The 72,089-nt window shown below is 35.4% G+C and overlaps 1 protein-coding gene across 6 annotated transcripts; it reads left to right on the forward strand.

Annotated features, from left to right (window-relative positions):
* Positions 1-3,673: 3,673 nt before the first annotated feature.
* Positions 3,674-39,338, forward strand: POSTN (periostin). 6 transcript variants are annotated; one of them, XM_070471317.1, is made up of 23 exons: positions 3,674-3,887; positions 5,170-5,268; positions 8,371-8,440; positions 10,444-10,602; positions 13,379-13,543; positions 14,424-14,570; positions 15,114-15,255; positions 16,354-16,566; positions 17,387-17,521; positions 18,685-18,833; positions 20,907-21,043; positions 21,611-21,741; positions 22,249-22,379; positions 22,486-22,588; positions 22,696-22,763; positions 23,762-23,807; positions 26,726-26,806; positions 30,036-30,125; positions 30,793-30,882; positions 31,685-31,762; positions 32,148-32,231; positions 37,019-37,060; positions 38,537-39,338. In XM_070471317.1, the coding sequence occupies exons 1-23, from the start codon at positions 3,769-3,771 to the stop codon at positions 38,572-38,574; spliced, it is 2,517 nt and encodes an 838-aa protein (XP_070327418.1). In that variant the 5' UTR covers positions 3,674-3,768; the 3' UTR covers positions 38,575-39,338. The 6 variants fall into 6 exon arrangements, with proteins under 6 accessions (XP_070327418.1, XP_070327422.1, XP_070327419.1 ...); XM_070471318.1 differs by lacking the exon at positions 26,726-26,806 and having other exon boundaries at positions 3,676-3,887; XM_070471319.1 differs by lacking the exon at positions 32,148-32,231 and having other exon boundaries at positions 3,678-3,887.
* Positions 39,339-72,089: the final 32,751 nt, after the last annotated feature.

The following is a 72,089-nucleotide window of genomic DNA, read 5'->3' on the forward strand; positions in this document are numbered from 1 at the left end:
AAAAATAAAAAGAAAACAAAACGGGATTTTAAATTATTGGATAATTCGATTCAGTTATTGGTCACTCCAGATCATGCAATACCAAGGATATTCTATTTTTAAAAAACCTGCTCTTGGCTTGAGGATCTAGGTTTGTTGAATCCATAGGCCGTGTCCAATCCTAGAGCGTGCAGAATAAGTTTAATGTTGGTTATATGCTGGTGATAGGGCTTCCCTGGCGTCTCAAACAGTAAAGAATCTGCCTGCAATGCAGGAGACCTGCGTTCCATCCCTGGGTTGGGAAGATTCCCTGGAGAAGGGAATGGCAACCCACTCTAGTACTCTCGCCTGGAGAATTCCATAGACATGGAGAAGTCTGGCAGGCCACAGTCCATGGGGTCGCCAAGAGCAGAACACCACTGAGGGACAAACACTTTTCACATGCTGGTGATAATAAGCACAATACTTTAATCACATCACAGACTCCAGAGGCTACAGGGCCTCTACAGTGACCCACCTGATAATTTGCAAACTGCCAGTAAATTAGCATCCTGGTAGTTAGAAACAAACATCTCTTTCAGACACATTATTTTTATTTGTTTGCATAATAATTCATTTCTTTTTCTGTAATGACTTACATTTCCAGGTCAGGCTCTGCATCCCTGAAAGTCAGACGATTGCCAAGGTTTCAATTTTCCTCCAGACTGCTAAGAAAATTATGTAGCCAACACAGGGGCAGGATCCTTTCATGAAACAGAAGAATAAGGGTCCTGTGTGGAGAGAAAGCAAGAGATTAACCCTTGGTGACTTCCCTGAAAGGAGAGAATTGTGTTGCTCTCAAGATTTTAAAATCTTTTCCCTACAGCTTGGACAATGTTTTCTTCTCATTCTCTGGAACTATCTCCTTCCCTCACCCTACACCAAGTTGTTGATGAACCACAGTTCCATTATTAGCTTCCTTAAAGCCAGGATGCTGGCTAAAGTAGTTGCTTGGACTTCCTTCCACTATATAATGTCTTATAATATCACACTTCTGGGCTAAGCTCAGCATTTTAAGTTGCAGTGCTTTTTTTTTTACCCTAAATGTTCTTTCTCTTGGAATGTTCTTCAACCTCTAAATTTACATGTAATTTAGATGTACAATCTGGTCCTCATTTTCAAGATCCTCTTTGATGGCATTACTCATCCTGAATGTAAATATTTGTTGAGGGCTAGCATGTGTTGACATCCATGGGACTTTTACAAGTTCCAAATAGAATGCTCAGGATGGCTTCATTTGAGACCCAATTATTTAAAACTCTGAAAAGAAAGATTTAAGAACCCTCTTTTTAAAATATGAACATATATCATGCTTCTTACAAAAAGTAAATCTCTAACTCCTTTCAGAAGAGAACAGTCGCCTTTTGAAATATTAATGCCTTTCCATTTTCACAACTTTTTTCATGCAATTATTTGTCCATTTGTACCACTGAAGGAATCAGGATGAATGGAAGCCATTGATTCCAATGGATAAAATTGTGGTCACAGGAACACATACTCCAAAATTATTCTTGAAAATAATCAATATATTTTCCATTTATAGGCATTGTTAAGAAAGTAGGTAACAACAAAATATTATTAATTTTGCTTTAACGCCTATCTTCATAAGTTTATGTATTATCATTCTGGACCAGATTTAAATAAATCTTTTACTCTTGATACATATTAACCAAGTTTATATCCTCCACTGAATACCTCAGTCCTTCTCCAATCAAGCCCCATTAGATATGAGTAGATTTCAGCTTCATCGCAAAAGTGCTTATTAATAGTTATAGCTGTCTAAAATTAAAAGGGTTGCATTAATCGCAGGGAGCATCTCAGTAAAGAGTGATAACTATTAATATTTACAGTGATGATGTTGGAGAGGTTTCTGTATTCTGAGTTTGATCTGTTTCTCTATAATTCCAAAATTCCACCATTATATCTTAAGATACTCAAGCTACATTATAATGCCTCACCAGTCTAGAATTGAAGACTTTTATATAACTATGTTATTAATAATCTAATAGCTAATATATTGATATTAGAACTTATTTTCGTAAAAGCCTTTCCATCCTACTCAATAAGCAATTACTGATCACCTACTATTTGTACAACATAAGGGTAATAGAAACCTACTATATAAAGCAAACCAGTGGCATAAAAATAAAAATTAAAATAATTCCATTCAGAGGAACATAAGTGATAGGTTAATTCTCCTTCCCACGAAGGACCAGGGAAAGCATATAATTTACTTCTTACCATCTTCTTTCCAGTTCTCCTTCTGAATTCCTCTTGCATCTTCTATACCTTAATATCAAGGTTTTCAAATTGAAAAGAAGCCTCTAAACATATTTTAGAATTTAATATTTCACTGTATGCTTTCTTAATAAACTAGCAGCACATTGCAGAATTATTTCAGTGCCCCAAGACAAAATCCTATAGCAAGCTTAATATAATTCTCCTGGTCCTTGGAATCCTCTCTGGCCCATTCCAGTCCCCCCTAAAAGCCCATCCAACTGGGCAACACAGAGTCAGTCTCAGATTTCTCTACATTGCCAGTGGGGAATCGACTCTGATGGACCATTATAGGAGGGATACTTTGCAACAAGAATGCATTTGAATTACACTTTTACTGTAGGATAATGTGTGACTTATTTATCTGGGGAAACTGCAGTTATTTCAGGTAATTGTTGACTTCTAATGTTTAGATTTCTTTCACCCAAAGCATTCTGAACATTTGCCATATCATATATGGGGTGGTGAGAGTGGATATTCTCTTGGCTAGGCACTGCGTAACATTGAGACTTTAGTTACTCTTGATAAAACAGAAGCAGCAGAATTCCGGCAATGCCCCTGTTTCTTAACACATATTGCATTATTCCCTTTAGGTTAGATTGGTAATAGTGGTTTCCAAAAGGGCATGCTTTTGACCTGTGGTTACCAATGGATGTGCTGACTAGAGATGATCAACATCATGCCCTGTGTGTAAGGAAAAACACAACAGAGCAAACATGGTTTTCCTTTGCTGCTTCATTTCAACAGTGAGGGACACTTGCCAGAACTGGATGTGTGTTAACTCTATCTATGCCTTGACATCTGATAGTAGAAGTGAAACAGGAGGTATCCCCCCAGTTTAGTGAAAATATGATCCCTCCTGTATGTTTCATCATCAAGTTAAAATTCGAATCTCATACTCTGTGAAAGTTTATATCTGGACAAGGTTTGTTTTTAATCAGTAGTCATTACTGCCTTGTGATTATCAGACTTAGATCTACCTTTGCTTACTGGTGAAAAATAATAACCTTTCAGTTTGGCTGTGAACTGAATATGACAAGATGTGATAAGATCCAATCAAGCTCTCATTGAGCACGGGGACAGGGACTCTGAAAGGTATGGATGACAGAATGATCCTTAACATCTAAACAAAATCATTTCCCATAAAAATCCTCTAACTTACAAGCGAATAAGATGGAAATATGAACCTGAAATGAGTCAGGAAGTAAAATAAAGAGAAAGATAAATCATACAAAAATAAATATCTTTTGGAGCATGAGAAGAAAAAAGAGGCTCAGTGTACTCAGCAAACACAACTGACAAAAGCGGATTTTAGCTGGCAACTTGAAGTTGCTGATGCCTTTTGGAGAGAGTTCAGATTCCCAGGTTGATACAGAGCTCCCTCCCAGAACTCTGACATGTATATAAGCTCTGAGCTCTCCAAAGCCCACTGCCAGTTCTCTTCGTGAACTAACTGCAACGGAGAGACTAAAGATGATTCCCTTCTTACCAGTATTCTCTCTGTTCCTGCTGTTGGTTGTTAACCCTGCAAATGCCAATGGTCACTACGACAAGATCTTGGCTCACAGCCGTATCAGGGGACGGGATCAGGGGTAAGTCAGTGGTTTGATTTTATAAACCTTTCCCCACCCCCACCCCCCTTAGCTTGTTGTATGTATATTTCTACATAAAGTTTCTTATTTATACCTCGGGGGTTTTTTTTCCTACTTATTTGTAATAAGAAAAAGGAACAAATGAGTAATCTGTGGTTTATGCACATGTCTTAAACTTTAAAAATTACTGTCCAAATAATTTGTGTATAATTGCTTTTTTTATGAAACATTGCAAGATTTTAGTCTAATTAACAACATTTAACAGGGCATTTCTTTATGATTCAGTTTATTAGTGTTTTATTTCCCTCTAAATTTCCAGAATGGGATTTTCAAAATTAAAGAATCTGTAGCCAGAGGCTCTCTTTACATAAACAGCTTTGAAATACCTCACATTATGTTAGGGAAAATTTCATTTATGTATGAAAATTAAACAATATATAATGTAACAAGTTTTCTGAAGTTTTTTGAAGCATTTAAGAATGCTTTTAAATTTTGCATTCTGTAAAATTTGTAATAACTTGATTTCATAGAAAAAACTACAACTGAGTTTCTTAAAGTTATCAGACAATTTAGTAACTTAACCAAGCATTTAGTGTTAATTTTTGAAATGGATCACGGCACTGCTGCCTATGTCTCAGAGAATTTTTCATCATGCTTCCAAGTTCCCTTGCTTTACAGAGCAAATAAGACTCACATCTCTTTAATGGAGAAAAACACTTAAAATTCTGGCAAAGAATGTTTTAATCTAATTACTTCCAGGCAAAGAAATAAATTTTCCTTTGGGCAGCCATATTATTTAAGTTAATCTTAGCATTCACTTACTTCTACGACTGCTTACCTAGAAAATTACAGAGTACAGTATCTTGGGACTTAGTAAAACTTGTCTATTTTGCTGTCTGATCTGTCATTGTTCCAGGGCCGTGAAGCCACTCCCATGCCCTAAGTGAGTACATGTTTGGTTTAGAAGGGTCAGGGCATTACCTACTATTAAAAGTAGTAAGAAACATATTGTTAAAATCTATTTACTTCTGAAATACTGGCATTGTATTCCCAGAGGTGTACAATTTCCTCTCTGTCTCTCACAGTTAGTTTTTGTAATGACTCAGTAGGATTGGATCAAGAATGAGATCTGTCCATGACTAGAGTCACATCTTTGAAAATCTAAGCCACATATTAACTTTTTCTTTTTCTTTCTTTGTTTTTAACCACCTGACCTACAGATATGAAAAGCTATTTGTTAATGTTATGACATTAACGCTCTTTCCTTACTTCTGTCTCCCAGTCCAAATGTCTGTGCCCTTCAACAGATTTTGGGCACCAAAAAGAAATACTTCAGTACCTGCAGGAACTGGTATCAAGGTGCCATCTGTGGGAAAAAAACGTAAGTCTCATCTTTTCTTTAATGTGCCGCTTCCAAAGACAACACTGCAATGCCCATGGCTTTCTTTGGACAGAAAGACACATTGTTCTGAAAATACTTTCCAAAATTGGGAGCTTAAAAAAAATGGATCACTGGGAATAAATTTCCCCTGTATTTCTCCCTGTATTCAGAAAACTAACTTTATTCCTGAATCTATGGCACTGGCCATGTGACCTGCTATAGAAGCACTAATGGTTTGACTATGTCATTTCTACTCCTGGTTTGGCCTCTTTAGGGCTTCCTGGTGGCTCAGTTGGCAAAGAATCTGCCTGTGATATAGGAGACCTAGGTTTGATCCCTGGGTCAGGATATCCCCTGGAAAAGGAAATGGCCCCTGGCCATGTGACTTGGTGTAGAATCGCTGAGAGTTTGAATGGAATCACTGAGAGTTTGACTACGTCATTTCTCCTCCTGGTTTGGCTTCTTTTATTTTGGGCAAGTCAATTAACCTCAGTGTCTCAGTTTTCTCATTTTATAAAAAATGGGCCAGAGGATCAGATTGATCTGAAAGGTCAGGATTTTAAGGTAAGATTGCTTGCCTCCAGTCATTTAGAAATTATCTAAAATTCTCCACTTTACCCCAGAGTTTTCATCAAAGATTAAAGTTGGAAAAGATTCAAGTTTCATCTTTTCATTTAATCCAGTCACTCTATCCCAAACTGTCAGATTCTCAGAGTCTCCAAAGGTGATAATGGAAGCCCACCACTATACCTACTATTTCGATAACCAAAAAAGATGATTACTCCTCAATTTAGTTATCTGTTTCACTGATTAACTTAAAATTGGAAAACATTTTTTATTACTTGATAGCTTATTGGTTTAATCAATTAATACATATTGGCAAATTCTTCATTTTAAGATGGAGGAGCTGAGTTCTAGATAGAGCAAGTTACCAGATCAAAAAGGTCAGAGATGTCATCCTCGGTCAAGAAAACAGTGGAAATGGCTCCTGCCTGCTTCCTATTAATTTGGACCCCACCTTCAGTGAAGGATACCCTGAGAACCACAATATGGGAGACACATCATCATTAAACTTAAGATACCCTAAATAGGTGAAAGGATTAGGGTATTGTTAAAAATATATTCCTAACTTAATAATATTGGTTACAAATACTAAATCACATAACCTTTTGGAGTCTTCATTGCTTTACCTATGAAATGTGAATTTAACTCATTTTCTGAAGGTAAAGAAAGTAAAAGAAAGTGAAGTCGCTCAATCAAGTTCGACTCTTTGCTACCCCATGGACTATGGCCTACCAGGGTTCTCCATCCATGGGATTTTCCAGGCAAGAATACTGGAGTGGGTTGCCATTCCCTTCTCCAGGGGATCTTCCCAACCCAGGGATTGAACCCAGGTCTCCCGCATTGTAGTCAGACGCTTTACCGTCTGAGCCACCAGGGAAGCTCTGGAGGTAAAATGAATGAACAAATGTGAAGTTACTAAATAACTCTAACTCATAATATTAGTCATCCTTAAGTTTAAATTATTTTAAGCAAATTGGATATACGCTGGTGGGAAAAGGAGGTATAAACAGATACCTATTTAAAGTGCATAGGGTTATCTTTATTTCTACTAAGAATCATGTATTCAAAACACAGAGCCTTAGCTGGACTCCCTATAATAACCAAGTTTAGGACCCCACAGGACACTGCTGCCTCTTCCCACACATTGGCTTAATATAACTGTAACTAATGTTACTTCTTGACCGGGACATTATTCCTATTAGTTTGCAGACATCTGCTAGACTTATGAGTTATTCACACAATTATAATGTAAGCCAGTGGTTACAAGGATCCTGGCCATGATTTAGGTCAGGCCCCAGTTGGGAATGCCAAAGCTCTGGATTCTTCTCCCTTTGTTCTTTATATTCTTGGTTACCATGAGGCTTATTTGGAATGCACACTAACTACATAAGAAAGGACCTGCTTTCTGAAACATTTAAGGGAAATCTTTATTACACCCTTCCTGGAAGTTAAGGAAGTCTGATATAATCTTACTTTAATCCTCTAAACATATTAGAGATGCCAAGTCTTGTACAAGGCATATGCCAAGAATCCTTCTTGCTTTCCATTAAAAAAAACTTCTGCTTTGAAGTCTGGCTTTTTACCAGAAATAAAACATGTCTTCTTTGATTTATTACATTAGTTTATTTCTGTTAACTTCATTTTCACAAACATATTGACATCTATGCTCTGGAACAAATGTAAATGCTAGTAGCTAGTTTTAAATAACCAAAGAAATCAATAATATTGACAGGAAGTATGCCTGATTTGCCATCTGCTTGCAGCTGCTAAAAATTCCAAAGTCATCTTTAGGAACTTATGTATCAGTTGATAGAAATGTATTAAATGATTTGCTCAAGGTCACACATCTACTAGGTAGTGGAACTGGGAACCAAACTTCATTCTGACTCCACGATCCTGGAAGTTTTCCACCATGCCATGAGGCTAATGAGAAATGAAACTCATATAAATACCTTAATGTCATAAAAGGTCAAAGCAATGGTTTTTCCAGTAATCACGTGCAGATGTGAGAGTTGGACCATCAAGAAGGCTGAGCACAGAACTGATGCTTTTGAATTGTGGTGCTGGAGAGAACTCTTTAAAGTTCCTTGGACATCAAGGAGATCAAACTAGTCCATCCTAAAGGAAATCAACCCTGAATATTCATTGGAAGGATTTATGCTTGAAGCTCCAATACCTTGGCCACCTGATGTGAAGAGCCAACTCATTAGACAAAACCCTTATACTGGGAAAGATTGAAGGCAGGAAGAGAAGGGGGCAACAGAGGATGAGATGGTTGGATGCATCACCCACTCAATGGACTTGAGTTTGAGCAAACTTAGGGAGATAGTGAAGGACAGGGAAGCCTGGCCTGCTGTTTCATGGGGTTGCAAAGAGTCAGACACAACTTAGCAACTAAACAATGTCATAAACAAACAACAAACTTGATATCTAAATTATCAATAAGTCATGGCAATAAATGATATGTTTTGTTAACTTTGTCAAAATGTATCCTACGCAGTGCCTCCATTTTAATATTAATTTTCTTCCAATGTATAGGACTGTGTTATATGAATGCTGCCCTGGTTATATGAGGATGGAAGGAATGAAAGGCTGCCCAGCAGGTAATGTTTCAATTATAGAATTAAATGAAAAACTTGTCTTGTGTAAGGAAAAAGAGTTGAATTAGCTTTTAGAGAAGCCAATATGTGTGTGTGTGTGTTTAGCAGTATGATAAATCCAAGATATATTCTCCATATCTTAATCACTAGTTTATCTTGGCAATAAAGCATGAAAACATACATCTTGTACACTGGATGCTGGACAACAGATGTTTATTCCAAATTTAAATTAGTTCAACATTCCTTCAAGACAAAGATCCCCACTACAAAATCCCTTTCTTTGAACTTGTCTAGAAACATGAGCTGACTACTTGGCAAGGCATCATCTTTTCTGATTCAACAGCTCAACAGCTCTGATTTTATAAGATTCTTCATACTGAAAGTTGGTTTCCTGTAACTCGCCAACTACAGAAAAAAATAGTTCATCTATTTCCTCTTTGAGATGACAGCCATTAAAATATTTAACACAAGTCATCGCACCCGTCCTCCAGCTACTCTCTCTTCCCCAATAGAATCTTCCTTTCTGTGGGCTCATCTCCCACAGTTTGAGTGGGATCTAGACTTTGGAGCCCTTACTGTCATGAACAGCAACACATGGGAAACCTCTAATCCAGTCTTTTTTTTTTTATTGTGATTCAAAACTGGTGTCTACAACTCATGTGTATCCAGGCAGTGGAGAGAATATTAAAACAAATACGTCCGTGTAGGGAGCTCCTGAACTTTTGTTGATGTCATTGGTACCCATGTTATGCCATTAGCTCATGTTGAATTTTTAATTAATTAATATAGATTAGTGGTCTGTTTTATATGAATACTATCAAATCAAGTCTTCCACAGGGATTTGTTTTTTCAACTTAGGCACAGGACTTACATGGAACCTTGAGGTATTTAACCTGTTAATTTGGACTCATTTTCCCCATTCTGTTGGGGTGTCTTTAAATTTAATTTAATTTACTAATTGCATACTTGTTCTTTCTATTGTCACAAAGATAAGAATCATTTCTCCTGTGATATGATCCAAATCATACTAAACTTCAAATAAGGTCATGAAGAGTAAGTTGGCTATACCCAACCTAAAGGTTAACATTCATATATTAATTTTCATTCTGAAGTTCAGGAGATATATTCTGGAAGTGTTAGATATTTTAATCTATTTTCTTCCTGAAATTATGATGAAAAGAAGTAGGTCTACACATTTCTTTCAGGGACCCAAATCTACGTAATTATGGTCCTGACACCTACCATATTATACTACTTAGGAGCTTTAAGCCAACATGAAAAAAAATATTACCTTGGCCACTCTCAGAGAGAAGTGAGGAAATTTTTTTTAATGCAATTATCAAAGATAGTTAGTGATAATTGTGATTGAACCCTTATAGACATAGCAGATTTAACAACTAAATAGATAAAACATTAAACTAGGATAATAATTTAAAATTCATTGACCTTCAACACAAAGGATAAGTACTTTGGGGCTTCCTAGATGGTGCCAGTGGTAAAGAATCTGCCTGCCAGTGAAAGAGACACAAGAGATGCAGGTTCAATCCCTGGGTTGGGAAGATCCCCTGGAGTAGGAAATGGCAACACACACCAGTATTCTTGCCTAAAAAATCCATGGACAGAGGAGCCTGCAAGACCCTAATGCTAGGAAAGATTGAAGGCAAAACAAGATGGGGGTGGCAGAAGATGAGATGGTTAGATAGCATCACCAAACCAATGGACATGAGTTTGAGAAAACTCCAAGAGACACTGAAGGACAGGGAAGCCTGGCATGCTGCAATCCATTGGGTCACAGTCGGACGGAACTGAGGGAGTGAAGAGCAACAACAATAGGACTTTATCACTTGACATTCAAAAGGCAACTTTCATACAAAACTGATGATTCATAGACTTGTGTTGCTAAAATCATCAGTTAAATATCTTGAGGGACTTCTTGTAAAGGTTAAATCATTGTAAAATAACATTTTTGACATTTTCTCCTAAGTACTTATTCATCTCTTGATTATTTCAGTGTTGCCCTATTGACCATGTTTATGGAACCCTGGGCATTGTGGGAGCTACCACCACACAGCGCTATTCTGATGTCTCAAAACTGAGGGAGGAGATCGAAGGAAAGGGATCATTCACTTACTTCGCACCGAGTAACGAAGCTTGGGACAACCTGGATTCTGTAATTCATTATTTTTAGTGAATATAACTTCTGCTGTTATTGTTACATTATTTCAATTGATTTATTAACTTATAAATTAATAGAAATTGTATATCTTTCTGCTGTGCATATATGATGATACATAAAAGGATGAGGGTATTAAGGATGCTCCTTAATTGAGGGTAAGGAAAAAGTGGCTCAGTGGTAAAGAATATGCCTGCCAGTGCAGGAGATGTGGGTTCGATCCCTGCAATGGGAAGATCCCCCGGAGGAGGAAATAGCAACCCATTCCAGTATTCTTGCCTGGAAAAATCCCACGGACAGAGGACCCTGGCAGGCTACATACAGTCCATGAGGTTGCAAAGAGTTGGACATGAATGAACATGCAAAAAAAAAAAAAAAGGAACATATCATTTTAGTACCTCCATGAATGGAATAACAGCCCAGCAGGCTCATGGACTAATAACAAAAAAGGCAAACCAATAGTAGATTGAACAAGCACTTATTATTATTCCATTTTACTTCTTTTCTCTTTCCCTTTTGATTGTGGAGAATTATAGGTAATTTTAGATGATATATCTTGTATAAAGGCAAGTTAAGAAGCCTCTTGAAATGTTATTTTTAATAAGGTGTATTTTATATATATATTTATCATTTTAATTGCATATAAATATGTATGACTGTTCAGAGACTGACATAAGTATGTATGGATATTTAAATGAAGGGTTGTAAATGATACATTTAATTTTCACATTTTTTAATGCATAGTCTGATTTATAGCACACTAAGTTATGACTTAATATCCAGATCTATATAACTGGTATAGAAATATATTCCTACTTTCTATCTGATATGACGATGAATTGAAAGTTACTACTAGAGTCATGTCAGTTCAGTTCAGTCACTCAGTCATGTCCGCCTCTTTGCAACCCCATGGACTGCAGCATGCCAGGCTCCCCTGTCCATCACCAACTCCCAGAGCTTGCTCAAACTCATGAGTTATATAGTATTTAGTAAAACTTAGGTAGATTCTTTGAGATTTTACCTTGATACATTAACTGTGAGGTTACTTGCTTGCAAATACAGAACTTTCCCTCTTCCGGTTGTCTTTGACCATATCTCTAACCACCCTTCTGGCCCTTTTTGCAGACTCCTCTTCTTCCTTGTCTTAAGAATGGGTCTTATTAAAGTCTCTTCTAGGAACTCTGCAGTTCATATGCATTTCAGATGGCTTCAGCTTTCACTTAATGCATAGAACCATGAAGTCTGTGTTACTGGATCCCCAGGAGAATATTTCGAACACCTGTCTTAATATTTCTCCTTCGATACACTGTCTGTATCTTTAAACAAACTGTTATCCAAAACAGATGCCACTTTCTCCCCATCAAAAACTGCTTTTCTGCTGTTTCCGTAACTGGCAACCCCAATCTCAGAGTTCAAACTTTAAAATTATGAGTCATCCTTACTGCTTCCCTCTTCAGTTCTTAGAAACTACTATTAGTCATCAACAGCTCATTTTTCATCCTCATCATACTCTCCTTCTGTTATGCATTGCCACCAGATTAACCTTCTTAAAGCCAGGCTAATCATTATATTCTAATGCCACAAAAGTGGCTTAAGGCTCCCTATTGCCAGTTTAATTTACTCTTTGCTTGGGAATTAAGGTCTTCCATGTCATTGTCCCATACACTTATCTAAAATGTCTCTCTATTATCTGAGAAACATAAAACCACACTGGACAACTTCTGCTTTCTGTGCCAGCAGTTGGACTTAGAAAGATCACCACACCATTCCTACCCTATCTACTTATCCTCCATGACCTGTCTCCAAATTTTGAATTGCTGGCCATTTTCACTTGACCTCAAAAGCACTTTTTTCTCCATCCGTCCTTTATCTAATTATGCTTATATTTACCAGCTGCTATAGGATATGTGCAGAAGGAAATGGCAATCCACTCCAGTACTATTGCCTGGAAAATCCCATGGACAGAGAAGCCTGGTAGGCAAAGAGTCGGACATGACTGAGCGACTTCACTATAGGATACGTGGGCTTCTCAGGTGGCGCTAGTGGTAAAGAACCTGCTTGCCAATGCAGGAGACGCAAGAGACATGGGTTTAATCCCTGGGTCAGGAAGATACCCTGGAGGAGGGCATGGCAACCCGCTCCAGTGTTCTTACCTGGAGAATCCCATGGACAGAGCAGCCTAGTGGGCTACAGTCTATAGGGTCTCAAAGAGTCAGACACAACTGAAGAGACTTAACATGCACACACATAGGATAAGTACCACAAAGATTAAGATTTCACCTTACTTATCATTGTATTTCTCATAACACTGAATATAGTATATGATAGTAGATAAATGAAAGGTACAGGATGGCTGAATTCTTGAATGTTATAGAATAAACATAAAACACATTAAAATTACAATACTGTATGTATACAAATATAATGCCATTTTAAATTTTTCCCACCCTAAAATTTTAAATATCTGATAATTTCATATCCCCTATGCCTTGACAGCAAGAGCATCTCTCCATCAAAATATTCATTAAAAATTTTGTTTTGTCTCTAAAAATGTCCAAATACTCTATAAGATTTGGAAGACTTTACTGACTACCTGTACTTACAAAATTTCTTAATCAATTGAAATAATATAATTTTAAGTTATTCATTTCAATTTGTTTTGACCATCTAGGTAATTGAATGAGAAAATAATAAGAGAGTAGAAACTGTGATTATAGGCATTTTAATAATTAACTATAATAAAATAAATTTCTGCCATTTCAATTTTTCCTAGGATATCCGGAGAGGTCTGGAGAGCAATGTGAATGTTGAATTACTGAATGCTTTACACAGTCACATGGTTAATAAGAGAATGTTGACCAAAGACTTGAAAAATGGCATGATTATCCCTTCAATGTATAACAACTTGGGGCTCTTCATTAACCATTATCCTAATGGGGTAAGTTTATTTAATAAAAGGTACATTTATCAATAACACTGCCCCTAATTTTTTCTATGACCTTTATATAAGGTTTACAGAAATAATAAAATGTCAGTGAGTAAACTTTTCCTTACATGTAAAGCATGTGAATTTCCAATTCAGTAACTGATTTCTACCAAAGAGTGTTGGCAAGGAAGAAGTTAAATTGACAGTTTGTTGACAGTAGACTTAAATGTTCCACAAAGCGTAATTTTATTAGTTGATGTGTTTGAATAGTCAATAATAAGAGAAAAATAAAGAATAAGAATTTATCAGAGAATAATCAGAGAATGAAAATTCTTTTATTCATCCCCTAGCTACTATACTCATTAAGATTTTTGTGGGTTTTGATAAGCATGTTTTGATAACATCTTTGTGGGAAACTTCCAACAAGGTCATGGGGCTCTTCCAACAGTCAGATTTCCAGGGACAGAAAGGGTCAGTGATGAAGCAATATTCAGGAAATCACTGAAATAGAACTGATTATATTTATGTAATAATTGTTTCTGTCTCAGAGCTTGGCCTACATTAGAAATAGTGTGTGACTATCTCTATAAAAGAAAGAGCAATAAAAACAATAATTCAAAAAAAATGTTTTTGCTTTATGTTTCTAGACATGTTAAGTATAACTGGGTTCTCAACTAGTTGCATTTTCTCTTAGCTTTTGGATTCTTTTGTGGGGTTTTTTTTTTTAGACATAGCAATTTGTAAGTCTTCATCCTCAGCATTTATATTCAGAATGTCAGTTCTTTTATGTTACATTTACCAATAAACTTGAGACATGGGAAATGGGCATGCAGTCTCAATGGTCAACAGACAGCTGTGATTTCTGCAATTTGATTTTCTCAAATAATTTCAGGTTGTCACTGTGAACTGTGCTCGAATCATCCATGGGAACCAGATTGCAACAAATGGCGTTGTGCATGTCATTGACCGTGTCCTTACACAAATTGGCACCTCAATTCAGGACTTCATTGAAGCAGAAGATGAGCTCTCATCTTTTAGGGTAAGTCCAAGAAGTAGCAGCAGATTGTTTTGGACCACTGAAATTCTCCTCTTCCCCATCAGATTCTAAAAAAATAATAAAAAGCTATTCATTAATAAGACTGTCAATTCTGGCAGACACATAAGCAGTGTATTTCTTGAAATGAAAAGGCTTTCATTTTACACAGAAGAACACGTCTTCTCATATGAAAGAATAATATTTATGTGGACATAATAAAGAATGATTAGTTATGTGACTGAAGTGTGTTGAGCACATTTAGAATGTGTCCATCAGTTATTACACTAACTGCTGGATATTGCTTCAGTCACACAGGCATTAGCAGAATTTCCCATCTAGTATACAGTTTGTAGAAAGTTCGAAATAACATGGTTGGTTGTGCAAAAAAAAAGAAAAAAATTTTTTTAAAGATATAAGAAGAGTAGGATATAACTTCTACAGCTTTCTATAGGGTCAACTCTCTTGTGTCAGCCTAGACTGAGTGTCTTGTAACTTTTTTCTGAATTTGCAACATGCAAGCCTCTGAAAAGCACATTTGTGTTTCAGGCAGCTGCCATCACATCCGATATATTGGAAACGCTTGGGAGAGATGGTCACTTCACACTCTTTGCTCCCACCAATGAAGCTTTTGAGAAACTTCCACGAGGAGTTCTAGAAAGGATCATGGGAGACAAAGTGGCTTCAGAAGGTATGTAAGTGTCTTTGTCTATGAGAAGCCTCCCAGGATCCCAAGAAAAGGAAATGAAAAAAAGATTAAGTCCTGTAATATTATCATTTTGAAAATAAAATCTTTGAAAGAGTAGACAACGTAATTAAATAATTAATTTAATAATCCAAGTAATTAAATACTCAGGGTATCCTAAAGATCATATATTTCTGCACTGCTTTCAAGTAAATAAGTAGCAGGCATTAAAAATAATTAGAAAGTGTTGAAATATTAGATCATGAAAGTTTAATATTGTATATATATTATTCAATGGTTTTAATTCTAAATTTACACTGAAGTTAGTGGAGAAAATTCCATGGTTATCTTTGGTCACTACTTATTCATACAGAGAATTTGGCTTCTTTCCAGACTCCCTTTTTATTGATAGTTTCAACTAGATTTTACATTGTGACTAGCACATTTTTCTTATGCAGCATACCGTAAACATGCTTAACCAATTTATGATGAGATATTTTGGTGAAAATATAGACATAATACCGTTTAGGCACAGATCACTTCTGAAGTCTTTCAAGAAACCATCTTTGCTTTGGCTACTTTCTAGATGTTGTCTTTAGGGCTGCCACAAACCTCCAATTTGAAAAAAGCACACTATCTGCAAAACACACAAAAGTGAAGCTCAATAAAGTAAACTCTGCCTGTTCAGCTGTCATGAGTAGTTAAAGCAAGATACTACTTGGGTGTTTGCAACAGGTATCACTAACAAATAACTTTGAAGGCTTTCTTAAAGGAGAAATTATTCTTGAGTTTCCATCAGAAATTATTTTCTTATGATAAATGGAACTTGATCTAACACATTTTCTAGAACTATACAAATAATGTCATGCAGTTGATCTTCTTTTCTGCTTATTTCCTACCAAACTGAGTTAATTTTACTGTAGAGTTGATGAAAAAGACCATTCTGAGAGCAAACAAAATTTTAAAACCTTAGGTCAATACTAAGGTCTTATATATGCATTCTATCTCTAAGGAACACTTTGTTCCACAATGAAATACATCTATTAAGAGTCAAATGCTATTTTCCTTGATCCAAAAGCATGTTCTTTTTCCTTCATCCTCTAGCTCTCATGAAGTACCACATTCTAAACACCCTCCAGTGTTCAGAGGCTATCATGGGAGGAGCCGTCTTTGAGACCCTGGAAGGAAACACCATTGAGATAGGATGTGATGGTGACAGCATAACAGTAAATGGAATCAAAATGGTGAACAAAAAAGATATTGTGACAAATAATGGTGTCATCCATTTGATTGATCAGGTCCTGATTCCTGATTCTGGTGAGCAACAGTTTCCCATTCTTCTACCTACTGTTGTTTATCAATTATGATGTCTAAAGAATAGGCCTATAAGAAATAAATGTGCAGTATGAAGAATGCCATGTGAAGCACAAACAAAGCTAACAGTGATGTGGCCCAATAAAACTTTATTTATAAAAACAAGTAGTGGGCTAGACCTGGCTTTTAGGTGATAACTTGCTGACCCCTGGTCAAATGGACATGCCTATAGCTGGGTCATAGCTACATAAGAGTTTACCATTCTATTCTGTCTACTTTTGTATATGTTTGATGTTTTCCTCAATAAAATATTTAAAAAAACAAACAAACAAACAACTAACAGTGAGCTGAGTCCTAAATAGGTAGCTTGTGTACTCATGGTCATGCCAGTGCAATAGGCCCTGGCTTTCCAGAGTTTCTAATATCTAATATCATCAAAGATTCTTAGAGTGCCAGAGTTTTTCTTAAAAATGGAAGGAAAGATATAACCAAAAGGTTTCCTTGGGATAAATGAAAGAGCTATGGCCCTCACAAGAGCAGAGAGACAAGGGATGAGCAATAGACAATTGAAGAAAACTGAAAAGCATGAAATCAGAAAGATATTTTCCTTCTGAAATTCTTTGGTTATTAACCCCTTCACCACCACCACGCCCCCCCAAAAAAGGAAAGCTGGAACTCTCTTACTAGGGAAAGGCAAGACTTCTTATCACATTGCTAGTACAGCAAATAGCTTATGGAAACAGCCAAGAACTGATTTACTAATTTCATGATGATGGTAATAACAACGATGACATTGTTTGAATGGTCATGGTTTATTTTACAGCCAAACAAGTTATTGAGCTGGCTGGAAATCAGCAAACCACTTTCACAGACCTTGTGGCCCAATTAGGCTTGGCATCTGCTCTGAGGCCAGATGGAGAATACACTTTGCTGGCACCTGTGAATAATGCATTTTCTGGTATGTATCGGCCACTGCCATTCCAGCTCTTCCCACCCCTACACACCTTTTTTCTTTTCCCTTCACCATGACTGTCTGCTAAGAAATAATAGATCTTTCATGAGGTGTTGATTAGTTTCTTCACTGGCTACATATACAATGAATTAGTTCTGTTTTTATTAAAATGTCCTTTATTTCAAAACATTTCATTATAATAGGTAATGGCCTACTGGAAGTGAAATTTTGTGATAGGGGTCTTCAGTTTTTCTGTGAACCTGATCATATTTCCAGCACACATAATGGATATATTAACAGATCTTAAGAAAAATAAATTTGATTTGTTTAACACCAACATTATACATAGGTGCATTCTGCAACTCAGAATTTGAAAGTAAGGTATCAAATTATGAGAAAATAAAAACAGGAGAATATGATATACTTCTATATTATGATGTGAACTATTATTACAAGTATTTGATCTTGTAGCTGCTATTCAAAAACTGTGGTTAGAGTAATACAATATTACTTTTTTTTCCCAGAAACAATGACTTCACAAGACATATTGTGAATTGTTAGGCAAAATTTAACAATGAAAAAATAATCATCATTATTTTTCATGTTTTTCCAAATATTAGATTGTAACATAGAAAGTTATTAATAAGAAAATTCAAATTCTAAAAAATGCTGTTTTCCCTTTTTGTAATAATAAGGTCTGTAACTTGTTGACACTAAGCCAACTTTAAGAGGTTACATGATTTGCCAGCTCTCTCTCCAGAAATTAAAGTAAATTTACAAATGATTCATCAGTTGTTTTTCATGTGACTAGTGGACATCAAATTCCAAGGAATATCTGGAAATATATTTCCAGAGAAAATCTCAGAGAAAATCTTGGCCAGCCTTAGAGTTTAAAGTTTAACCCTTATCAATAACCACACAAAACCATGTTGTCCTCACTGATATGTAACCTGTTGTCTGGACTGCTTGGAATCATGTAATCATTTGATGAAATAGCTCATGGAGCATAGAGTTTCTAGCCTTCAGTATTCAATCAACTCATATATAAGTGTAGGATCCTTAAGATCTATAACATTAGGGATTTTCCATTTTCATGATTTTCTCTTACAGGGGAAACTGTAATGCTTTTTAAATAAAATAACATTCTTTTGTAATGAATTTACTTATAGATGATACTCTGAGCATGGATCAGCGCCTTCTTAAATTAATTCTACAGAATCATATATTGAAAGTAAAAGTTGGCCTTAATGAGCTTTACAATGGACAAAAACTTGAGACCATTGGAGGCAAACAGCTCAGAGTCTTCGTGTACCGTACAGTAAGTGAATCGGAACGCGATAAAATATCCACACTGACATACATGTCAAAAGATATGCCCTTCTCAAAGACTGTTCTTATAACAAATGTTCCTCAGAATTTTACTAACATGATTTTAGTAGTAAATATTCATAGGAAGATCAGAGAAGTGAGTAGCATGTTTGAAAAGACTATGAGGAAACTATATGAAAGTGCTATGTATTAATAACTAATAAAAAACAATTTGCACTTGTTTCATCATAAATAACTTTTTCTAAAGCATTGTTTCAATCCCATAAATCACTAAAACCCCTTTAAAATAAGCTTTTTGTTTCATAGAGTACCGTACTTTACTGTTTACATGGTAATTTTTATACTGAGTCAAATATTTAGAATGATCTTCGACTGTACAGTCACCATTCACCAACTAAATCTCTTTTGAATCAGTTTCATGATAAACTTTTATAGGTATATAAAGATTTCTATAAAATGGTTCTAATGTGCCTTATCTGAGGAAAAATTTCTAGAAAATATTGCTTATCAAAATTACAGTTTGACAAGTGGTGCTTTTCAGTTTCTTTCCAGGCAACCTTGCAGTTACAGCTAAAAAGAATTCATAAGTCAAAGATGACCTAGAACCAAACATGACTCAGCATTTTCATACCATAGTTCCACAAGGTCAAGACACACTTTTTAAATGATACGGAAGGAACTTCCCTGGTGGTCCAGTAGTTAAGACTCTGTGCTTCCAACACAGGGGGCGTGGGTTCAATCTCTGATGAGGAAACTGAGATCCTACATGATGTGTGGTACAGGCAAAAATACAAAAACAAAACAGAAAACGTGCTGCATTCTAAATGGTACATATATAAACATTATTTTTGTTCAAAGTGCTATAACTTAACCAGTAATTTAACTTATAACTGATAGGGCCTTACCATCAATACAGTAAATATTTACATAGAAAATACAGCAATATTTTGTAATATATGGGCTTCCCCATATATAGTGGCTATAGTGGTAATATATAGTGGCTTCCCAGGTGCTGCCACTGGTGAAGAATTTGCCTGCCATTGCAGGAGACACAAGAACTGTGTTTTTTGATCCCTGGGTTGGGACGATCCTCTGGAGTAGGAAATGGCAACCCACTCCAGTATACTTGCCTGGAAAATTCCATGGACAGACAAGCTCGGTGGACTACAACCCATGGGGTAGCAAAGAGTTGGTCACGACTAAGCACACATGCCATGCCATAGTGATATATAGTAAAGATCATAAGAGGCAGTGAAGTCATTAAACTTCATGGTTAAAGAAATTTACTAGAAAGGGTCTGAAAGAATGAGTAGAACCTGAAGAGGAATGACAGAAAACACAGAAGTAGAATTATATGGAATTGCTTTGGCATCACCGACTCAATAGACATGAGTTTGAGCAATATCTTGAAGATAGTGAAGGACAGGGAGGCCTGGCATGCTGCAGTCCATGGGGTCGCAAAGAGTCAGACATGACTTAGCACCTGAGCAACAACAACTGACAATACTATTTGCCCTACACACAGTAGCTTGCCTAATAGTAGAAAACCTGGTTGAATAAGATGAGTGAGGTCAGACGGTGTGCTGTCACTCAGCTGTGTCCGACTTTTTGCGACCCCGTGGTCTGCAGACCACCAGGCTCCTCTGTCCATGGGGATTCTTCCGGCAAGAATACTGGAGTGGGTTGCCATGCCATCCTCCGGGGAATCTACCAAACTCAGGAACCGAGCCCAGGTCTCCCACATTGCAGGTGAATTCTTTACCATCGGAGCCACCAAGGAAGCCCATGAATACTAGAGTGGGTAGCCGATCCCTTCTCCACCCAGGAAAAGAACTGGGGTCTTTTGCATTGCAGGCAGATTCTTAACCAGCTGAGCTACCAGAGAAGCCCAGATCAGATGGTACAAGATGTTAAAGACAGAGGAGAGAAACTGTTTCTTCTGGCATCAGAAGTCTAGAGACGTTTTAGAAGAAACCATCCAGAAATTTTATTAGGGAGTTTCTTCCACATAGGGAATTTCAAATAAGGAAATGCACAGTTGTATCTTTCTTTTCTTTGCTAGGCTGTCTGCATTGAAAATTCATGCATGGTGAGAGGAAGCAAGCAAGGAAGAAATGGTGCCATTCACATATTCCGAGAGATCATCAAACCAGCAGAGAAATCCCTCCATGAAAAACTGAAACAAGATAAGCGCTTCAGGTAAGCTTCACCTCCACAGGAGAATAAGACCTTTTGGCATAGTTTTATTTCACAGTAAGTATTCCAAAATGCATTCAGTATTCAGTATTGCTGAGAATGGAATTTAGAATAAGAAGCTTATACAAATGTTTTCAAACTTAAAATATGTTCTTAACACTAGTTTTCTTACATAATATGATTTGGTGAGTAAAAGACAAACAAAAACCAATCTAATAGACTGAACTACTCCTTGCAAATTTTTATAATTATGTTTTTAAAAAATGATAGTATATATTAGCAAAGACTATTTTGCAGAATATTAAATGAACAAATGCTTCTATTTTGTTACCAAATGTGACTTCATCAAGTGTTACAGGGAGCAAACAGAGGTTTGGAAATTTAAAACTCATACATATATTTAAATAATTTCCCTATGATAAACCTTTAACAGTAAATTTCATTTGAAACATATGAAAGTGTATGAGCCATTTTCTCGTTCTTCCACATATAGGGATTCTATTGTATTTCAGGCATGGTTGGTAGGCTCACCTAGACTAAGTCTAATAAACATGTGTCCTTCCTGCCTAGCATCTTCCTCAGTCTACTTGAAGCTGCAGACTTGAAAGAGCTCCTAACACAGCCTGGAGATTGGACCTTATTTGTACCAACCAATGATGCCTTTAAGGGAATGACTAATGAAGAAAAGGAAATTCTGATTCGTGAGTAGAAGTGAACACCAGATGTATTTACCCCTTGATTTCATGATCTCATTTCTTCCTCAAGCGTTCTGGCCTAGATGTCGGTCCCCCAAAGTTCCCTCTTTCATATTCATGGCTAGCCTTCCTCACCTTTTATTCCACTTAGAAAGAGGTTCCCTCATTGGTGTTCTCAAATAACTGCTTACCATCATGTTGTGGGGCTAGATAATCACTTATGTCATCTCTATTAAAGGCCACACAGTGAGGTGAAGAAGGAAATAGCCACAATTTCAAAAAATAATTTGATTTTTTTCCTCCAGTAAGGTGGATAATATTTTGATTGAACTGATTGAAGAGACTATGTTTTGATATAGCATTGATACTGCCTTGAGAGAACAATGACATTATGAGAAATTACAATGTGGAAAAAAATAAACACAAAGAAATATTTTCCCATTAGTCATCATAATATCAAAATGTCAAAATATATGACATACTATTAAATAAATATATATATTTTTCTCCTAGGGGACAAAAATGCTCTTCAAAACATCATCCTTTATCACCTGACACCAGGAGTTTTCATTGGAAAAGGTTTTGAACCTGGTGTTACTAACATTTTAAAGACCACACAAGGAAGTAAAATCTATCTGAAAGGAGTAAGTTCTCTAGAATATATCTATGAGAATGTTAATCCAGTATTTAATTATCCTAATGTTCATATTTCATTAAATTTCCCATTGACATTATCCCCTGTTTTAACAGGTAAATGATACACTTCTGGTAAATGAACTGAAATCAAAAGAATCTGACATCATGACAACAAATGGTGTCATTCATGTCGTAGATAAACTCCTTTATCCAGCAGGTTGGTAATTATTGAACTGATTAATGAAAAATAAATCTTTTTCAATAGAAACCTAGATTTTTATTTCACTGATTTTTACAACATTTATTTTATATTCCTCTTCACAGACACACCTGTTGGAAATGATCAGCTGCTAGAAATACTTAATAAACTGATCAAATACATCCAAATTAAGGTACAGATGTTATTGCGTAGTGCTCTCCTTGTAACTCAGTTGGTAAAGAATTTGCCTGCAATGCAGGAGACCTGGGTTTGATTCTTGGGCCAGGAAGATCCCCTGGAGAAGGAAATAGCAACCCACTCCAGTATTCTTGCCTAGAGAATTCCATGGACAGAGGAGCCTGGCTATTGCATATGTTTCTAATGTGTTTAACAGACATTGCAGGTTTAACATAAAAAAATAGAAATGTATATATTAACAAGTAAATATACCCTGAGTACACTGCTCGTTGTTGATTATACACCATTGGCATCATTTCTTCAATAGTTTACAATCCATCAGGGAAGATGGGACATGTAGATAAAAGCAGTAATTTTTCTATCATCAAATATTTTTGCTACAGAGTATAAGGGCAAGATATTTACTTGTAAGAAATTGTCACTAACCACAATAGTTAGGGTCTCCCTAGCTGTTCACATGGTAAAGAATCCGCCTGCAATGCAGGAGATCTGGGCTCGGAAGATCCCCTGGAGGAGGGCATGGCAACCCACTCCAATATTCTTGCCTGGAGAATCCCCATATACTGAGGAGCCTGGCGGGCTAGAGGCCATAAGGTTGCAAAGAGTGGGGCATGACTGAGCGACTAAGCACACAGCACAATAGTTAAAGGCAAAGGAATATTGGGGAATAAACACTGGGTTGAATATTAGTAGGGTTAAAGTACCTGACAACATATGAAATATTATTTAATAAACATTTAATTTGGGATTTGCTATTTTATAATTTTTAAAACTCTGAGTAACAAATCCAGCCATTTTTTGCCATCTTGCCCAATAGCAGGAAATTTGAAGGTGACATATGGAGACTTCATTTTTACTAAATGTAACAGTAGTTTCACTTCTTTAGTGAGAATTAAAAGTCATGGTGCCAAGATTTTGTCAATATAGTGATGACATTTCATGTTAGTGCAATGACTACATTTCATGTTACTAAATATAAATATTTATTTTCAGTTTGTTCGTGGCAGTACCTTCAAAGAAATCCCTATAACTGTCTACAGTAAGTACATAATGAATATTTGTCACATATACGTGGCAAGATGTCAAAAAAAACAATAATTTTCTTTGTGTTTACTGAGATGATTGATAATCTGGTATTTAGAATTCCAAACAATGGCAAATCTCAACCCACTTGAAACAGGGCTTGCAGTCTGGAGGAGACCTTTCAGCCTTGACTATACTCTTCAACTCCAGTGAACCACTTCTTCACTCACAGCTTGATACAATCGCTAGCATGGCAAAGATGCAAGGGAAAAAAGTCATATAAACATATAGGGGAGAGATAGCTAACATGCATTCCAGAGCTATCTGAAAATTCAAATGTGTGGAAATAGAAATAATATTGTTAAACATTTCTAGCTCATTCCACTCTCAAGACCTCAGCTATCTAAGAGCAGGCTGTCAGAGAATTCTAACATTTATGGGCTGATGGTTCAGAAAACTCTCCCCATTCAAAATTGGATGAAGAAACAAAAACATTGTCAGGTGATAAACCTAGAGTTTCTAGATCCCAAGGTTTCTTTTATTCCTGATTCTACCAGATTATCAAAATTAAACCTCTACTTCTTAACCATGGTAAAGGTTTCATTTGCATAAATGTTAACTCATAGTATTTCTTATTGAGTGTAGTTTTTTCTTTCTTTGTCTTTTCCTCTTTTCCACTGCAGCTTTCAAAGCAGAAATTCTTATTCATTTTGTTTTGACTCTACAGTTCAACACTCAAAACATATTAGTAGCTAAAGCATTGCTCCCATTTGTACATTTATCTTAGCTAGAATTGTTCTATTTTATACTGTGAGCATCCTGTTATTTAATTAAGAAAATTTTCCTTAAGATTTACAACAGATATGGAAAAGGCATAAAGATGATGTAAGGAGCAAAACAAAATGTCTGCTGCTCTTACTGATTTCAAGTATGTAATAATGACATGGACAATCCTAGCATCAGGCCGGATCAGCACTGTTTCAAAGACTTAGTTGGAAATAGTTATACTTCCACATGGTTTAAATTCCAGTCTGGAAGTATACAGTCTTGTTAAAGATATATTTTATTAAAAAATCAAAAAACATTATGAGCTCTATTCATCAGAAATGCTATGTCATCTTCCTCCGTAAAAATGTATGTCTGCACTACATTTCCCTACTTTATCCATGAGAGGGTCACCGCTTTCTCTATATATCAATGCACTATTTTGCTTACAATGACCTAAAATATTATAATTCATTTATTTTCCTCCTCTTACATTGGATACCTACTCACAGAGGATAATCTACATTTTATGAAATTATGCAATTCTAATGAATCTTGCCTACCTACTCACAGCTCTTGACAGAGCTCTGAGATTTACATTCTGATGTGAAACGTTTCTTTAACTCCTCTCTGACGTGTATGCTGTTACTTGGAAGCATAGTTCAGATAGAGGTTGAGACTAATTAAACCAAAGATTCCATTTTCATGTTCCTTTATTGACCTGTCTCTAAAATTTCTTTGTCTTATTATGTACTATTCTTGTCCCCTAAATACCTTACATATTAAATTGTATGGGGGGAAAATGCTCTCTAGTATATGTTGCCAAATATATGACATTTGAGGTGGAAAGGAATAAAATCAGTACTTAATCTTCATCCTTTCACCTGTCAAAACTGTTTAAGTATTCAGAAAAGCAAAACTGAAACAGAACTAGGAACCAAATAAATATTCTAAACTTCAAGTTCCTTAACATGAAGTGAATATTTAAACTAAAGCTAATTAACCCATTCTGATAGTAGGAGCAGAGACGTCTATGAATTTGACCTTCATGGAAAGGTTTCTCTGTGGCCAGACCACCTGTGGAATGGATAACTGGACACACCAATTTCATATATTTGAGAGTTTCATAATTTGAGATCTCAACATGTTAAATCTGAAATAACTGAAACAGTCACAGTTAAGCCTTGGAATCCATTAATATGGATTCAAAGAGTTGACACACATACATATTTCAAACACCTGAAGTGAAAATGTGACAGAAATCCAAATGTACTAACATCTTGTCTGTAGTGTGTCAACACAATCTGTTACAACTACACAGACAGCTTTAGTTCCTTATCTAAAGGATAGAGCCCTTATCTTTTAGGGCTCTAATGAGAAATGATAAAACGTCAGTAGCTCTGGTATCTGACTCCAGAGGCAGACTTCTAGTTAATCTATGCAACCAAAAGCTGACCAAATGGTTGGCTACTATTTTAAATATATTTTGCACATAATTATTTCAGTTGGGTGGATGACATACATTCAAAATACATAGCTTTCAGTATAAAAATGATGATGATAATGAAAATTATAGTCATTTTAGCCTGTAACAAAATATTTAAATACATGATCATATCATATCTGTTGCATAGAGCTCATGGCTGGCTGACTGAAAAAATCCATTTTTAAGTATTCTGAACTAATTTTTTGTATTTTCCTTTCTATGTCACTGTCATCAAATGCATGAAAAATATTTCAAGTCTTTTTCTTTCAATATCTTCTAACTGAGAAAGAACCCAACAACTCAATTTAAGATATTATGAATTGTATGAAATTAATCATGTTTATTTGTCTTTGTTGCTATGCAGCCAGTATTTTCAAGAAGTACTAAAGAAGGTAAAGAGCTTTAGTGCTGCAGTTGAAAATTGTAGATTTCTAGGTAGAATTCCTCACATAGGAAGTACATATTTCACTGGAACAAATCAAAGTCACTGGACTTCAGAGTTCATCTGGACATGAGAAGATACTAGATAATTACTATGAATTATTTCCTGTATGTGACTGCCTGAACTTATTACCACATCTGATACCTCAGTACCCAACAAAAACCAAAGGGGAAAAAAAGACATTTTCATTCAGGTTGTTTTTATGTAAACATCATTTATGTTCCACTTTCTATACTTTCAGCAACTAAAATTATAACCAAAGTTGTGGAACCAAAAATTAAAGTGATTGAAGGCAGTCTTCAGCCTATTATCAAAACAGAAGGTAAAAATCAATGTATACATGGTTCCTTAAAAATCCATGTAATAGACTGATTTCTATGAATGTACCTACATTCTTTTTGAAACTAACATGCTAAGTATTTCCGTATTGATGGCATGCTCATTTAACAGCAGAATGTGGAATGCAAGTTTATTTAGAAGAGTAGATGTGCATTCCTAATACCTTCAGTACATTTGCTTGTATTTGATTTCATTTGAACTTAATTTGCCATTGCATTAGCACTAGTACCCAGATACTCACTGAACAAATAAATTCTGAGCTTTCTTCCCTGCACCTGGACTCTTTCATAGTGTACTCTTTATAGCTGTGTTTCCAGTCTCCCCCATATCAATCTCTTTTATACTGTTACAAGGTGTTCCAAAAAAAGTGTGTACATTTTTTTTATTCAACAAACTCAGAGAGCACAGAAGCTGTATATTGAAGAAAACTTTTAAATTGTACATCCATACATGATATACTTTTTAATTAATCCTAGGAAATATGTAGTTGGTACAATGAATCAAACCTTAGAATCCTTAATTCCAGCCTTGAATATGTGTGCACATTTTACATGTTATTATATATAGTATTATATATTCTTATATGTATACATATATAATACATTAAATAGGCATGTATACTTATTTCCTGATGTATCATACTAGAATATTAAATCAGGTAACTTTTCTTTCTACCCCTACTGTCTGTGTTAGCCAACTCAAATATTTCCAATGCCCCTTTCATTCCATGTGTTTTAATAACTTCCAAAGGATCAGATCTTAAGAATTTTTATGTCCAAGTCTAGCCATCTTACTGTGGTGACTGGTCACAGAAAAAGACCAGGTTATCTTTTCATTATTCTGAAAGAATAATAGAACCAGTCTTCAAAAAAGAGAACAGATTATGTCATCAGTCAAATATTAAGAAAACTGTTAGTGTAATTATCTTTGACTTGGAAATTTCTTCTCATTTTATGAATTGAGATGGCAACTTCCTGAACACTTTTGACTCCTCTAAAAGTGAGTCATTCCTTAAAACTTAGACATTGGAAGTATGCATGTTAAAGTGTATTTCCTAGTAGTTATCTATATTTTAATACATTCCTAAAACTTAAAGTTGAGGTATTTGAAATCTGTGCTTTAGAAAAAAAAAATACTGTGCCTATTGTCATTTGAGCATTTGATTGCTCTTGTATAGTGATGAAGAGAACTTGGGGACTTCCCTGGGTGTTCAGTGATTAAGACTCAATGTTTTCATTGTGGCGGCCCAGGCTTCATCCCTGTTTGGAGAATTAAGATCCTGTAAGCCATGTAGCATGGCCAAAAAGATAAAGTTAAAATAAATAAAATTAGGTTGTTTAAAGAGAGAGAGAATTTGGTGCTTTAAGAAGTTAAATAACAGAAATTTTTGTTTAGAAAATATTTCTTGATCATTTTAATGAAAAAATAAAATGGTCCTTAATTTTAAAATTCTTGTACAATTTTTTAAAAATTAGATTCCCTAAAATCGTGTACAATCACTTGCACACATCTTTTTCAGTAGAAATCATTCAGATGCACTATTTTTATTTTCCAAGATTCATCTCTTTTCTTTCAAGCTTCTTCTTTCAACCCATCTACTACCTTCCCAATCTTTGTGAACAGGATTCTACTGTATTACTGTTTCTTCAGTTAGGAACACAATGGAGCATCAACTCTACTTGGGTTCCTCCTACAAAGGGAACTAAGATGAAAAATGAGATCATACCACCTGTGCATTAACAACTCTTCAGTTAAAAAAATTGGAAATTTGACTTTATATAACAGAATGAGGGAGACAAATATTAATACTTGCCTTGGCAGCCATCTATAATTGTGTCATCCTAGGATTGCTATTGGCATTTCCTTCTCACTGTTTAAACTTTTGCTGATTCATTGGTAACTCTTGAATTCTTACTACATATATTAGACTCCAATTTAGGATGTTTCTTACAAAAGGTACTTAACCAAATTTTAGAATTAGGAATAAATCAACTGAAATTCAATTCAGTAAATACTTATTGTACCCCTCTTGTGCTGGGTATTTTCCTAGGTGCCCGCCAGAGTAAATATGAAAAAAAAAAATTTGGTAGTAAATTCCTGCCTTCATAGAAATAAGGGTGGAGGATGTTTCTCAAATGCTAGTTGAGGCTCTTCTAAAAAAATGTCTACTTGGTTATTTTATTAAGTCACTTCCTGCTCTTAAACTCCTGAGCTATTCTTTCCCTTTGAAGTTTCCACACCTTAAAAACTTGGCCTTATGTTTTGATTCTCAATGTCCGTTGACCCCATAGATCAAATATCACGGTGTGAAATACTTATTGTTTGAAACAACTGTACTCTTGTTTCATTATTTTAGATCTTCCTAGACTATTTAATTCTGGGTAATGGTGTACATTGACAATTTCTGGACAAACAAATAAACCTTCTCAAAGATAAGGAAATATAGTTCCATTCAACTGTTAAAGAGTGTTACTCTATGAGTTAAATGTACTGAACTTCTCATCTAATTACTATGTAGTAATGTAGTAACTCAGCTTTCTAACATTCAAAATGATTTTCTCTTGGAGCAAAATCATTTTGCAAGTCAAATGTAACACAACTTTTACATTTGAAGGACTGATAACTATTAATTAGTAAATATTTCCAGCATTCACATAGAGAAGGTAAGTACTCCCATTTTCCCATAAAACCTGAAATTTGTATCTTAAAGGTAGGCCTAAAGTTGGGCTTTTCTGATGTTCAGTTATGCCCATTAGATAAAAAATATAAGATACTGAGTAGTTTAAAATTAAATTTAAAATGTAATAAGAAAAGAGAGTAATAGACATATTAGTATGTAAAGTAAGATCTACACTAGCTATCATTAGAGCAACTGAAATTTGTACATACTGTGTGATTCACAAAGTGTACTCATATATAACATTTTGTATGATCAGAATTTATAACTATGAATAGATGGATCAGTTAAACATTAGTTGAAATGCTAAAGCTGATGAAATTCATTTGAGTAGCACACTAATAGACCTAGGAGTCATTTGTTCTCCTAAATACTACTCAATCTGAAGACAATGGGAACTGTTTAAAACCGATTTCATAAAACCTGAAAGCACTTTGACATTTGAGCAACATCGATGTTGAAATAAATTTCCTGTTCTGGTAAATTTAAAGGACTGCATTAACATGATAATTTGTCTCCTAAAACGATGCCTCAGGACTCACAATACCAAAGGTCAAAATTGAAGGTGAACCTGAATTCAGACTGATTAAAGAAGGTGAAACGGTAACTGAAGTGATCCATGGAGGTGCGTTCTATTTCCTGTAGCCTACTTAGGATCACTTGAACATTTTGAAATTGTGCTGGTTTAAATATATTGAATACCTGATGTTTCCTCTTGACTTTTATACACATTGGTGGAAAGCTTTTATTAGTTATGGATTCTTATTAGCCAATCAATTAAAATATAGTTTACCTTTTAATGGATCTAGTTGGACTCGATTTTACCATTAAATCACCAGGTCCAACAAAACTGTCTTTACTTTGCATATGCAAGGATGATTATGAATATAATGAAAACAATCACATCAATACCAGATAACATGTTGGTCTTAGAAGAAAGAATGAACATTCTGTAAGACTAATAAGCCACAGCTAGGACTTATTATAAGTTTCCCATTCTAATGATGTGTAATTCCTTGGATTCTCCCTAAATGCTCATTCCACAGTCAGGAGACAAGTCTGACATGGAGTGTTAGCTTGACAGTTGGCTCTCTCCTTTACCCAAGATTCAGGACATGACTACTAGCTTTTGGACCTCTATTATCTGAATTTATTTGAGATATGTTCTCCAAATGATTATCATTGATTTCTAAATGGTATTACTGTGAGAAATATGTTTAATCATTAAAACGTCTAGCTTATGGCCATTTAGACACCATATGAGGATAATGCATTTTTTTCCCGCAATTTAGAGCCAATTATTAAAAAATATACCAAGATCATTGATGGAGTGCCTGTGGAAATAACCGAAAAAGAGACAAGGGAAGAACGGATCATTACAGGTAGTCTTTAATTCAATACTATAAACTCTGTGTGTGCACTCAGCGCAACGCTATGGACTGCAGCCTGCCAGGCTCTTCTGTCCATGGGATGCTCCAGGCTACTATGCCTGGATTACAAAAAGCAAATCACATTTAATCCTAAAACATCTCTATAAGAATCATCAAAGAGGCTTAAGTCATTTTCATGGTGGTTACTGAAGTTGTTCGTTTCTTTTTTGGTAGAAATAATACCAACTGTAAATATATAATCTATGTTTTCTCCTGAATTGGAAATTTGGGAGCAAATCTATAAGCATGCATTTTTATTATGAATACACATATGTATTATATAATGCATTATCTTCATTTTGCTATTTATTAATGAGTTACTAAATCCTAAAAGAAAAACCATTCTCTTCTTTGAATTTTCCACTAATCTTAAGGTCTACACACCAAAATATATGCAAGTTAGTATAAAACAATTTATAAATGATTTCAGTAAACCTCTGTATCAGTCTCCCACCAGTGAATTAGCATAAAATTCTGAATTCAGCCATTTTACAAGTATTTGTCTAAACAAGCAGTCAGCAACTATGGCCCATGCCATCTTTTAATACTTATGTAAATAAAGTTTTATTGGAACATGATGTGACCATTCATTTAAACAATGTCTATGGCTATTTTCACACTACAAGGGCAAAGTTGAATAGTTGCAACACCAACCATATGACCCATAAAGTCTAAATTACTCACTATCTAACCCCTACAGAGGAAGTGTGCCTACCCTTGTTTCAGGTCTTTCTGTAAACTGTCTTTCCTTTAGGTCCTGAAATAAAATACACTAGGATTTCAACTACAGGTGGAGAAACAGAAGAAACTCTGAAGAAATTGTTGCAAGAAGGTCAGTATGTCTAGAAAAATAGAATGTCACTTTTCCTAAGCTATCTATTTATATCAAATTCTAAAATAATCTTTGAGGCCTTTTACATTTTCTACTCTATCTCACTCCTTTGTTCTAGTTCCATACCAACACAAGAAAAAAAATCCAAAGAAAGGGAATGAAACTCAGATGATAGTCATATTGATGGTTTTGGTCTATATTTGTTATATACTGTTCAACAACTTTGTAAGAAAATTGGCTTATCAAAAAATAGCACTAAAAACCAAGAAAGAACCAAGTGTTGGTCTGGAATTTATTGTTTGGCAGATGCCATTATGTATCGCATCAAATCTCCAGCCTTTTTATTACATAAACCAATTTCTGCTATAAACATGTATCCTCTCAGAGGTCACCAAGGTCACCAAATTCATTGAAGGTGGTGATGGTCATTTATTTGAAGATGAAGAAATTAAAAGACTGCTTCAGGGAGGTTAGTAAAAGGGAAACAACTAACCCACTTAACAGGTTCTGATAACTGAGTTCTTCAGCTTTTTAAAGACTGATCATTCAGGTTTGTTTGTTTTTTAATTAGGTTAAAAAACAGAATCATGTCTGTCTTAACAGATTGATCGGGTCAATGGTGGTTAAAGTAAGAGGTATAAAGAAAGAATTACTAGTTTAAACAGTCTTTAAAAAGTTCAGTGGGGAGCAGTGAATATTTTTTTGCTCTGATACAGAAAACTGTAAGGATATTCTTAATGTGTGAAAAAGGGATGCTTTTAAAATTGGTAATTATTATACATGTAAATCCATGGCTAATTCATTTCAATGTATGACAAAAACCACTGCAATGTTGTAAAGTAATTAGCCTCCAACTAATAAAAATAAATGGAAAAAAAAAATAATAATACTAACCAACTGCCCTTTTTCATTTTATTAACTCAGTTTACTGGAAGTATATTTATATCTCATAATGTATCTAATTTGTATAACACATAGGTCCAGTGTCTTGATGGAAGGACTGCCAAAAATGTGGATATCCTTAACTTGCCAGGGACAATGAGAAATAAAGACTAAAGAATATTTTAATCATAAAAAAATAAAAAAATAAAATTGGTAATTATTAAAAGAAGCCTAAATTGAAATAATTTTTATATTTAAAAAAATGTATTCACTGCCCCCACTACCATAATGAAAGGCATGTTTATGAATTTTTTTTAAGTGCATAGAACTAGCAAAAAAAATTGCATTTAGCAATTTTATTTTCCAAAACTACATTCCCAGGAATGGGTTATCTGTTTCTTCTAACAGTTCAAGTGATAATCTATACCTGCAGCTATAAATTATTTTGCATATGAAATTAATTTTAATCTTTAAAATATGGAATGTTCTCTGTCTATGGCATTAAAAGGACCTACTTTTAAAAGGAAAGAAGAAAAAGAATTCAAAATCTTACACAAACTCTCAATGGCAATTACTCAAGGAAGTTTTACTAATTTCTAATTCATTTTATTAACAAAAATAGTACTTAAGAAATTGTTTTAGAGAAACAAGAATTTAAGTTTTTTAGAAAAACCAAATATGTTCTTTGAAATATACTGTGAATTAAGAAACACAACTTAAGTTTAGTGTTTATGCAAAGTATGTTTCCCATTACCTTTTATGCTTAAAATTTTAAAAATTATAGTACTATGTCCAAAAAGTTATAATTTCTTTTGGGACTGTATATATTTTTAGCAATTACTGTTTTCTTACTCTTTATTTTCACATAGGCAGAATCTCTTACATATTATTGATACTGTTCAGCAATAGTAAAAATAAATAATTTTTTTGAACCAGTGATTGAATTTCCCCTCAATAGAAAAATATGTGTCTGAAAAATACAAGACTTCCTTTCAGACTGCTGGGAGTATATGACACTCCCAAAGCCACAGTAGAACCAGTTTCCTATAAGCTGTAATACAAAATTTACTTATCTACATCTAAATGCTTAACACTCTACTAGAAAAAGGTAGGGATTTGAGTGAAGAAATGCAGACATTATGAAAATTAAGTTGAATTCTTTTTTTTTCAGTCCTTGCCATAGTAAGCAGCTTTGTAGAATGGCAGTGCTTTTTAGAGAATGAACCGACTAGTAGTTGCACTTGTATATATTGTTTTAATTTATTTAGACTTAAACTTCAGGTAAGTATGTTTTCCTCCCCTTCAATACGCCCCTGTTATCAAGTCCATTATAAACAACGAACTGAGTTTTGAAGAATAACTTCGGCCAAAAGAAGATAATACCTGTTACAAGAATAAGATATTCTAATTTTAATCAATAGAAATAGAATCCTTCATTAATTCTGGTTTCTGTTCATCCCAGAGGTTGATTCCTTTACCTTCCAGTGTTTGTTTTCTCTACATACTTATAAAGCATTCGTTTTGTCAATGTCACAACATAAATTTTTTAATAGCTTTTTAAAAAGATGTTATATTTTATATTGGAGAATAGCCAGTTAACAAAGCTGTGATAGTTACAGATGCGTACTCAGCAGAGCTGTGCCATAAATATACATGATTGAGTCATGCATATACAAGTATCCATTCTCCCCCAAACTTCCCTCCCATCCCGGCTGCCACATAACATTGAGCAGAGTTCCATGTGCTATACAGTAGGTCCTTGCCACAGCATACATTTTTATCAAAACATTTCCAAGGATTCTTTTCTCATAAGGAAGACAACATGAGTGGTATAGTTACTAACACCTGGACATTAACTGGACATTCTAGTTTTCTTTTTTCCAGCCCTGTAAAACCGTTGGGTCAACACTGAATAACAAGTGTCCTCTTGTCTAGATCCCAAGAAACACCAATGAAGCTGGTGTGAATAAAGATTATGTCATGCAAGACAGGCTTTTTTTTTTCTTTCAGAGTATTGATAATTGATCTATATCTAAACTATGATCTTCATCTCAAAGCTTGTAGTTTTCTATCTGAACTGCTCATTTTGTGGTATATACAGTACATTTTGATGAATTGAATGTATTCCTCAATCATTTAGGTCATACTTAAAAACTTGGCTAGATGGTCAATTGGGTACTAATATTATGATTTGTTATTGAAACACTCCCGACCCCTTAACTAAAAATTCTTCTCAAAAATGTGTACAGTTGTTCACTCTTATCTTAGATAGAACTACATTTACTGAAACTACTGAAGTAATTAAGGGAAAATTGCAGAAAAGTAGGCTTTGGAGAAAGGAACAACAACAAAAAGCTGTTTGAGGTTTTGATAAATCTGCCAGTACAACATTTAAAGATTTATGGCCTCTGTATGGAACAGAGGATCAGGTCCTAGGTCTGGCTTCCAATCTGGGCTCCCACTTGAACTTAAGTAAACTTATGTGTTTCTGCCTTGTTTTCTTAATCTGGGAAGTGGGAATGGTAATGTTACCTACATATAAATGAACCAATATATGAATAGCAGTTGGAATAATGTTCACTGCATAATAATAATGTTCTCAGTGATGTTAGCTACTATCAGGATTATGGTCAATTCACACTAATATGGCCAACAAAGTAATATTTTATGCTCTACGTTAAATTTACAAAGTCATAGTTATATAAAAATACAACAATCTTGCAGATAATTGAGTGGAAACACTTTGCGTGTTTAAGGAAACATGGTGGGGAGGGGTATTTTCGTGGGATCATTCCAATGATTGGTTTACGTTAACACTTTTGCTTCTCTAAACAGGACATACAAGTGTCATTCAGTTTGAAGTGGTAGAGAGCCACTGAGAGAAAATCTGATTTTCTGCATTTTAATTAAGCTTTTCTTCAAGAGATATTTGTTTGCCACAGTGAATATTTCTTATTTTGATTTTGTCATAGCCAAATAGGAATAAATTAACAAGTTAGTTAATTAGATGTGCATTAATCAGATGCTGCCAAATTTAGAAAAGAAAATTGAGTGTAAGAGCTTGTTTTCAAAAGAAATGTTGAAATCTTGTTTTAAGTTGCATGATAAGGGCTCTTTGGAATTTAATAAGTCCATTTCATACAATGATTTCCATCTTTTCTTGACAATATGCTATAAGCCATTTTTTGTGACCAAATAAACCTGAAGTTAAGGGAAATATATCAGTTGGAGCGTACTCTGTAATTCAGACTTTTCTATCTCACCTAAACTCTCCCCCACTATCCAATCTGAGGAGGTTTTCCATAGTTCTGCATTTTATTATAGTATTAATGCATATGGTAAATGGTTATGTAACTTATATCCAGGCAGAATAAAAAGACATGCTGGAAATGTGCTATGTAGGCAGAAACCGAATTCTTCAAAAAACGCTTAATATTTCCTTCTTTTTTTTAAAATTCTTGACATTATATAGCCAAAAATGCTGTTGGTGATAGTTTCATGTCTTACTTTTATGAGATTTCAGAGAATTGAAAAAAATGTATTTGTATATCATAGAAAAATGTTTACTTCATTGTTGAGTACAGATAATATATAAAAATCAAGAAGTCAAACTTTGGAGAAAAAATAAAGAAGGTAAGCAGAGAAGCGAAGTCGCTATAGGGACCATATTTATTCCTTGATCTCAAATGTCCAACAACAGAATGAAAATGTGAATTTCAGTCGACCAAGTGGTCTTGTCAATAAGTTAAAAGAAAAAATAAAGAATTGGGAAGTATTTTGCAACTGTAACAACAAAGCACTGCATTATTATGAACACTTGAAATTCTAAAATATGAACTCTTATTTTTTTTAACTATTTAATTTTTAAATGGTCTTGGATTGGAACTCGTTTCAGGAATTGAATTGGTACACACTGCTTGAATTGCTTATTGGCATATTTCACATATTAAAAGTTAATGAAAATTAACTTACAGTGGGAATTTTATAGAGGCAGAAGTCTGATATATCACAAATATGAATGACTATGAGAAAAATGAGTGCTTATCTCTGGGAATATACTTCTGCTAAACTTCATAGGAGAGTAGACATCCTTTCATCATAAAGTGATGCTTTTTATAAAAAAGGATGAAAAAGTCATGTAAGTCACTTATTCCATGCAAAAATAGAATACCATCCAGGGCTCCACATACCATAATAAAACAACATGTTTTGCAAAAATAGTAAACATTCATTATGATATAAGGAAAACAAATGTCTGTTGCCAATTTAAGTGATGTTTATTTAAAACTTTACACTTTTCTGCTAAACTATGTTTTCCTGTCTCATGTTAGCCATAATTTCAAAGTATTTTTAACTACAACTGTTTAATTTCAGACACACCTGTGAGAAAGATACAAGCCAACAAAAGAGTTCAAGGTAAATATATTGATTATGGTAATTTGCATAAGTGGCACACCTGTTACATTAAGACAAAACAAAGGAGAGTATTTTATTTTTTATTTTTTTTATTTTTTTTATTAGTTGGAGGCTAATTACTTTACAATATTGTAGTGGGTTTTGTCATACATTGACATGAATCAGCCATGGATTTACATGTATTCCCCATCCCGATACCCCCTCCCACCTCCCTCTCCACCCGATCCCTCTGGGTCTTCCCAGTGCACCAGGCCCGAGCACTTGTCTCATGCATCCAACCTGGGCTGGTGATCTGTTTCACCCTAGATAATATACATGTTTCGATGCTGTTCTCTTGAAGCATCCCACCCAAAGGAGAGTATTTTAATACACTTTATTTTGAGCAAAGTATTTTGATGATATGAATCAGAAAATAAATCTTTCATATCACTCACTGTTAATAAAATGTAAGAAAAGCAAACATTAAAGGAAAGAAAATTATACTGTTAAATATATTGAACCACTGTGGTAGACTAAAGTAGAGTTAATTTGAAAAGAAATCCTTGAATACCAAAGTTGAGTAAAAATAAGTTTCAGGGACACCTGAACTCTATGAAACTATTATTTAAGATGAAGCTACAGTTTGAGACAAAAATAAATTCAAAGCTATATGTACTGTACACTTATAGGAAATGATTAATATATCTATATACAAAATGTTGATATAATGTGTAGGTTATATACATGTATATATCACCTATGCATTATAACTTTCTTTATAATTTCATTTATGTACATGTTCTTATCTTCCACTTAGGATACCTTATATTCTGGTACAATCAAATATCAAAGATTTCCTTTGTGGAACTTAGAATTACATACTAATAGTCAAAAGAAGTTGCAAGGCTTATAAATGCATTATAGGCATATCTGATTTTAACCTAGTCCAATATAGACATTTGAAACTAAAGACTCAATTGTACAAATAATTTTTAACTGAGAACTTTATCTTGGATTTCTTTTAAACATGCAAAATCATCCAAATTTTCTAAAGAAATAAAGCATAACTTTATTATGTTCATATACCTTTGATCAAAAGATGATTTGGTTTTGTCATAAACAGAATATTATTAAGAAAACATAATTTAGCATTTATTATAATAACAAATAATAGTATTTTAAAGATATAATTATGCATAAGATGGGGCTTTGCTGATGGCTCAGTTATAAAGAATCTGCCTGCAACGAAGAGATGCAGGTTCGATCCCTGGGGCAAGAAGATCCCTGGAGGAGGGCATGACAACCCACTCCAGTGTTTGTCTGGAGAATCCCATAGACAGAGGAGCCTGGCGGGCTACAGTCCACGGGGTCGCAAAGAGTCGGACACAACTGAAGCCTCTGAGCATGCAGCCATACACATGAGTTAAATATCATATTCGTAAACACTATAATTTCATCCCATTCACAATCTATATTCTCTGCCTTCTTCCTAATCAGGATCCAGAAGACGATCAAGGGAAGATCGTCCTCAGTGAAAATCTGGACACCAGACAACAAAGTTTATACAACCCTAAACCAACAACCTGGTCTTAAAGGAAAAATATGAAAGCCACTTTGATGTGAAGAAATGAGCCAAGACAAAAGAGCAATTGTTGAACAATTCTGAATGCAATAACTTTTTTTTTTTCCTGAATGAGAAACATGAGGGAGATTGTGGGTTTAGCCTCCTGTGGGATAGAATCTAAGGGAAACATAACACCTTACAGACTTTTACATCTTGACATGAAGAGTTCCAGCTGACTTTGGAATCCATGAGAGAAAATCCTTGTCAGTGGATTCAATGCAATTCAAATCTCCGAGTTGTGACCTGTTATCCCATTGAGAAGATTGAACCTTGAATTTACATATGGAGACATAAAATGCATGCAAGGAGTTACCTCTCCATGGGAAATGGATAAATAAAAATGGGTGCTCAGTATTAAAAAATGACAAAACCAAAACTTTTACATCAAAAAGCTTTGCACATTTCTAATAAAATGTGGGTTTACTGGCAAATTATATTATTTCTGCAACTTAATTTTGTACTCTTGAAATGTTTGTCTTATGCTTCTTGCAATACATATTTTTTATCTCAAACATTTCAATAAATCCATTTTTCAGGTATAAAGACAATTATTTCAAATGGGTAATTCAAAAAAACTCAAGGTTTACGTTAATAAGAGATTTGGACTTGGGAACAGGACTTTATACCTCTTTTTTTATATATATAACAAATACTCATTAAAGGAAATTGAATGAATTTAGTGTTTTTTGAATTTTTAAAACTATTATGATACATAAATAATCATTACACAGTGAAGCAATAATTAAACATCAACTGAGTATATAATATAAACCCTGAACTGTGCTAAGTTGTGAGGATTCAAAAGAGGAATGAGACAACTACTGTTTTCAAAGGGCTAAAAGACAAACCAGTAACGCACAATGTACCATGGACTTAGAGAAGAATTAACAGCACTACAGCAACACAAACACTTCAGTTAATTATTCCTAGGCTTAGGCTAACTTAGAAGGAGCCAAAGAGATGCCTTTAACCAAGACTTGAAGTAACATAAGTGTCCATTTCATGACAAAGGAGAAGAAAACGATTTGTTTGCTGAGAATGATCAAGATATCTGTTTGATCTACTCAGATCTCAACAAATGTCATCCTTATCTTGGACCAGAGATAAGAGCAGCTAGGGATCAGAATCCACACTGCTGAGAAACCAACTTGACATAGCTTGATAAATTACACCATGTGTTGAAACTTAGCAATCAAAAGACTGTAAAACTGAGGAAAACCAAAACAAAGATATCTCTTGCTTCAGAGGCTCAGTACTAGAGTACTACTAAAGGACCTGGAGAGATCTGAGGTAGCTGAAAAGCTTTGGTTCTTTGAGCAGCAATTGAGGTAAGGAAGTGAGGTGTTAAGTTCTAACGGTACGACTGACTGAGGAATTGCTATATAGCATGGGTTTTCCAGAATGCTATCTAGTTTAGATAGTGGCGAGATTTATGCCCAGAACTTAAGAGCCCTTGCCAAGAAATAAAATGTCCTACCAACTCAGTACTCGGATAGACATCTTTGGACTTTGATTTCAGCTGGACAGACCATTGCCATGACTTAACCAAAATGATTAAAAGGAGGTGGCGCTTTGTAAAGTGGCGCTGGTGGAATATACTAAACTAATATCAAGATAAATGGCTGTTCTAACCAGACAGCATATTGTTAATAACCTTCTGGAAGATCACAGATTGATTGCATGGAACAAAGAGTACGTGGATTCATTCATTTCACTCCCTTCAGGGTTTGCTTTTGATAATGAGCTGAGTATTACAGAGTTTGACTTTGAACATGGTCATCATACACAGTAGAGATGAACTTGAGGTTGTTTTAAAGACTGCCACCTTTAAGTTCTAAGGCCCTGCTTTTTAAATTTTTTTTGTACCATTGAATAAAAAAAAAAATTAGTATTTGCTAAGCATACATACAAAAATCTAGCATATCTCTGGTAAAGGATAGCCAACTGACACATGTAAATATATTTAAAGATAAAATTTAAAGACAAATTATTGATAAAATAGAAATGAACAACACAAGTAAAATGACATAAGGTTAAACTATATGAAGATAAATCATTTAAAACCACAAAATAAGAATTTAAAATAGATAAATAATAAAATAAATATCCTGCCAGAGCACTTTCTACAAATGGAAGCTGCAGAATAGTATATGCTGTTATACACAATATTTATTCCTTTAAAAATTCTGAAGTTTTATTATCTCCAGTTCTATATGAAAAATATGAGGCTCAAGAAATTTGTATCACTTTTCTTATTTCTTTTGCACTGTACTCTTACATCAGGCCATCACTCAGCTTACCACATGTTCATTACGCAACAAGCACAACTTGAATAAAACAAACAAACTTGTTTTTTGAAATTGTGCTTACTCTGCACTGCTTGATTTCAGCTCTTTTTCTAACCATCCTCTGCATAAGTAGCATTGAATTTAAGGTTGAATTTTAAAATAACCCCTCTAGTTAAGTCTGGTGAACAAGGTTTTCCACACTAAGTTTGAGAAATAAGCTCTATAGAGATTTCTGTTGAGATCACGGTATCCAAGCAGCCACTGATCTACTTTTCGTCACTACAGATAACAGCATTTTCTAGACCTCTACATAAATTGAATCATATAGTATGCATGGCTTCTTTTTCTGGCTTTCTTTTCTCCTACATTAATATGTAGGAGTGAAATGGTAGGATCATAGGAAAGGTATATGGTTAAAGTTTTAGGAAACTGACAAATACTCCAAAGGCCTTCTATTGTTTTGCATTCCCACCAGAAATATCTGAGAGTTCCTATTTCTCTAGCCAACACCTGCCATGGTCAGTCTTTTTAACTGTCTCTATGCTAAGAGTGTTATAGTGATCTCATTGTGGTTCTAGTGTGCATTTCCCTAATGTATGCTTTCCATCTGCTTATTTAACATTTATATATCTTCTTCGATGAAGTATCTGTTCAAATTTTTTGCCAATTTTACTATTTTTTCTTTTAAAACTTTATTTATTTATTTATAGCCGTGCTGGGTCTTGATTGCCGAACAGGCTTTTCTCTAGTTGTGCCAAGCACAACTCCAGGTGCATTTCGCAGGCTTCTCATCGTGGGGGGCTCCTCTTGTTGCAGGGCATGGGCTCTGGAGTGTGCTGGCTTCAGCAGCTGTGGCACGGAGCTCGGTTGTGGTTTCCGGGCTCTAGGGCACCGGTTCAGTAGTTACGGCGCACAAGCTAAATTTCTCTGCAGCATGTGAGATCTTCCTCGGTCAGGGATCAAACCCCTGTCTCCTGCGCTGGCAGGTGGATTCTTTATCACTGAGCCGCCAGGGAAGCTCGCCAATTTTAATTGGTTTGCTTTATTTACAAAAAAAAATTACTCTTTGAGTTTTGAGAGTTTCTAATATATCACAGATACAAGTCTTTTATCAGCTAGACAAGATGTAAATATTTTCTCCCTATATGGGACTTGTCTTTTCACTCTCTAAGCATTGTTTCTGAAGATACCAACACCTACTTTATCTTTTATCTTTTTTTTTCTTTCACAGATTGTACCTAACATCTTTCACAGTGCTGTATCTAAGAAATCTCTTATTAACCAAAGGTCATAAAAATTTTCTGGTATGTTTTCTTTCAGAAGTTTTATTATAGTAAGCTTTTACATTGAGATGTGTTATCCATTTTGAATTACTTTTTGCTTGTGGTACAAGGTTTGAATCAAGGTTCTTTTTTCCTATAAAAAGCCAATTATTCCAGCACCATTTTCTGAAAAAAAACTATCCTTTGTCTACTGATCAGCTTTTATGCCTTTGTCAAAAATCCATATATTTGTGGATATGTTTCTGTTTATTTTTTCTATTCTTTTTATTCTGTTCCATTAATCTTTGTCTATCTTAATTGACATGTCACACTGACTGTATTAAAATAGATTTAAAATACTATTTCCTATGTTTGTCTGTATTGTGTTTTTATTTTCTATTTCACTATTTTCTATTCTTATCTTTATTATTGTCTTTCTTTTGCTTTATCTGATTTTACTTTGATCTTGATTTTCTAGTTTTCTAAGGTAGAAGCTGAAGTCATTGACATAAAAACTTTCATTTTTCTAATACCATAGTTGAGTGGTATAAATTCCCCCACTAAGTATTGCTTAGTGATATCTAACAAAATTTCACTGCTTAATTTTTATTCTACTCAAAGTACTTTCTAATTTTCTTTCTAAATATGTTTTAAAGGTCATTTTTAAAAGAAATTGAATAAGAAAATATTTATTTTCAAGTGTAGTGATTATTTCTTATGTTCTTTGTTCCTTTGTGTAGATCCATATTTCCATCTGGTATCATTTTCCCCTTGGTAACATTTCTTTTAGTGCAGATCTACTGGTGATAAATTGAATTTTTCTTGTGAAAAAAAAAAATCACTATTTTGTCTCTGTTTTTGAAAACTATTTTTGCTACATACGCAATTTGAGATTGACTGTTTTTTATTTATAATGCTTTCAATTCAGTCGCTTAGTTGTGTCCAACTTAAAGATGCTATTTCACTGTTTTCTTGCTTGTCTTCTGTTTATTTGCTCTGTATGTAACATGCTTTTTTTTACCTCTTTGCCAGTGTTTCTGAAAAACTTGATTATGATGTGCATTGGGGTGGTTTTTTTCTTGTTTTTGTTCCTAGGATGTATTGAGTTTCTTAGATACGTGATTTTAAAATTTTTATCAAACCTGATTTTTTTAACCCAGTATCAATGTTTTATTCTGTCCCCTCCTTTTTGGGATTCTAATTACATATATTAGACTACTTTTAAGTTGTTGTACAGCTCACTGTTCCTCATTTTTTAATTATTTTTTTCTCTGTGTGCTTTTATTTTGGAGTTTCCACTTTCATACCTTCATGTTGATTAACCCCTTTCTTCCACAATGTGCAATTTGACCCTAAATCTATCCCCTGAATTTTTCATTTCAGAAACTATAGTTTTCATCTCTAGAAGTTCAATTTGGCCTTTTTTTATATATCTCACATGTCTCTCCATAACTTTCTGAACATATGGAATATAATTATAGTAACTGTTTCAAAGTCCTCTGCTACTGGAACAATGTGCCAGTTCTGAGTCAGTTCAATGGGTTGAATTTTGTCCTCATTATTCTCCATATATGCCTGCTTTGTTGCATGCCTAGTAAACTTTGATTGGTTCTCACACACTGTACTATTTTTTTGTTGGGTGCTAGATATTCTGCATTCCTACAAATATTCTTGAATATAGTTCTAGGATATAGTTATGTCTTGGAAACAGTTTAATCTATTTGGATCTTACTCCTAAGATTTGCTAGGCAGTGCCCGATCTGTGTAGTCTGAGGCTAACTATTACTGCCATGTAGCCATGGTCATGTTGAGTTCTGTCCCAGTGCCCAGTGAATTATGACATTTTCCAATCTGACTGGTGGGAACGGGTGTTTTTCTAGGCTCTTTTGAATGTGAGATACTGTTTCTGCTAATCTTTTCAAATGCTTGTTCCCCCTCTGGTCTCTATTTGTTTTCTAATGTAGCATGGCTAATAACTATTATTTAAAATTTATAATCAATTATCTCAAAAATGTTCTAATATTTCTAACCACATGCTGATGATTACTTTGCTGAATACTCGTTGGAAGCCCTCTGCATTTCTCTCAAGTTCTCTCTCTGCAGCTGTGTCCTCTGTGCTGTGAACTCTAGCCTTCTTAGTCTCCCTGCAGTCAGCTCCCTCTCATCGCTTCGTGACCCAGCTAGTCTCCCCTCTGGACTCTTCCTTCCTGCACTGCAACCTGCAGCATCTCTCAGAACAGAACTCTGCAACAATCACAGAGCTCACCTTGCCAGTTTCCTGACTCTGAGGCATCACTGACATTTGTTGCCTGATATCCAGGCCCCATTCCTGAATACCGTTCTTTGGAAATTTTACTCTGTTTTTTTTCCAAATTATTTTAGTCAAGAGAGTAAATCTTATCCCTACTATCCCATTTTTCCCCTACAAGTATAAGATTGACTCTAATTTAATTTAGTTATATTAATTCCATTTCATAATCTTATGGTTATCATTTATACTTTAACTTTAAATAGGAGCAGCCAACTGGAAGATGCTAATCATAAGAAAAGCCAGATGGAAATGTGTTGATAGGATGCACACAGACCTATCCTGAGTAACAGGAGAAGAATTTAAGATGAAGTCTCTTATAGCTACTATCATTGCTATGCACATGCACTCATATATTAGACACTGATAAGGAGCTGTCTATGGAGAAGGGAATGGCAACCCACTCCAGTATTCTTGCCTGGAGAACCCCATGCACAGAAGAGCCTGGTGGGCTACAGTCCATGGGGTCATAAAGAGTCGGACATGACTGAGTGACTAACACACACACAAAGAACTAAGAGAAAATGGTAGCTGAATTTTATTTACTGAGATTTCTTTTTTATGTTCATCTTAACATATATGTCTTCTCATTCATCACTGACTCAATGCACATGAGTCTGAGCAAACTGAGGGAGATGGTGAAGGACAGGGAAGCCTGGTGCGCTGCAGTTCATGGGGTTGCAAAGAGTCAGACATGACTTAGCGACCGAACAACAACAAACACTGAGAACAGTATTTCTTAAAGGTTTCAGCACTTATTTAGATTAATTGAAAATAGCCTCATTGTCTTCACTTCTGAGAATCTCCAGAAGGCCTTACAAAACATCTGTTAAATATTCATTGATGAGATTTCTATGCAATATGAGAAAAGATTAGTAATTTTGTAGCCAACCTAGGTTCCAAAAACAACACTTGAAAAACTTAGACCATATGTGAATAAGGCTGTTAGATGACTTCCATTTATAATGATAAAGTCATTAACTAATGGATTTCTTAAACTTAAATGAGGTCTCAGAAAAAGTTTTGGAAACACAGAAAAAAATCTGAAACATACAAGGTAGTTCTGGAACTTCAGGAAAGATCAAAAATTTCCATAATTACAATAAATTTCAAGGGGTTGGTATGAATAATTAGCTTGAAAATATAAGATATACTCCATGTCAATTTAAAAATCAGACAGAAACAAGGTCAATAAACAATGTGTAAATTAAAGATCCAGCTTAGTTGAAGGAATTTTAATAAGTCCTTCCTCAATTAATTATTCCTAAAAATTAGTCTCAACTTAATTCAGTTAAACTTTAGAAACTGTTTATTAGGCTAAGTCTCTATTATAAAATCAATTTGTATTTTTTTCTTAATGTGGCAGAAAAATACACCATCTGGTTTTAAAAAACTGAAATAATAATTTATCCTGTTCCAGGAGAATTCAATTAAAATTTTTCTTCAGTCCATTATGTATCACCAACATCTGAGTTTCAAATATTTGTGCCACAGTTTATATTTGCTTATCTTTTACCATAATATAATGATCATCTCTCACACCCTTGCGGGGGTCAAAGTACAAAGCCATCGAAGACAGCAGAGAACCTGCTGCAACCAAAAATAGGTACTACATTGTTATCTCTGCAGACCCAAAGCTGCTCTCTGATATTCATCATCTTCTTAGCCACTGTGTAAATACATCTTCAGGAAAATGAGCATAAAAAGCAAATAAAATCCCTGGGTCTTGTTTCTCTATGACAGTTTTGTCTAAGCAATTTTATTGCCAAACATAAGAACTGTATTGGAAAAATTAATGCAAGGGGTAGGAAAAGCACAGCACTTAACACCTCTTTTACCCTATGCATTTTTTTTCTCCCATAGCATTTATCAGACTGAAACATACTACAGAATTTATTGATAATATTTAATGTTTATTATATATTCCCCTTCCCTCACTAGAATATAAACTCCGTGAGGGTAAGGATCTTATCTGTTTTGTCCACAACTAGGTCCCTAATGTCTACACCTGGGCTTTTCCCATTCTAAGCTTTCAATAGCGAATTTGTGAATAAATCTATTTACAATAAGTGCAAAAATTTTTGGAAGAGATTACTCAAAATAGCAACAAAAGTAGTTTTACAGGTATTTTATAAACCCTTCATCATTTTCTATACTGTATACACTAACACTGATTTTTATAATCAGAAAATGTATTTTAAATGGATATGTGTGCACATTATTGAAAAGACATTGCTAATGGAATTTGTATGTAAATGAAGGAACATGTAAATCCTTATACATAAAACACAACACATACTATACATAATAAACACATATCACATATCCTTACACATGCCAGAGACTCAACTTTTTTTCAGACTTCTATGGATCTCCTCACTGCCTCATTTATTTATCACTGATTACAGTTCGTGATGATTTAGTTATTCTTGCCTTTCTTCTCATTTTTTTCCCCTCAAATTAGCCCTGAAATATCTTCTCTTCACATATCCCTCTAATAATTTCTTCCTTTGAACACAACGCTTTTTTGTGCTTCACTCAACCTCCTCTGCCTACACTACACATACCATACAGCACACTTTCATGCTGTTATTTCTCATCCCAGAGTCTGCATGACATACAGCATTCACACTTCCTGATCAAGAAAGAGATCTACATTTCAGTCACGTGTGTACGATCATCGCCTTACACAAGGGCTGGTATAGACAATATAATTACCAAAAAAAGCAAAAATTAGGGGTCATGATGAAGTGTACTCTCCTTAATTACCTGTATTTTCAACTAGGAGCCTTTGCAGACCTTAAAGAAGATAGACATGCCCTTGCACAAGAGATGAACATCAAAGGGAGAATATTCAATAGGTATCTCTAATTCCTGGACTTAGTTTCCCAAAATGCCTAACATCATCTGCTCTGAATGAACCCTTTGTTTCATTCTTCTGGCCTCTCTGGTCATATACTCACTGTCTCTTTCACTGTTGTGTCATCATCTCATGCCTTTCTTCTAATGTTTCCACTTTTCTCACTCATCACTTGGTTATATTTAATATATATTTGTTCTCAAGGAACTCACAACGGTTCTCTTATGACTTTCTATTTCATACTTATAAGCAACCACCTCCCAGACAATCTGACATTTCTAGTGGAACCCAGAAGTTATACAATAAGAAGAATGATTTTTAAAATAAATAACACCTATTTGGCATTATTATATGACAGAACCTGTTCAGCACTTTGTATGAATACTCTTGACAATTCTAGAAGGGAGATATAATTGTTTTCTCTATTTTAGAGAAGAGGACATTGGGTCACAAAGAGTTTAAATGATTTGCTCAGATTAGCAAGAAGGAGAAATAGAATTTGAGTCCACATAGTATGGCTTTATAGCCTGAGCTCTAAATGATTTGATAGACTGAATCTCTTTTCTTAATTTTCCCTGAATCTGGTCTTGAATGCCATTACTATCCTTTGAATCTTTTTGATTTATTTTATGGATTATAGCAATAGTTTTTCAACTGGGCATTCTACTGCTAACATTTTTTGTCTTATTTCATATTTAAAAATTTTAAATGTTTTTTTTTCCTAAAACTCAACTCTGACGGCATCCCTCCATTCATTGCTTAGCAACTTTGAGCACTTTCATTTAACTATGGAAGTCTAAACTTTTATGCAGACATACACAATGCCCTTCAGATTAACCTAACCTCACACTAACCTTGACAAACACTAGGATATACCAACTTGACTGTACTACTCCTAAATATTTACCATGTTTCTTTCCACCTCATTTTGAAGGCTCAGCTTGAGTCCTATATTGTCCATGGCACCCCTCTTGATTTACCCAGGAAACCTTCTCTTCCTGTTCTGATTTCCTATACGACTTTGATGGAATCTCTCTTTTGTCACATGTTATAGCCAACCTTGTATCTCTCCTGCATTCATTCATTCAGCAAACATAAAGCTATATAGTTGTGCCAACTTTTCTACAAAACTTCAGATTTTAGAGAAAGTGCTACTTTTTTTCTGTAAGTGTGTTTCTCCTAGGTTGTATTTAATGAATGATGATTGAAATCAATATATTTATTTGCTCAAAATTTTACTGAATACTTGTCAACAATTTCTACTAAATCAAAGTTATAGTGCTTCCAGTTGTGAATTAGTCCAATTTCTCTCCATCTTGAATAGCCATTTTTAGACATTTAAGGCTGTAAATAAGACATCTGGAGGGAAGAAGTGGTCTCAGAATCTTCCCAAGCTCTTGTTCATCTGCACACATCTGTTGGTCATTATTAGTCATAAGAAAATGCCTGAGTTCACAAGTTTTATTTAAGTTCTCCTTCACAGTCTTTCTATATTAGTCAAAACATCATGGGATCCTATGTATACTAGTTCTTCCCATGTACAAGACCTTGGCTTCCTGCTGAATCTTCTTGCTCATTTTTATGTTGATAAAGTGGAAAAGTTCATGATCAATGTCAGATTGAACCCAGTTTTGGGAACTCTAGATGGCCTGTTTTTTTTCCTTCAGAAAAAAGAACAGTTAACACAAAAATATTACTTTGAAATTACCATTTGGGAGTTTTGAGAGATTATTTTATTTTTAATAGTGTATTGTTAGTGAACAATTACATTTGGCAATAATGATGGCCCTGTTATGAAACATACATCACTAACACAGACTCAATCACAAATATGAGCTCCTGACAATTCTGAAATTTGTAGAATATTATTCTACAAATACTTCAGTTGTTATTTATTCATAAGAGTAAATACTTTATTCATGAGAGTAAATAGTTGTCTCGTTTGTGGATAGAGTACATACAAATGCATGAACACAGAATTCAAAATGATATTAAGTTTAATGCAATATGCCGTTTCTTTCAATATTAGAGATCACTACAAATTGGAGTTCAGAAAAAAATTAAATGTTATGCTCTCACATTTTCTAATTGAATATTACACATTACTTTTTAAACTAAATTTTTTAGTTTTTAATTTTCATGTTTATATTATTCAAGATTTACTAGCTTTTAAACAACAGAAAAACCACTTATAATAAAATTATTAGTTTCTATACTAGTAAATATAAATAAATAGCCCCCAATTTCAGAAAAAAAGAGTTTCAGACCAAAACCTTAGGAAATGGAATAAGAAACTCAATGTGAATAAGCTCCAGCTCATACTGGATTTTTGCTTTTGTTTTTGGTTGTACCGATGGTATGGAACATGGTTACTGATAATATTAATCTAGAAGCCACAGAGAAAAGAATGGTTTTGTATTTCAGTCCCTAGGAAGGAGACCAACTGATCTTCCATGAGTTATGTGTTCACTCTTTGGACCAGTCCCTGTGGGCAGGACGATGTGGTAAGAAGAATGCATATAACTTCTCCCAACAAAAAGCTCCCACAATGACAACAGTGTGCAACATGCTGGGGACTTTTGGGCTCAAGTCAGCAGAGAAAGAGCAGGGCAACCCAGGAGAGTGATCAGGACAGTCCACGCTTCACAGAGAGGGTGAGGTTTGGATGAGCAACGTGGGAGCTTGATAGTGTGGTACCCTTTTAACGCATATGGTTAGGTAAAATTGAGCGCCGGGATATGGAAAGGATATCCATAAATGATAGGCCAAAGTTCTCTCAAAGGAGGAGATGAAATGTGCTGGAGGTTTCCATAGTTCCTCCCCCATTTGTCCCTGTAGTTTGCCCCTATCCTACACAGCAACAGCCTCTTTACCTGACATCCTTTGTATCTGCCTTCATTGTTTTTTCTAAACAGGCTTCCTTGATTCAGGGAAGGAAATGTGAGCCACAAAACTTTTTATTCATTCTCACATTCATATGAGAATTTATGACTCATATCTTTTAAAGCAAAATTTAATTTTTTAGAACTTAAATCACCCCTCAGAATATAAGAACCACATGAAAACATACATTAATTATGAAAAATCATCAAGGCCTTATTGAGTCCTTTTCATACCTATGGGTTCTTTATTTATACCCAGGTGATCTAAAAAAAATTACTATCAACTTCTTTTATCCTTCCAGCTATAAAATATTTTAATAGATTATATCATATAGTTTAAAGAGGAAATGATCTCTTCTAGTTTAGAAAATACTTGTTGGAATTTATTTTCAACACTCACCACCAAAAACATGAAATTTACCTTATTGACCAGAGGCAAATTTCTGAAGAACTACCAAATCTGTATTGTGTCACAAGCTGAGACTCACACCAGCAAGTATCTGCTTGATAGGATATTATTGCTTCTAATGAGTTTTAGACTTTTTCCCTAAAAATTGGCTCTGAAACATATGGCTTATGGTCACCACATACCTAACACAATAGCTAATTTTCTAATAACTAGGTTAATTATATTATAGAAGTTACAAATTATTTTATAATTATAACTATATTAACATTCTGTGCAAGATGGTTTTACTGGGTTGTTTTCTCTCACTTTTATCATGACAGTTCACCTGGATACCCTTATATTCTGGTGGTAAAAGCATAAGTAGAACCAGCTTTCCTAGGGATCATTTTGAATTAGAACCATGCCAATACTTTGGCCCAGTAATTCAGCTTGAAATAATTTATTTGAAGAAAATAATCAGAGAACAATACTAAACACTTGTTAAAATGTTTGGTACAGATTCATTGGTAATATTATAAATATATATTATAGTAATATAGAGGAAATAACCCTCACTTCAGACTTCAAGAGAATGTTTAAATTATGGCTATTAGAATAATATCCAGGCAGAAGAGGTTTGGATACAACTTTTTTGAAGACACTGGCAGAATGATCAGAAGAATGATAGAATAATCTGTTACACAACAGGTTACTACAAATAATATACAGCAGGGATCCATTTGAGTAAAATATATATGCATAGGCAAAAATAAAAGTTTTGGAAATATCTTAAAAATAATTATCTTTAGTTATAAAATTACATTTTTATGTTACAAAATTTTTACTATAAGGCATCATCCTAATATAGTTATAAAAATTAATTTTTAGCTATTTAATTTCATTCTCTAATATATTTACATGTACTCCTCCAAGTATGAATGAATGATTGGTGATGTTTTTGAAGGCAGAAGTAAAGACAGATAGGGAATATTTCTTCCAACTAACAAAAAAGAAGGTACAAGAAGAGCAGGTACTATTTCTATTTATGAAGACAATTACGGGGTGTGTGTGTGTGTGTGTGTGTGTGTGTGTGTGAGACACTCAGTCGTGTCTGACTCGGCAATCCCATGGACTGTGGCCCACCTACCTCCTCTGTCCATGGGATTTCCCAGGCAAAAATACTGCTGTGGGTAGCCATTCCCTTCTCCAGGGGATCTTCCAGACCCAAGGATCAAACCTGGGTTTCCTGCATTGCAGGCAGATTCTTTTAATGTCTGAGCCGCAAGAGAAGTCCTTATAAAAGCAGGACATAGGTGCAAAGATTCATTAAGGCTTTCTGTGGATGGAGTAGAGGCAGGAATATCTGGCATACAATCTACAATACTGTAAAAGAAAAAATGAACCAGTTAGAAAGCTACTGAGGCAATTCAGACTAGAAATTCTAGTAGTTTGAACAAAGGTAGTGGTAGTGAAAGAGATGAGTGAAAAAATTGGCTTAAAGCTCAACATTCAGAAAACTAAGATCATGGCATCTGGTCCCATGACTTCATAAGAAATAGATGGGGAAACAGTGGAAACAGTGGCTGACTTTATTTTTTGGGGCTCCAAAATCACTGCAGATGGTGATTGCAGCCATAAAATTAAAAGACGCTTACTCCTTGGAAGGAAAGTTATGGCCAACTTAGATAGCATATTAAAAAGCAGAGACATTACTTTGCCAACAAAGGTCCATCTAGTCAAGTCTATGGTTTTTCCAGTGGTCATGTATGGATGTGAGAGTTGGACTGTGAAGAAAGCTGAACACTGAAAAATTGATGCTTTTGAACTGTGGTGTTGGAGAAGACTCTTGAGAGTCCCTTGGACTACAAGAAGATCCAACCTGTCCATCCTGAAGGAGATCAGTCCTGGGTGTTCATTGGAAGGACTGATGCTTAAGCTGAAACTCCAATATTTTGGCCACCTCATGCAAGAGTTGACTCATTGGAAAAGACCCTGATGCTGGGAGGGATTGGGGGCAGGAGGAGAAGGGGACGACAAAGGATGAGATGGCTGGATGGCATAACCGACTCGATGGACACGTGTTTGAGTAAACTCTGGGAGTTTGTGATGGACAGGGAGGCCTGGCATGCTGCGATTCATGGGGTCACAAAGAGTCGGGTACAACTGAGTGACTGAACTGAACTGAAGTGGTAATGAAAATTAAGAGAACATGATGGTTTTAAAACACATTTGAAGGTAGCAATGGCAGATCTTAGTGATGTATTGGGTACATGGCAGAAAAGAGAAAGGAATCAAGGAGGAGCCCCAGGTTCCTGGCTTGAGCAACTGGCTGAGTAATGATGCACTTTAATAAAATAGGAAAGTCTGGGAGAAAAAAGATCAGGACATTGATTTTGGATTTGATTAACTCTTGGGACATCTAAGACTTACAACTAGATATAACAAATAGATTCTTGGACAAAGGAATTTAGCATTCAGATTAGATACTCTTAACTAGAGGAGATATAATTATACCTGTGTTGTCACATGTTGTTTTTTTAAATTAAAAAATGAATTAGACTAGGAGACATGTTAGAGAAAAGAAAGAAGGGATATGCACCCTGAAGAATTTCAGTAGTTGGAGGTGGTTGGAAGAGGGGGAGCTAGGAAATGAGAATAAGACAGAGGGGTGACAGAGATGGGAGAAAAAACCAGATGGTAGTTTCAAGGGAAGCAGGTTGTTTCAAAAACAGAGTGGATGAACGCATTGATCAATAGTAGGATGGTAATGGTAGGATGGTAGCTGGATTTAGAAAAGGCAGAGGAATGAGAGATGAAATTGCCCACATCTGTTGGATTATCCAAAAAGCAAGATAGTTCCAGAAAAACATCTACTTCTGCTTTATTGACTATGCCAAAGCCTTTGACTGTGTGGATCACAATAAACTGTGGAAAATTCTGAAAGAAATGGGAATACCAGACCACCTGACCTGCCTCCTGAGAAATCTGTATGCAAGTCAAGAAGCAACAGTTAGAACCAGACATGGAACAACAGACTGGTTCCAAATCAGGAAAAGAATATGTCAAGGCTGTATATCATCACCCTGCTTATTCAACTTATATGTAGAGTACATCATGAGAAACACTGGACTGGATGAAGCACAAACTGGAATCAAGATGGCCAGGAGAAATATCAATAACCTCAGATATGCAGATGACACCACACTTATGGCAGAAAGTGAAGAACGAAAGAGCCTCTTGATGAAAGTGAAAGAGGAGAGTGAAAAAGTTGGCTTAAAACTCAACATTCAGAAAACTAAGCTCATGGCATCTGGTCCCATCACTTCATCGCAAATAGATGGGGAAACAGTGACAGACTTTATTTTTGGGGGCTCCAGTATCACTGCAGATGGTGACTGCATGAAATTAAAAGACGCTTGCTCCTTGGAAGGAAAGTTATGACCAACCTAGACAGCATATTAAAAAGCAGAGACATTACTTTGCCAACAAAGGTCCATCTAGTCAAAGCTATTGTTTTTCCAGTAGTCATGTATGGATGTGAGAGTTGGACTATAAAGAAAGCTGAGTGCTGAAGAATTGATGCTTTTGAACTGTGGTGTTAGAGAACACTCTCAAGAGTCCCTTGGACAGCATGGAGATCCAACCAGTCCATCCTAAAGGAAATCAGTCCTGAAATTTCATCAGAAGGACTGATGTTGAAGCTGAAACTCCAATATTTTGGCCATCTGATGCGAAGAGTTGACTCATTGGAAAGACCCTGATGCTGGGAAAGATTGAAGGTGGGAGGAAAAGGGGATGACAGAGGATGAGACGGTTGGATGGCATCACCGACTCAATGGACATGAGTTTGAGCAAGCTCCGGGAGATGGTGAAGTACAGGGAAGTCTGGCATGCTGCAGTCTACGGGGTCGGAAAGACTCAGACACAACAGAGCGACTGAACTGAACTAAGGTTGGTAAGAAAGAGGATGGCAGAGTGAGCTCACCACATATTCGAACAAGATGTCATTGTGAGTCTTGGCAAGAGCAGGACTGGAAGTACAAGCCAAGAGTAGACTGACAAAAAGATGAAAAGTAGGAGAAGGAAAGCAGCAGAAATATACAATTTTCTTGAAAAAAATATTGCCTTTGGAAGGGACAGAAATTGAAGCAGCACTTAGAGAGGGCTGAAGAGTCAGGGGAAGTGGTTCCTTAAGGAAAAGCTTTTATTTTTATTTTTTTATTGAAATGGTTCAGTAACAATTATTTATTAGAGGGAGCAAGATGCTCTGTATTACAAACTGTCGATTAGAACTTTTTGGGAGGTAGACAGCTTAAAATGTACCTAAGAAACCTCATGAAAATGGTCTACACATCCAGTTGAAGTAAATATGAATTCAAAATATTTTGTTTATGTTGTCTTTTCTTCACTACCAGTCTTAAGATGTGGAGTTTTCCTACTATAATTTCTCATCTGGATTACTACATTAGCCTCTCACTTCCTCTAGCTTTGGTGGTTTAGCTGCTAAGTCATGTCCAACTCTTGTGATCCCATGGATCATAGCCCTCCAGGCTCCTCTGTCCTTGAAATGCTCCAGGCAAGAATACTGGAGCAGGTTGCCATTTCCTTCTCCAGGGGATCTTCCTGACCTAGGAATTGAACCCAGGTTTCATGCATGGCAGGCAGATTATTTACCAACTGAGCTACAAGGGAAGCCCAGCTTTACTTCTCTGTTATCAGTAATCTTCCAAAATCCCAAACACAATTATGTCTTACCATTAAAAAAGTCAACCATAAGCTTTCAGAACAAAGGCTGAACTCCTTACTTTAGCTCCTCAAATCAGCCCCTACATTTTGAACCTTTTGAACATCTCCAACTTCATCCATCATGCATCATTTTCTCAGACATATTCCAACTCTCTGCTTCAGACTTTTGTATACTTAGAATACTTAGAATACTTAGTCGCTTAGAATGTTTTCTACAATAATTACAGTACTCAAGCCATATCCATAAGTACACACACTCTTACACATTAAAACACCCTTTTCTATCTAGCTAATATCTAATCATCTGTCAACTCTCAACTCAAATGTCCCGTCTTGTGGTAAGCTTTCCTTATTTTATTTGTTTTAGATTCTGATTCCATAAAGCAAATTTTACCAACTATAACCCTTAACCCACTATATCATGGTTTTCTTGCCAAAATTGGCAGAGAACAGAAGGTCCTTGAAGGCAAGAGGAAGGGTTCATGAACTTTATTATCCTGGACATAACATAATGCCTGGCAACTGTTTTTAAAATTGAATATAGCAAAATAGCTGGAAGGAAGCTGGAAAGAGTACTGGGGAGAGAAAAGAGGATTTATGATTTATAGATATTCCCAGCTGAATGTTAAGTCCACTATGCCAACCTATTTGAGAACTACCAATCTCACTGACTATCTATTCCTGGGAAGCAAAAGGAAAAAATTACTTCATTGTTTTACTTATGGGTTTGAAATCATACCTAATTAAAAGAACACTTTGTTTTTCTTAACATAACATATACTAAGAATTGCAGATGTCAAATTTTGGCACATTTGCAACTAACTTACCAAACAAAAATTTAAAATTCACTACTGGAACCAGATAGAAGATTGGAGAAAGATAAAAAGTAACACTAATAATAACCATATTTTCCTCAAAATAGGCTGCACGTTTTTGAAGAACACTAGTATTCCTTATGGTTTAGCTAAATCAAGTGAAAGAATCACTACAGATTTTGATGCAGCATACTTTTTGGCCTTACTATTAAAACAAACAAAAAAAGTGTTTCAAGGTAGTTCACCCCTGAAACGATACAGCAAAATAACAAAATTATCCTTGACACAGTCTTACATGTACATTTTTGAAACTGATTAACCCTTCAAAATATGTGTTCCATTCACTTCTGTTTTCTCACTCAGGCCATCTCTACATAACTTGTATTCTTTGCAAGTGAACAATAGGCAACCGAATAATCTGCTTGCTATAGACACACTCAGAATTTGTTTCTTAGCCTCAGATTGCAAGAAAGGGGTAAAGGAAAAGAAAGTGTATGTTCTGATTAGTTTCCAGGTCCCAAACTTGTGCTTTGGGAATTATTTACCATCATGAAGCATGTTTGCTGGGCAGTTGGTTTCTGAAAGGACATGCATCTTGCTACGAGAAAACTTAGAATAAAACCATAGTAAAACACTTAGAAATTTTAGTTCCTCTTGGGCAATAAGATGCTACATTTTTTAACATAATATTATATATATGGAGAAGGAAACAGCAACCCACTCCAGTGTTCTTGCCTGGAGAATCCCAGGGACAGCGGAGCCTGATGGGCTGCCGTCTATGGAGTCGCACAGAGTTGGACACGACTGAAGTGACTTAGCAGCAGCAGCATGTGTGTGTGTGTGGTGTGTGTGTGTGTACACACACATGCATGAATAACTGCTGTACACTTGAAACTAAATGATATTAGAAATCAAGTATACTTCAATTTTTAAAATCATGTAAAAAATTTAAATATAAAATGAAGCCAATTGATTATTACATTTCCTGGTTCTCACTTCTAAAATGTCTGGATGAGTCCATTTCTTATCCTGTCTGCATCCTTGAGGCCTTCCTGTTTATTTGAAATAGAACTAAGAGCTGGAAGAGAAGCCAGATTTTTTAAAAAGGGAGGTCTCAGTGAAGTAGAAATAAAAGGCTCACAAGGGTGAGTGAGAGAGCAGGAAGAGTTAACAGTTGGGCATAAATTTGGAGAGTGTGTCCAAGCTACAAAATAAAAACTAATTCTTCAAAAATATTTGGTTAAGTTGAAGCTAACTGATTATATATCCTTTTAGAAGCTAGAAAGGGGAAAAATAACACCATGAAATTGAGTGCATTTGTTAAAAATGTAATCTCTAGTATATGGAACCAACTTGTGACAATTAGAATTATGTTAAAATTCAAATAAACACCTGTTTCAATTGTGTTTCACTTTAATGGTCTCTTAAATTTTAAAATTTTGTTTAGGTTAGGTAATTTATCGTTTATTGAATCTTCTCTGGGTTCTAAATAAATAATCCAGAAATAGTAAATAAAATTTATAATAAAAATAAGTCTGATTGTATAAAACAGGGGCTCTTACACAGCAGAATACCAACCATCAAAGACTAATGCCAAAGTTTTCACAATCCAGAATAAAGCCTATAAGACATGGAAATACCAACTACTTCTCTATGAAACAACACATGTGAAATAACTATAAACTGATTAAATGATTGATATATTGACCTTTGTATGCAGGCTCTGACATTAATTGAAACAAAAACCTTATTGTGGGTCCAAAGCAGGTTCATTAATTGAGTCCACTGACTTTTTATGGACTTGAAAAGTGACATGAGTGTTTGGTTATAGGCACTAATTAATATGCATTTGGAAAAGCACTAGGGAAGAAATCAATAAAAATGTTTTATGAAAATTTTGTGGCCATTGATAAAATGGGAAAAAGTCAACTTCCTTGGAGAGCAGGGTTTAAATATTTGAGTCAAGGGCTTATAAACAGGTTTTGTTCTCAGGGTCCTAAGTTCTATAGCACAGAATATTCTGTGTTCTTTTTTCAAAATATGTTTTTGTAGAGGTAATGAACATATACAGCATAAAATACAAAGTACAAAGCTCCATATTTCTAGAAAGTAAACCTTCTTTCCATTCCTTGCCATTTTTTCCAAATTCCCTGTGCTATCTTAAAAAAATAAGCTATGCATATATGAACATATCTAGGTCTATCTATCTATATGTCTCTCTACCTATCATCTATCTATTTATCTTATACATCAAAAGCAACGTGATAATCCTATTTCCTGTGCCAATTTTTTTTGAAATAGTAATATATTGTGAACACCTTCCATATTGGTATATGTAGCGCTACTTCATTCTTCTTAAAGCCTCTTAAATTCTGTAGAAATTTTCTTCTTTGACACAAACCTGGCCCCATAGTCGATTGGGTAATACTAAATTTTTATTAAAGAAGGAAGTAAAAGAATACACTTGCTTGTCTATTGGTGGTCAGCATCTCCAATCATCCCATAACTGATTTTCTTTCATGTTTATCATATATCACAATTTAATACATTTTCAAAATTGGCATAACTTATTTTAGTTGTACTGTGTTAATTCAAAATTTGAGAATTATGATTTCAAATAATGTATGGCTGTCTTCCAGTTTTGAAAATACTCTGCTCTTAGAGGAACTGGGGAAATCCGGAGAAGTAATTACTGGGTAAAACTGTCATCCATCCAGAAGACTAGTCCCCAGTTGAGAGACTGTTACAAATTTCATAGCCATTAACTCTGAAATCCTTTACAAATATCATTTACATGTGTGCACAGTCTCATGGGGACTTGGTCTCTGACTTGATCGGTGTGAGAAGCTGACAAACACAGATTCTTTAGGAAAAAGGCATCCAAACTAAGCTGTATTCTTTGCAGCCTCGTCATACACTTAGACAAAAATGACCAAATCTTTGGTCACTGTATTGGGACAGGAGAAAGCCATCATCTAAAGAGCCTTGAGTTGTATTCTGTTAGATTCTAGGAACTACATGATCATCCTGAGAGTGTGCAAATGAATATCAGTTAACTAAGAAAATACAGAAGAAAATCATAAGCAATGTCAGTCAATGGTCTTTGCTCATGAGGTCAGAGAAATATAAAATAATAATCACTAGCATTTGCTCTGTGCATTTTAGGTTCACAAAGAACATTCACAAATACTGATTCAATTTAGTCATTGGAACTTGGTGTACTGCACAGGTGTAAGTATAACCACAAAGAGAATTTAGAGATTTGTATGTTAACATAATACCATATGTTTCACACAGGCCTCTACCTATGACTGATATTAATACCCTTAAATTATTACAAACTAGTGAATGGATGGGGGTGGAAGGGGGTGGGATAATGTTTTTTGATGTGGATGGTGGGTACACTGTTGTCCTCAATTTGTGAAAAGCCTCCAAACTATATACTTAACAATTTGATTACATTTGTATATCCCAATTTACTTCAATTAAAACCTTGTAAATGGTAGGAAAACTACAGAGTAATAATGCTGTAAATATTAAAGGAAAAAATTTAAAACATTAACCATAAATTTATCCAACTGTTCAGGACTCACACATTTTTGGTCTATATATTTTCAGTTTTTTGCTACTCATAAGTTATATGTGTATTTCCACAAAATATATAATCATAATGTGGCATTTATTAAAAATATTTTTTTACTTTATGACATATTATGAACTAATACCTTTCCCTGAGAGTATTAATATTTCTAAAGTAGCATTTTAATTAGTTTCAACTTGGTGAGAGCATTATTTATTTTCAGTTTTTGTCATCTTCCTCTCCATGGAATATTAAAATACAACACAAATGAATCACTACCTTTATGTTTTGTTAGTGCTCTTGTGTCCTCCTCTGAAAGTTTATTTTGGTTTCCATTTTTATTGAGTTATTTAATCAATAGTCATTAAAGTTAAAAATGTAAGTTTCAATAAAAAAAGTCAAACTGTGAAGCCAATACAAAAAGAGAATTGTCGTATTTCATCACTTCTAAGATACACATATTCTTCACATTTTAACTTCCCTGAAATTCTGAAATCAAAATGCATTTTGTGACTACTGGTGCCTTATAGACACTATCGCTCAGGCAGCCCTTATGATAAAATTGTTGTTGCTTCATGTCTCATATGTGTGACCTTCTTCATTGTTCCTCATTTGAACCACTTTGTACTACAGACATTTCATATAATTTCCATTTAAATGTTTTTGAAGTATTACATTTATCATTATTTTGTCTTATTTGAGTCAAGGAAGCAGAGGGGGAAAAAATTGACATTGAGACAAATACCGCTGTGGGAGAACTAGTGATAATTCAATATTTTTTGTAAAACAAAACAAAGTATATTGAGGATTCTAAATGAGGAAAATACCCTCAGTTAGAACCTTCACTAAACTTTGATCTAAAACAAAAGCAAGAGAAAGTGTCCAATTTCTGAGAGGAGTATATTGACTGCAAAGTTAACAGATCCTAAGCTATAATGTCTTGCTTTTGACTGCCTGCATGCTCAGCCACTCAGTCATGTCTGATTCTTCATGATTCCATGTATCGTAGACCCCCAGGCTCCTGTCCATGGGATTTCCCAGGCAAGAATACTGGAATGGGCTGCCATTTCCTTCTTCAGATCTTCCCAACTCAGGAAGTGAACCCAAGTCTCTTGCATTGTCAGGCAGTTTCTTTACCACTGAACCACAAGAGAAGCCCTTCCTTTGTCTTTTGCTCAGTCGTTCAGTCATGTCTGACTCTTTGCAACCCCATAGGCTGCAGCATGCCAGGCTTCCCAGTCCTTCACCATCTCCTAGAGCATGCTCAAACTCATATCCATTGAGTCGGTGATGCCATCCAACCATCTCATCCTCTGTTGTCCCCTTCTCCTCCTACCTTCAACCTTTCCCAGCATCAGGGTCTTTTCCAATGAGTCAGTTCTTCCCATCAGGTGGCCAAAGTACTGGAGTTTCAGCTTCAGCATCAGTTCTTCCAGTGAATATTCCTCTATTACATCTACATGTCTAATACACTGCTAACCAGAGTGTACAAAAGCACTATCCTTAGTCCTGTGAGCTAAATTGCAAAGCTGTAGAATTCACTCTTTAGCCTAGAATCCATCTAGTTATCTAGACAATAACTAGACATTGAAAGATTTTACACAAGGAAGGTGGATAGGACCCACTTAAAGATCACATTCTCTTGGAACTTTTGTCTGGCTCTTAAATCATTCTTGGTTCCCTTGGTAATACTCCCATAGCAAATGCTTTACTGTAATTACAGATGAACATGGGCATATTTTGAGACATTAATCTTTGTTAATTGTAATTATGCATACATGTACACAGAATAAACAAAAACCAAATTCTTCCAGACCTAGAGAAAGAAAAGGGGTCAAGGATGGTTTTAATCCCCAAAACCTGTGAATATGTAACCTGATGTGGAAAGAGGCACTTGACAAGTGTGACTAAGTTAGGGGTTTTGAGATGGGGAGATTACCCTAGATTATTATGACAGATTCAATATAAACACAGAGATTCTTGTAAGAGAAAGCCAAGAGGGTAAGTGGAGAGGCAGTCTGTGATGTCAGAAACAGGGGTCACAGGAACATGGAGCCACAGGCCAAAGAATGTAGGCAGTGTCTAGAAGGTGGAAAAGGCAAGGAAAAGATTCACCTAGACTCTCTGGAGGAATTCTGATCTCTAGAACTATAAGAGGATAAATTTGTACTGCTTTAAACCACTAAATTTGTGACACTTTGTAATAATAGCAGCAAGTATCCAATATACAGACATTGATAAAATAAAGGGGTAAGTTACAAGGGGAGATAGCAGATGTAAACTATATGGGGTGGGGGTGGGAAGTCCATTTAAGTGGATGAAATTTTGAAAAAACCTAAGACAAACATTTGGAAAAACAAGATCATGAGGTCTTTTTAATCACAGGAGAGACTGAGGTATGTTCAAAGGTGGGATGGAAAAGTGGAGAGGGAATTATCAAGGGTTATGAAGAGAAAGTGTGTGTGAAGGGATGAATTTCCATGGCAACAGGAAGGAATACTGTAATAAGCACAGTCACCATTGACTCAATGGATGTGAGTTTGAGGAAACTCCAGGAGATAGTGAAGGACAGGGAAGCCTGGCGTGCTGCGGTTCATGGGTTGCAAAAAGTCAGACTTGACTTAGTGTCTAAACAACAACCATGTGCTTGCTCTACCACAGTCCTGTCAGTCAAAGTGCTTTATACTTTATAGAAGCAACTTAACAAGCCCTAGAGTGCCTCATTTATTGATGAGTGGGTGGATAAATAATTTGTTCAGACTATACACGTTATAAATTGCAGAGCAGGACCTGAATCCAAGTCTGCCTGATAACAAAGGCCAGCCCCTTAAACTTCAGAAGAGAGAGGAAAGGTTACCAGGGCTATCAAGCCATGACTCCCAGCCCTTTGGGATGGGAGGGGACAAAATGAAAATGAAATAAGAAATTAATGTGCTTTGGATATAAAAGCAGAAAGATAAAAATGTACTCCATAAGATAAGTTTAATGTTTTTTCATGAGCCAACTTTTAAAGCATGAAGTCAATATCAAAATATTTTTCACTGACTCACAATATTCAATCAACGTGTGACTGTTTTTATGCACAGTTCTAATGACTACATGGTTGAGAGTTTTCAGTTCATAAAAATTTTTTATGTTTTTCCCATATATGAGAAAAAAATAAGTTAGGAATAAAATTAACATACCAGGGTATTCAGGTTGAATCTAAATCAAAATAAATTATATTTCTGCTGAATTTCAAAAGAGCTATTTTCCCACATTGCTGAGTGATAGATTTTACTCAGTGAGAAAGTACAAACTACTTTGCAGAACACAGTGTAAATTGACTTATCTGAATGGTATTTTGTGTTTCTAATTTGGGAAGGTGCTTAGTTTAACCATTTGTCTGCATCCAAAAAAGGAAGAGAGACTACAATAAGAATTGGGTAAGTACACAGAGTCGGTTGTCGGTATGCAGATATTTTTACCTAGTATTTTATTACTGTTGGGGCTTCCCAGGTGGCTCAGTGGTAAAGAATTTGCCAGCCGTGCAGGAGATGCAGGAGATGTGGATTTGATCCCTGCATTGGGAAGATACCCTGGAGGAGGGCATGGCAAACCACTCCAATATTCTTGCCTGGAGAACTCCATGGACAGAGGAGCCTGGAGGGGCTACAGCTCCTCCCCAAGGGGGGTCACAAAGAGTCAGACATCACTGAGGCCCAACACACACAAAATCTGTACTTTCTTAAAAATCCAGGGCTCATCCTAAATTTTACACAATTATATCTGATTTATTGAATAGTTGACTGGATTTGGGCTAATTTTGATGACAATTTCAAAATGCAAACTGATTATAAAAACAATATAAGTTGAAAAGTATTTCAAGTGAATGGGCCAGTTTGAACAGTTCATAAATGTAATAATAAAGATAAATTAAGATTTCAAGGAATTTGTATAGTAGGGAAAAAAATTTGGACTTAAATGGAATAGACTGTCATTTTGAAGAAATAAAACTGTGATGTAGAAAATAAACATAAAATGATATACAAGACTTATACAAAAAGGGGAAAAAGCCAAAAATCAATAATAGAAATGGAGGATGGAAAATGGAAGTGCAAACTAAGAATGACAGTGTTCCTGTAGGAAAACAGAGCAACTGAACCAGACTCAATAATTAACATACAGTAAAGAAAACATTCCCAAGTTTAAAAAACAATACCTAAGCACAAAGATTAAGATATTTTGTTGTATTCTGGGGGAAGGGCAATAAAAAGATTCCATCAAATGACACACATCTCGGAAAACAGTCTATCAACAAGATTGAAAGTATACCTCCAAGCATCTATACAGAAACTGAACTTGCAAAAAATATGAGGATCTATTAAAGAACAAGGGCTTCCCTGATGTTTCAGATGGTAAATAATCTACCTGCAATGCAGGAGACCTGGGTTTGATCCCTGGGTAGGGATGATTCCTTGGAGAAGTAAATAGCAACCCACTCCAGTATTGTTGCCTGGAGAATTCCACGGACAGCGGAGCCTGGAGGGTTACAGTCCTAGGGTCGCAGAGTCGAACAAACTGAGACTAACACTCTCACTTTCACTTTAATGCCTTGTCTCAACTGCAGCCTGGATTGTCTGGAGTGATCTCATTTATTTTGCTTACAATCTGGCTCTCTCCTACTCCGGTCTTATTCTAGCCAAAGGCTTTCTACTGGCATGAGGGGCAGGATTGAGTCTGTGCTGGTGAAGATGCGGGTTGGAACTCTTCACTTCGAGCCCTCTGTATTCCTACAATACCTGTATTTCTCAGCCAGAGGACTTACAATAGTGAAGTACAGTATCTATCCACTTCCCTGGTGGCTCAGATAGTAAAGCATCTGCCTACAATGCAGGAGACCCAGGTTCAATTCCTGGGTGCGGAAGATCTCTTGGAGAAGGAAATGGCAACTCACTCCAGTATTCTTGCCTGGAGAATCACATAGGAGCCTGGTGGGCTACAGTCCATGGGGGTCGCAAAGAGTCGGACATGACTGAGCAACTTCACTTTCACTTTTCACAGTATCTATTTAAAATGTTTGAATAAATGAATAGTAAGGAGTTACTAGCCAGACATTATTTTAAATTTCATTTATAGTTGACCGAGACTTCAGTAGTTTGAGTGTTATTTATTATAGAATTTATGCATCTGTTGCTCTTCATATACTAACATTAAGCAATGTCCTAATTTGTGGGGCCATTTATGGCCACTTTGTTACTAAAATTTATTTACACAGAGAGCCTTTCCTTTTTATTAAAAAATATTATATTCCTCATATAACTGACCTCTCTATATGTCTCTTACATGCAGCATTAAAGTTATATATTAATAGTAGGGGTTTCCCAGGTGGCGCTAGTGGTAAAAAACCTACCTGCCAATGCAGGTAGACATAAGAGATGTGGGTTTGATCCCTGGGTGGGGAAGATTCCCTGGAGAAGGGCATGGCAACCCACTCCAGTATTCTTGACTGGGGAATCCTTTGAAAAGAGGAGCCTGGCGGGCTATAGTAGATAGGGTCACAGAGTCAGACACAACTGAGTGACTAAGCATGCACACAAAGTTTTGTTAACTTAATCCTGAACATGTTAAATCTATAGGATGGGTGCACAATTAGTAGACCATGATCAGTGTAAGGAAGAAAGTGGACAGAGTTAGGAGTAGGCTAGTGCTGGCAGAGAGCAGCTTGTGAGAGCCCACTGTTTAATTTTCAGGAATTGTTAAGAGTTAGTTGTTAAAAATAGGCATTAACAAAAATAAATTGGATAAACCCACAACTAAATAAGTTGCATTAAAAACAATGACAGTAAATAACCCAAACTCATCATTTTCTAATTAGACTGTACAATTATTTGTACCTTTGAGTTTATTTATATCTTTCCAACTCTTCACTGCCACCCACCCTCATCTTGGTTCACATATTCAGCACTCATATATTGGTTTCCATCATATTAATTTGAAATTCAATTTTTTTAGTCAACGTGTCTATTCAAAACAAGATCTCAATTCACGGCTGAGTCTTTACTTGGTATCACTTCGATTGCACAGAACACATAATAAAGGCTGTTAGGATTTCTTCTTCATAGGTATCAGTGAAGACTAAAACATCTTAGTATCTCTGAGGACTAAAACATCTTGAGTTCCTTTTCAGTAACAAGGAACAAAATATCCTGCTGAGCATAAAGACCCTGATATTTGAACCTTATGCTTCTTCACTATAGAGACTGCTCAAGTCACCACTATTTTCTTGGTGTCTGACCTTGCTATGGTCTGAGATTTTCCATTTAGCCTGAAAATCACATGAGAGGAAGAACTACAATAAAGAACTGAGAAAAATGAGAAGCAAAGGACCACCCCTGGGAGGGACGTAGCATGAGTATAACAAGGTGATTTGAAAAAGGAACAGCAAATTAGAGCCTTGAAAGAAAAAATAAAGGAGCTGGGAAAGGAACATACATTTTTAAATATACACATACCTCCAGAACGAGTCATTGGCTTTTCCACAAAAAGGAAGAGTGTTGTGTGCATCATTTCTACTTAAGCCACTGCTTTCTAACTCCCAAGCCTAAGCCAGTTATAGTAGGCTGTTTGTTATCTCTAACTTTTATGAAATTAAAACTCATCTTGGCCCATGGTCTTCTTTTTATCCAAAATTTTGCGTATCTAACTTATCTCCTATGGTTAGAATTTTTTTCTTTTCTTTAAGTTTCCCAAGCTTCTTCTCATTCTTTTCTAAGGTGTCACACAGACCTTTGATTAATTTAGTCAGCAATCTGAATCATCCTTGCTCATCACCAAATAAACAAAAAAATAGAATCTCACTACTTGTAAGCTGATTAAGAGACATTGAAATTAAAACCAATTGGGTTTAGACAAAAAGAATGAAATACCACAGATGCATTTATAATTTGTTTATAACTTTAACATAATTTGAAAATAAAATATTCTCATAGTAAAAGTCTATGGATTGGTGGGCCATGGGCATCTTTGTATAATCTGGAGTGATGGAGAAGTTTTCTGTCTGCACAGGCTGAAGCCACTATATGAAATTCTGATATAAAAATAGGAATATAAGAAACTGCCTCTTGTCATTTTCTCACAGGAATATTTTTGTGAACTAAAGTCAGAGCTATTGGATGCTTTTCTGTGTCACTTGTGTTGGATTTTTCCCTCACTCCAACTTTTGCTTGCAACAGCCTGTACCTGGGATATTCTCTTTGCTATATGGAATGCCATATGCAGTATGCTTCAGATCTTGATAAACGGAGAATACTGCCAAGGTTGCATGTTGTCCACCCGCAATTAAATTTTAATTTACTGAGAACCAACTACATGTTCAACAGTGGTGGTAGTCATTCCAGGATAATATTAATAAGATACAGTCTCTACTCTCAAGATGATTACATCAGGGAAGAGAAAACCATGTGCCAAACAGAACCTTTAAATGAAATTGAAATATTTGGCAGAGAAAGAAAGTCTTTCTGGGTCTTAAAATCAACACAAAACTGTGAATATAAATTAAGTTTTCTGTCATGATACATGGCTATGGGGAGAGTTAAGGAAGAAAAAGAAAAAAAGACATCAGTGATTTGGTCACATAAGGCTCTGAGTTCTCTGTTCTCTGTGTTAAAATGATGTATTAAAGCAAAGAATTGGAAGTGATTCTTCCCAAGTATTTCTCGCTGCCAAGTACAAACTGTGTAGAAAGTCAAAAACTGAAAGGGGCACCATCAGACAGAAAGGAACATGAGAAATAAGAAACAACACAAAATTTCCATGCTTACCACTCTATCCTAAGAAGAGTTGAGAGTGGTTAAATATGACTAGAAAACCAAAACACTTACCTACACCTCTTTAGATTTGGCAATTCCACCTTAATTAAAGAAAAAAAGTAAGTGGGCTGGAAGTCTAACCCTTTCATTTTTCTTCTCACAGTTTATGATTTGTTTACAGTTATTGTTAAAGGAAATTTTACTCCAAACACTTTTCAAAATAGGTTACATGTATTAATAAAATAGGGCTTCCCCAGTGGCTCAGCCGTAAAGAATCCCATCTGCCTGAAATTCAGGAGACCGGGGTTCAACTCCTGGGTCAGGAAGATCTCCTGGAGAAGGAAATGGCAGACAACTCCAGTGTTCTTGCCTGGAAAATTCCATGGACAAAGAAGCCTGGTGGGCTACAGTCCATGGGGTCACAAAAGAGTCAGACACGACTGAACTACTAAGCACCAATGAACTAAATAAAAAAATCTCTCTAAAAATTAATTGTGCATTGGGGTTTTTTCAGATATCATTCTGCTATTTACAGTATAATGTTAGAGAATGTTGATTCATCAAATTTTAGGGAATCTGAAGAAATTTAAGAAATTTTTAAAGAAGTGTTTAACATGTTTACATCATTAGAAATATTTTTACTAAAAATGAGGGGCAAAAACTTGACACTGTCACTTATCTATTCCTAAAGAAACCAAAAGAAAACATAAGGTTCGTTATATATAAAATAATACTTGTTTTTTACTTGGAGCTTAAGTAAAGGGCTGGTATTCTGTTGTGTTATTTTTTATATTTGATTACTGAAAAGTCAAGTGTTACTGAGAATTTTCTCTGGAGAAGGAAATGGCAACCCACTCCGGTATTCTTGCCTGGAGAATCCCATGGACAGAGGAGCCTGGCGGGCTACAGTCCGTGGGGTTGCAAGAGTCGGACATGACTTAGTGACTAAACTACCATCACCACTGAGAATTATGTCTGTGTCAACATACTCCTAAATTTACTAAAAAGACAATTTGAACTTTGAGAGAGATAATAATACTCACAGTGAATAGAACCTCTCCACGTTCAGATTCTGACTATAATATCCCAAAAGAGTAAGAGAAAAAGTAAATGAATAACCATTAACCTCAATTTTGTTCTTGAAAGATAAATAGTATTCTCTATGGATTGAATTACTTCTGTAAGTCTGTTTTATGCAATTTCCACATGTTTTTTAGTTATCAAGAAGAAAGCCTGAAGCAGTGAATACTCAAAGTTCTACTTTGATTCAGGATATAGGATCTAAATTAGCTAGGAAGGTCTTTTGTTAGTCATGTCCCTCTCTCAGATGGAGGCCGTGGCTTGAAACTTAGCTATCAAAATTTTCTGGAAAATGTATGATTCAGAGAGGAATTTTCTTAAATCATAGTGTCTTTACATACTTTAAAAGAAAACAATATTAGTTTAATAATCCCATTTTGTTTCAGGCTAGATGAAGTTAATGGAAGAGACACTAGAGAAAATAAGCATTAAATATACCTTGTTTTTCCTAAGTGGTAACAAGAGAAAAGGCAATGCTTTGATAAATAATCAGACAGTAACACAGTGTTCAAATACTGTTCAGATGCTTGAAAATGTGTGACAGGCCACAATCTAAACTATAGAGAAAATCCTAATTTTTAAAACTTATGAAGAATTCTATTTCTTAGGTGTAATAGCCATGTTAACATACTAGAAAATAGAGACACAGTGGGTATAACACTATGGAAAGCTAAAATTGATAATTCAGATACAAATTAGATATGCAATAATTAGTTATAAATCTAACAAAATGTGTATGGGATTCATATACTGAAAACTATTGATGAAACAAATACAGATGAAAGACATCAAAAAAGACATAAATAGACATACTGTGTTGATTTCAACATAATAAAATGTCAGTTCACCTCAAATTGATGTACAGTCTGATGCAGTTTTTATCAAAATCCCCACAAGAGTTTTGAATATATAAGCAAGATTATTCTAAAATTTATATGAAAAAGCAAAAAATTAGGATACATAAATAATTTTCAGAAAGTAGACTAAAGTGAGAGAGGTATCAGTCTACTTAATTTCAAAACATGACATAACTATGGTAATCTAGAATGTGTGCTATTGGGTGAAGTTATTGACACACATGTCAAGGAAGCAAAATAAATAGGCTAGAAATAGATCCACAAAAATACATCCAACTGATTTTTGACAAATGTTCAAAGCAATTTAGTATAGGAAAGATAACTTTTCAACAAATGGCACTGAAGCAGTTGGACATCCATAGGCAAAAAAGTGAATCTTAACCTAATTCTCATAATATATACAAAATGAACTCCAAATTGATCATGGAATTAAACATGAAATATACAACTATAACACTTCTAGGAAAAACAAGCTTAACAGAAAAACTTTTGGATATTCAGTTCAGTTCTGTTCAGCCGCTCAGTTGAGTCTGGCTCTTTGCAACCCCATAGACTGCAGCATGCCAGGCCTCCCGGTCCATCACCAACTCCCAGAGTCCACCCAAACCCACAGCCATTGAGTTGGTGATGCATCCAACCATCTCATCCCCTTCTCCTCCTGCCCTCAATCTTTCCCAGCATCAGGGTCTTTTCCAATGAGTCAGCTCTTCGCATCACGTGGCCAAAGTATTGGAGTTTCAGCTTCAACATCAGTCCTTCCAATGAACACACAGGACTGATCTCCTTTAGGATGGACTGGTTGGATCTCCTTGCAGTCCAAGGGACTCTCAAGAGTTTTCTCCAACACCACAGTTCAAAAGCATCAATTTTTCAGTGCTCAGCTTTCTTCACAGTCCAACTCTCACATCCATACATGACCATTGGAAAAACCGTAGACTTGACTAGAAGGACCTTTGTTGGCAAAGTAATGTCTCTGCTTTTTAATATGCTGTCTAGGTTGGTCATAACTTTCTTCCAAGGAGTAAGCATCTTTTAATTTCATAGCTGCAATCACCATCTGCAGTGATTTTGGAGCCCAGAAAAATAAAGTCAGCCACTGTGTCCACTGTTTCCCCTTCTATTTGCCATGAAGTGATGGGACCAGATGCCATGATCTTAGTTTTCTGGATGTTGAGCTTTAAGTCAACTTTTTCACTCTCTTATTTCACTTTCATCAAGAGGCTCCTTAGTTCCTCTTCACTTTCTGCCATAAGGGTGGTGTCATCTGCATATCTGAGGTTATTGATATTTCTCCCGGCAATCTTGATTCCAGCTTGTGCTTCCTCCAGCCCAGCATTTCTCATGATGTACTCTGCATAGAAGTTAAATAAGCAGGTTAACAATATACAGCCTTGACGTACACCTTTTCCTATTTGGAACCAGTCTGTTGTTCCATGACCAGAGTTTGCTCAAACTCATATCCATTGAGTCAATGATGCCGTCCAACCATCTCATCCTCTGTCACCCCCTTCTCCTCCTGCCTTCAATCTTTCCCAGTCTTTTCCAATGAGTCAGTTCTTCACATCAGGTGGCCTAAGTATTGGAGTTTCAGCCTCAGCATCAGTCCTTCCAATGAATATTCAGGACTGATTTCCTTTAGGATGGACTGGTTGGATCTCCTTGCAGTCCAAGGGACTCTCAAGAGTCTTCTCCAGTACCACAGTTCAAAAGCATCAATTCTTTCACAGTCAGATTTCTTTATAGTCCAACTCTCACATCCCTACATGACTACTGAAAAAACCATAGCTTTGACTAGACGGACTTTTGTTGGCAAAGTAATGTCTCTGTCTTTTAATATGCTGTCTAGTTTGGTCTTAACCTTTCTTTGGAGCAGTAAGCATCTTTTAATTTCATGGCTGCAGTCACCATCTGCAGTGATTTTGGAGCCCATAAACATAAAGTCTGTCACTGTCTCCCCTGTTTCCCCATTTATTTGCCATGAAGTGATGGGACTAGATGCCATGATCTTAGTTTTCTGAATTCTCAGTTTTAAGCCAACTTTTTCACTTTCCTCTCTTACTTTCATGAAGAGGCTCTTTAGTTCTTCTTCGCTTTCTGCCATAAGGGTGTTGTCATCTGCATATCTGAGGTTATTGATACTTCTCCCGGCAATCTTGATTCCAGCTTGTGCTTCCTCCAGCCCAGCGTTTCTCATGATGTACTCTGCATAGAAGTTAAATAAGGAGGGTGACAATAAACAGCCTTGACATACTCCTTTTCCTATTTGGAACCAGTCTGTTGTTCCATGTCCAGTTCTGTTTCTTCATGACCTGCATACAGGTTTCTCAAGAGGCAGGTCACGTGATCTGGTATTCCCATCTCTTTCAGAATTTTCCACAGTTTATTGTGATCCACACAGTCAAAGGCTTTGACCTAGTCAATAAAGCAGAAATAGATGTTTTTCTGGAACTCTCTTGCATGAAGAACACGATGGTGATTAGCATTCTAGATTTCAGGTTGGAGTCTACTGGTATATATCCAAACTGGCATAACCCTGAGAAGTTCATATAAGAGATGGGACTCTGTCCCTT

This window comes from Odocoileus virginianus, chromosome 8 (assembly GCF_023699985.2).
Source record: "Odocoileus virginianus isolate 20LAN1187 ecotype Illinois chromosome 8, Ovbor_1.2, whole genome shotgun sequence".
Taxonomy (NCBI): Eukaryota; Metazoa; Chordata; class Mammalia; order Artiodactyla; family Cervidae; genus Odocoileus; species Odocoileus virginianus.

Bases quoted from the DNA above. Each gene is read 5' to 3' on its own strand.
- POSTN (XM_070471317.1), top strand. From the start codon at position 3,769: ATGATTCCCTTCTTACCAGTATTCTCTCTGTTCCTGCTGTTGGTTGTT. The intron at 8,441-10,443 runs GTTTCAATTATA...TGATTATTTCAG, and splicing joins AAGGCTGCCCAGCAGGTAAT to TGTTGCCCTATTGACCATGT. The intron at 32,232-37,018 runs GTTAGTAAAAGG...GTTTAATTTCAG, and splicing joins TAAAAGACTGCTTCAGGGAG to ACACACCTGTGAGAAAGATA.